The sequence below is a fragment of the Eptesicus fuscus genome, chromosome 18 (assembly GCF_027574615.1).
Source record: "Eptesicus fuscus isolate TK198812 chromosome 18, DD_ASM_mEF_20220401, whole genome shotgun sequence".
Taxonomy (NCBI): domain Eukaryota; kingdom Metazoa; phylum Chordata; class Mammalia; order Chiroptera; family Vespertilionidae; genus Eptesicus; species Eptesicus fuscus.
In genome coordinates, this window is record NC_072490.1 from 39,915,644 (window position 1) to 39,987,732 (window position 72,089).

Below are 72,089 nucleotides of genomic sequence, written 5' to 3' on the forward strand. Positions count from 1 at the left end.
GTCAGGCACTAATTTAAATACCTTTAAGATAATTAATCTAATCTTCAAACAATTCAAATTTTGAGGATATAGAGGAAGATAATTGTCAAGTTAATTGTTGTTTAAACTTGATGATGGACAAGTAAATTTATACCTTTCTATTTAATTTTGTAAAATTAAAGAAATAAATTACACAAAATAAGCAAACTTATTTTAAAATTATTAATCTAATTATAAAAATTGAATTTGGTAAACTTTAAATGTCTCAGTAAAAGTCAAATATAAACATTGTGTAATAGAAATAGAATTTAGATTTAAATCTCACTAGTTTCAGAATGAACAATCTTAATACCACAGCAGCAAGAGGAACATTATATGCTCAACAGATAAACTATGAGATAGTTTGCAACTCAAACTTTTCATTGTCATGTCATAGTATAGTGCAGGGAACAGAACAAAGACACTCAATTCCTTTCCAGGTATTTTGGAACAGTATATTGATATCAGAGAGAACAGCATTTGTCCCATTACTTAAGTTTTATCAAATATTTAGCAAGGGAGTCTTGGTCAATAATGACATCAACACAAGTGTCTCTCATTCTTCCAAATGTAAGGTGCTCTTTTACAATATTCCAAAGTGCAGTGTTAAAAGCACAAAATCTAGAGTCTGGTAGCCCTGAGTTTAAGGTCTTTGTCTATCATTACAGCTCTGTGAACTTGGTAAACTAACTCTTTAAGCCTCAGTATCGATCTTTGCAAAATGGAGATAATTAATATTAATTAGTATTAATATGACCTTTGTGTGGTGGGCTTAGGGAAGTCTACCAGAGGGGCTGATATTTTGGTGGAGTTTACAGATTGCAAGAAATTTGGTTACTAAAGGAGAAAGGGGAGGCTATTCTAAGAGGAGGAAATATCAAGTGCAAAGACTTGAAAGCCTGAATACCATGGGAGTCTTGTGCTATGTGTTAGAACATAGATAAGGGGAGGCATAGGAGAAAAGTTTGGAAAACTGAGTGGTAGCCATCTTGCAAAGCCCGTGAATAAATTGTATTGACTAGAGTATATTGGCTGTCAATCTTCCCAATAAAAATCATTGGGAATAATTATTAAATATGAAGATAACGCAGAATTTGTTCCTGAAATTGTGATTCAGTAGGTCTGGACTAGAGCTTGGAACTGTGTTTTTGTTGTGTTTTTTTAAACAATTGTTTTAGGTCATTTTTGTCTTTAGAAAAAATTCAAGCCTGGCCAGTATGGCTTAGTGGTTGAGCATCGATCCATGAACCAAGAGGTAGCCGGTTTGATTCCTGGTCAGGGCACTTCCTGGGTTCCAGTCTCATTCCCCAGGATGGGGCGTGCATTGATGATTCTTTCTCATGGATATTTCTATATCTCTATCCCTCTCCCTTTCTCTCTAAAATCAATAAAACTATATAAAAAATTCAAAATCATTGGGTTTAGAATATGTGTATATGTATTATATATATTTATATGATATTTTCTCTATATGACATTCATATACAAACAAAATTAGAATATTTCTACAGCCTGCAAATATAAATAGAGACTATTCATAATTAAATATATGTAAATGTGGAACATTCATATATTCTACATATTATATACATTTTATATGTACATAAAATTTTATAAATGTACATAAAACAAAAACATGTATGTATATCTCTACATAAATGTAAAAATGATATATCTTATATTTCTACTGTATTGGGGTTCTCCAGAGAAATACAACCAATAATATATATATATGTGTATGTATGTGTGTGTGTGTGTGTGTGTGTGTGTGTGTAGTGTCCCAAAAAATGTATACACACTTGGAATAATTATTAATTCCTATGGGCTAAATCTGAAAAGAAAGAAACAACAATTGAGAGAGAGAGAGAGAGAGATTAAAAGAGATTTTTAAAAATAAGAAACTGGCTCACATGCTTATGGAGGCTGAGAAGTGCCACAATCTGCCTTCTATAATCTGGAGACTCAGGAAAGCCAGCGGTGTAGTTCCAGTCCGAGTCCAAAGGCCTGAGAACCAGGGGAGCTGGTGGTGTAACTCTCAGTCCAAGGGCAGAAGGTCAATGTCTCGGCTGAAGTAGTCAAACATGGAGAGAGAAAATTCTCCCTTTTTCTGCTCTTCTGTTCTATTCAAGTTTACAACAGACAGGCTGAGGCCCACTCACATTGGGAAGGACAGCCTGTTTTACTCAGTTTACCAATTCAAATACTAATGTCATCTGGAAACACTCTCACAGACCCATCCAGAAATAGTATTTAGACAAATATCTGGGTACCCCATGTTGCAGTCACAATGACACATAAAAGTAGTCATCACACCTACATGTAAATAAAACAGAAGAAGGCTCATAAACTATTTCTTTGTTTCTAGATGGGTAGTGGGAAGGATCCCTTCTTAGGAATATACATTATACTTAAGCACTTGAAGAAGAGAGACAAAAAGAGAGATCTCACCAATAAAAAATAATATCTGATTATTAAGTGATTTGCCAAAAAATTTCTGAAAATCCCTGCTGAATGTTCGAGCACTCTTAACTACCCCCCGCCAGTGACTCATCTAAGGTTATATAGGATATGAAGCATGGCAAGAAAAAAAGGGAAGTCTAATTTTCTGCCAAAAATTTCTTTACACAAAGTGGTACCTTGTTTTCTCAGTTTAATTGTGCATTTCTTTAAGGAAATGGACTATCTTCTGCATCCCTTTCATGATCTACAGTAGCTAGGATGTGCAAATGATTAAATACTAATTGATTAAGAAAGGAACAAAGGAAATATGTTAGAATTGTACATCTTTCTACAGGGCTTACAAATAGTTTTTCCACCAACCATGCAAAAAATCATGCATTGTCTGCAGCCTTACAAATCAAATGGAAAAATTGGTTCAACTTGTAGAAAGTATATGTAATAGCCCAGTTAAAAATAACATAATAAATTAAAAAACACCCTACAATTCCCAAAGCAACAGAAATAGTCAAATGCTAAAACACTGGAAGTCATCAATATTAGTTTCCCTTGAAAAAACTGCATGAAAATATTTTTAAAAATGTGTGCAAAGATGTTTTTTGTGCTCAGTTAAAGAAAATGTTATTTCTTGGAGAGAGTAATTTTGTGCAATTTTATTATATAAGAAGTCAGCCTTAAAAACAGAATTTCTTGAACAAATCATAGCCAAGATGAAGACTAAAGGTATCTACAGCCTAGGGGCATTTTGTATGTGGATGGTCAGCATTGCCAGCTAAGAACACCTATAGAGAAGTACGGTGAAGAAAATTCCATGAAATTGATCAGGAAAAAAGAATTTATATATCACCCAGAGAAAAACAAACAGTAATAAGAAAGCATTGGTGGAGGGAAAAGAAGAAACTGGCTTAGTAGTCTTCTTTCAGCCAAAAATTACTCTTAAAAAATAAAACACCCTTTTACCTAATAGTCTCTTACTTGTCTAATATTACCATGTACAGTAAATTAGCTTTCTAACTCCCCTCTTATTACTCTTTCTAGAGACTGAGCTATGGTTTTAAAAGGCAATAAAATCAAAAGACACTGGGAAAAAAAAGCATTTATGATGTCAGTCTATATGCAAAATTTTCAGTGTCTTCAAATAGAGGGCAATGGTAAAATCATAACTTTTTCCTGTTAAACCCTTAACATAAGAGAAAGAATTTATGTATCTTTCCAGTATAAAAAATGGAGTTTCATTCCACTTTATAAAAGATAGCTTTCTCCTTCCTTCATTAAAAAGGGCATCATTTTGATAACTTGGAACACATACAAATAAATGATTCAATGAAAAAGCATACAAAAAGGAATTAACAGCTATATTTAGGTGTATAAATCACATAAGGAAAGGTTAAAGGCAAAAAAAAAAGGATGAAATTGCATTCTAGAATTCTCTACTTAAGTTCAGATGTTTCTCTCATCAATGTTTCTATCTCTCTCTTCCTCTCCCTTCCTCCTTCCAAAATCAGTAAAAAAAAATTTTTAAAAATAAGCTTCTTTATTAATTTACATTGTAATGTAATTATATTATAGTTTATAAACATTAAATGTAGATTATTCCACATTAAAAATGAGTTAAATCTTGCCATTTACCACAATATGGAGAGTGTATTAAGCTAAGCTAAGTAAGTCAGACAGAGAAATACAAATACCATATAATGTCACTTACGTGTAGATTATAAAAACAACAAAAAAACAAGCATAGGAAAAGGGATCAGATTCATGTTTACCTAGAGGCAGCAGTTAAGGGCAGGGAGAATAAGAGAAAGGTAGTCAAAAGGTACATACTTCCAGTTACAAGATAAATGAGTAGTAGGCATGTAATATGCAGCATGATGTCTGTAGCTAGCACTGATGTATGATTTGTGTGAAAGTCATTGAGAGTAAATCCTAAGCATTCTCATCACAAGGAAAGTTTGTTTGCTTTCTCTTTTTATTATATCTACTAGAGGCCCGATGCACAAAATTTGTGCAAGGGTCTCAGCCCTCACAGCCATGGTGGCTTGCCTTGGCCCTTGCAGCTGCGGCAGCTTGCCTCTGCCCTCACAGCCCTGGCTTCATCTGGAAGGTCATCCGGAAGGACATCCAGAAGGACATCTGGAAGGTCGTTTGGCTGTCTGGTCTAATTAGCATATTATGCTTTTATTATTATAGATTATTATAGATAATATACATATATATTTTATCTATATGAAATGATGAATGCCAACTAATTTATAGCAGTAATCATTTCATAATATATGTGAGTGAAGACATTATGCTGTATGCCTAAAATTCATACAATGATGTTTGTCAATTATATCTCAGTGAAACTGAATAAAATATCTATACTAATAAAAGGGTAATATGCTAATTAGACTTGACGTCTTCCAGATGTCCTTCCTGACAAAGCTGGGCCTGGGAGAAGGCGCCTGCCCATGGTCCCAGGCGCCAACAGCCGGCCAGAGGGAGGGAAGCCTGGGTCCCGGTTGCAGGGACAAGGCAGAGGCCGTTAGGGGTGATCAGGCAGGCAGAGGTGGTTAGGGGCGATTAGGCAGGCAGGCAGGCACATGGTTAGGAGCCAGCGGTCCCTAATTGTGAGAGGCATGTCTGATTGCCAGTTTAGGTGATGGGGCATAAACCAGCAGTCGGACATCCCCTGAGGGGGTCCCGAATTGGAGAGGGTGCAGGCTGGGCTGGGACCACCCCCAACCCTCCATGCATGATTTCATGAACCGGGCCTCTAGTATAAAATATAAAAGTTTTAAAAATCAATATGTTTGAGGGAGTAATAATGAATTTTTAAAAACTGTTAGTGGGCTTATGAGCAACACTTTAAAATGTGCATTATATTATCATTTCAGCAAGGTCTTAAACTTCCTTTAGTCTTCTGATACAATACTTCTGTATAATCCTGTATAATACTGTATAATCCTAATGCAATACTTCTTCAGGTCTACCACACATCTTCAGTGTTATTGGACCATAAACTTCACGTTTCATTGAAATCAGTGCGATAAGCAAAGGCAGAGCTTATAAAGCTACATTTGTACCCAATTACCCAGAACCCATACAATTCTCTGAACATAGAACTAAATTAGATTTAATTTTTATAACATCTGAAGCTCTTTCAAGTAAGTCCTGAGAAATTAGAGAAAAGCTGTATGTGGTGTGTATTTAAACTACACATTCTAAATTTTGGTTTAAAAGGTATAATCACTGTAAGAACCTCTCATGTTAGTGAGACTTCCAATTTCAATGAAAATTCTTACATTCCACAGCATATGTTTTTCCTTTGTATGTAGTAAACTTTATTGTATTTTTCTTATTATGGAAACAGTCATTTGCACTGTAGAAAACGTAGAAAATACAAACTCCCTACAAAAGAAAATAATAATCACGTGCACTTTCACCCAACAACACATTTATGCTTGTTTCAGATTCTTGAACATCTTTTAGCACTTGGTGTTGACCTGCTTCTCGTTTTCTCTGTACCCATGCGTCATGTGGCCTCCATCCTGCTTCTCTTATCTAACAATGTGATTGTTGTCATCAGTTCTATTTCTTTTCTTCCTTCTTACCTCTTTGAGCTGGTCTTTAAAAGCCAACGTAAGCTTTTATCTCGTCCAGAAAGACAGGTTCTTTCACTTTTCTGGGCCTGTTTCCCACAATAAGCAGAGGAACCTTGTCTCAAAGCCAATTCCAGTCAATTGTCCATGAAGCCATTCTGCTTGCACTCCAATGGAGTAGAAACGATCCTCCTGGGACTCTCATTTCACTATCAATGTTCAGCTTGGCTGTGACTGTAGAGACGTGGCCTCCACTTGAGGGTGAATACGTCTCATGGTCACACACTGTAAGTGATTTTTCACTCCTGCCTAAGATTAAACTCCACATTATCTTGGTAAGTTGTCTGTTCTTGGGTCTTTGAATGGCACTTTTCCTTAAAGGGCCCACGCCGGTTCCCTGCATGAACTTTCTGGCTCACAGAATGATGTTATTGATTAGTGTGTACAATCCACAGGTGTAAATGGTATGTGTTTTATAACTCATTGTGGAAAGAAATAACGCAAAATCAGATAGAAAACTTATGTACTGTCCAAAACATTAAATAAATAAATAAAAACACACCCACAACCTCATTTATTTATTCCAAAAGCCCACAAAGGCTATTAATATGTATGTGTTTATGTTTGTGTGCATGTATTTACTTTAAAACATGTAAAATGCCTGTTAAGCCACTGGTCTTTCATTGAAAAGTTTATGGTAGAAATCTCAAGTTGAAGACAGGCAGTATATTTATCTCAATTTTTAAAGGGTTGACATTAAGTGTACTATTTAGGTCTGCAAAACACAATATAAGGCACTAGTTTTTTTGTTTGTTTGTTTGTTTTTTGGTAATGCTTCAAGTGTTTATTGGTCTCATTGATGAAGCCAATTTGAGAAGCTATGGGGTACAAAACAGAACAACAGAGCCAGGTACTCAGAAGTCACTATGATGTTGTCATTCAGTGTTTTGACATCAGAAAGAACTAAGCAAGAAGGATTAGGGAATCTTGTGTGATAGATTTCTGTCCTGCTTCTAGTGCCAATTAGCTCAAAAATTTTGGTCAGATGTTAACATGTCGGTGCTTTTGTTTCTCCAATTATAAAATGAGGGAGACTGATCAAGTGATCTCTAAATTCCCTTCTACCCTTACAATCCTATGAGTCTGTGATCTGTTTCTATTTTCCAGGAAACAAAACAATCAATCAAATATGGTGAACTTTAATTCCAAGTTTGGAAGAAAGAGATTTTATGGGATAGGATACTCTTGTGCCCTGGAGCAACTGTGTGGCCCTGGGTGAATTAATTAAGATGATTTTTTTTCAAATGTCAGTGTCTTCATAGGTGAAATGGGAATAATTCCATGGGTCCTACCAACCTCAGTGTGTTCTTATGATGTTCCCATGAGTAAAAATAGGTGTGAACATAGTGTTAACTTTAATTTTAAAAGCAAATATGGTACTATAGATATGTACACATAGATGTATATTGATCAAGTGTGTACATGGTAGAATTTAGTTTTTTGCCTTAGCAGGTAGCACACTTGCTGTCAGGGGACTGATTACCACCACGGTTACCTAATGTTTGAGTGAGGAGACAGCACTAAATAGAATTCTATGCCAATTCTATTCAGGTCTGGACAGAAGGTAAAGTGAAAAGTTGGGGACTGTGTGAATAAAATAAAAGTTTTCCTTATGCCCTAACCCAGTGGTTCTCAACCTTTCTAATGCCGTGAACCTTTAATACAGTTCCTCATGTTGTGGTGACCCCCCAACCATAAAATTATTTTTGTTGCTACTTCATAACTGTAATTTTGCTACTGTTATGAATAGTAATGTAAATATCTGTGTTTTCTGATGGTCTTAGGCTCTACAGCAGCGGTTCTCAACCTGTGGGTCGCAGGTTGAGAACTGCTGCTGTAGAGCCTAAGACCATCGGAAAACACAGATATTTACATTACAATTTATAACAGGTTCGATTTCAGTCAAGGGCATGTACCTTGGTTGCAGGCACATACCCAATAGGGAGTGTGCAGGAAGCAGCTGGTCGATGTTTCTCTCTCACCGATGTTTCTAACTCTCTATCCCTCTCCCTTCCTCTCTGCAAAAAATCAATAAAATATATTTAAAAAAATTTTTTTTAAAGTTTTCCTTATGAAGGCATGACAAATAAATGGAGGAGACCTGACTATATCAGGCGTTGGTAAACTATGGCCCATAGACGTTGCCTGTTTTTGTCAAGTTTTAGTGGAGCACAGCAACTTCCATTCACTTATGCATTATGTATGGCTGCTTTCCAAGTACAACAGCAGAGTGCAGCAGTTGTGACAGAGACAATTATCACCATTCAGGTATTTATTCTCTGACCTTTTATCTGGCCAAGATCGTCACTCTTCTCACACTGGTATTCTAGGGTGAATGGACCACTTAGAGGTGGTTCACAACCATATCTCAAACAGTACCTTCTCTTAGGATAAAAGTCCACCAGCCTCTAAATATGCAGCTAGGTATGCCATAGGGCTGGCTACCTTCTGCCCAACAGCACATGTCAGCCAGCGTACGTGAAGTGGTGTGTAATTTTTTAACTGGGTTCTTAAAATGTTGCTGCTTGCTTCGTATCTCTAGTACTCTCTGTTTTTGCTTCCTATTTTCTGCAAACATATTACAAATGGATCAGCCCTTAGACTTACAGAGATAAAAAAAAAAAAAACACAACAGGATATTCTGAAACCTTCAAACTCTCACCTTTGGAGTATTATGTGAGAGTAATAAGCCTCTGTATTTCAGGATGTCTTTGTTAAAGCAGCTTAGCAGTGTCTGCTGTTCCAGATTAGTTATTCATAGCACCCCCTTTAAAAAAGATCCTGGACTGGATGATAAATGATACAGTCCCAGGAGCACTACACATACAAGAGGTTATTACTGTATTGTGCGCTCATTCTCCTGTCTCAAGAAATATTTTACCCCAATAAGCATTATCATCCAAGCACACTATTTGTTATGAAAAGTATTCTTACCTTTGAACAACCTGAAGGGCAGAGACTGATGCTTTTTTATGTTTTAAAAGTGAAACAGGACAAACTCCACAAAGCCTTTGAAGATAAAGGCAAAGGACAAAAAAAGCAGCTCAGCACAATCCTTATTCTTGAAAACCATGGCTTTCAGAATTCTATTGTCATTGCAGAGTTGCAGTGGCTTTTAACTTAAGATCATCTGCCTATTAAGAAACAAGAAAAGCCAACATCTCCATAGGGATAGCAAAGTCATGGCCAGGAGTTAACCAAAAAGAGTGAGGGAGGACACTAGCCCTGGTCTTGGAGGAGGGGAGGACTTTTTAAGTATTAGATCCCTTTAAGAATTAAAGCAAATCATTCTTCACATTTTAAAATTTCTCAAAAGTCTTGAGCAGAAGGCAAAAACCCTATGACGCAAAGCTGCAAACCAGAACTGAGAATCGAATGTTGGATGCCATTGAGGAACATAATCCTTCCCTTGTTTATGGATGTCTGGACAATACCAACATCCCTCCTTCCTCTCCAGCAAGCACCACCTCACTGCCATCTGCCTGTACATCAGGGTTAATCTCACTGTGCCTTGTATTCTTGTTTTAGTCACAATCCCTCAGTTTCACTTCCAATTTCATTCTATTCATCTCCTTTTCTCTGTCATTCTCTGCCTGTCTCCAACTCCCAAAATCTTTTTCCAGTGTGTGCTGGAACTGAGAGTCAGAAAAAGACAAATCCTCCTATATTCTCAACCTCTCATTGAATATTAGCTTCACATTCTTGCTCTATAACCTTCTTCTCCTATAAGGTGGTATTTCCCTACAGTACTCTCAGTGGTGACTTTTTTCTTCCCTCTGTTGCAGGAGTCATCAGTGGGTCCAATTTCCCCAACACTAGCGGGAGTGGAGTAGCTCTTAAGATATTTTCAGAAAATGAATTTCTTAAGACTTGCACAGGAGAATGAGTGGTTTTTATTGACATGGAATTGTATTTCTCAGGTTGTAAAGTTCCATGCTCCTTAACCCAGGCCTGAAAAAGGCACAGCTGGGGCTTCAGCAGAGCTAAAAGCTGGGTCAGTGTCCAGTGTCTATTCCATTCCATGGTGGAGCTGGGTCCGATGTAGCATCAGACTAGTTAAAGTCCATTAGTCCATTGTGTGGAGTCTACATGACTGTGGGCCACGTGGGTGAATGCAGGGGAGCGCACCCCCTGCAACAGGAATCAGCCACCACCAGCAAGAGAGAGAGCCAAGAGAGAGAGAGAACTTCTTTTTCAGGGATTATCTCAGAATCCAAGTCCTTGTTGTGGTCATACCTATCCTGGCCAACCATCTGTTTACAGGTGTGACTGACAGTTAAGCATCTTCATATGTCACTTAGACCTTGCTAGGCATGTGTCTGTTGTCCAGTCCCCCGCTGTGGTCTGCGGGGGGAATAGACTTGGAGAATGTTAACTGCAGCTTCCTGGCAAAGCTGTATAAATGGCATGCCTATACTAGTATTACCTAGTCTTCCCTTATTCATTTCCTGTTATTTAATAACCAGGTTGTTAGAAAGGTATCACTTCCACATCCCTATTTTTACCTGAAGATGTGTGAGGATCCTCCTTGTTGCTTTCAGACATCTCCCTCCCGTTTCCCTAAATACCTTTTCAGATTTGAAGCTCCATCCATCAGACAACACCACTCATTACCCATCCTTTTCTTGGTCATTGCACAATATTATCCCTTGGAGATTTTATCACCTGGTTTCCTTCACTGTCTAAAATTACCTGTCTCATTTTACTGTGAATTAAGTATGCCTATGCATGATTCTTTTAATTCCCTGGCCTCTCAATTCCTTTACTTCCTTTACTCCAGAGACCTTGTCTTTCCTAAACACAGTTCCTCACTCTCACTGGTGTTTCTGGTTATTATTAGCAACCGCATTCCCTTGATAATATCAATTTAGCCACTTCATTTACTAACACCTATGTTTTATTTTTCCAGTTTTATTGAGATATAATTGACATATAGCAGTGTGTTGATTTGATACACTTATATATTGCAAAATTATTACCACCATAGAGTTAGCTAACAATGCCATTTCATCACATAATGACCATTTTTTGGTGGTGAGAACATTTCCTATCTTTTTAAATATACTCCCTCTAATATGCTCATTCCAACTACAATCACACTCCTTTCTGCCTACCATTTTTTTACTCTTTGCACCCTGCTGTCCTTTCCACTTCGTTAATGAACCTACTTAGATCCCACTAGTAATTATTATAATAGTTTCTTTGCAGTAAAATTCCCTTTTACTTCACTCTATTTGTTACTCTTATCTTGCAAAAGCTCAACATTGGTTACACCAGATTTTCCATTTTCTTAACAATGAAAAATTAGTTGAAAAAAATACACAATGTATTAAATGGGCTTACTTTTTAATGACCACTAATTTCAGACGGTCTCTTAATGCTTTCCCAAAGTTAGCACACTAAGGGCCCCACAGTCAAATCCAACCCAATGTCTATTTTACAAATAAAGTTTCATTGGAACACAGCCACACCCATTTGTTTACATATTGTCTATGGCTGCTTTCACTATAAACCAGAGTCGAGAAATCGGTGAGAATCCTGATGGCCCAGAGCTTAAAACATTGACTATCTGATCCTTCACAGAAAAAGTTTGCCAATTTCTTCTCTCATTCATTCACTCTCCCATTCTTCTAGAAGACAATTTTAAATCTTTTCCTTCTCAACTTTCCAACAGTACCTCCCTATCCTCACTTACAGGTGAAACCCATGTTTTCTATTTTACTAAGAAAAAAGAATCAGCAAGCATGGAAGATCCAATCATTACCACTGCTCTTTCTACTGTCTACACCAATATAATTAACAACTTCAATGCTGATTGACAATTTCCTTTTTGTTGCTACAGGTAAATATATATTTTCACATTTGTTCTAGGTCCTCTTTTTCTCTCCTCTAATCCAGGGTGTCACTCCAGCAATTGTCATTCTTTACTAAGTTATCCATTTCCCCTCTCTACTGGATCATTCCTATTGGCATACAGACAAGCTATAAATTCTTTCATCTTCAGAATTTATTCCTCTGACACCCACATTTCCTTTTAGCTACTGATGCCCTTTTTAGTTTTCCTTTATAGAACAGCTTCTCAAAAGAGTTGTCACCATCTCTACATTCTCTCCTGAACTCACTCCAATTGGACTTTTATTCCCAACACTCAACTGAAATTTCTCTTGTCAGAGTCACCAAGAAACTCCATCCTGGAAATTCAATGGTCAATTTTCAGCTTTTTCCCCCCATACCTGACCTAATAGCAGCACTTAGAGTGAATCCTTCCATTCTCCAAACTCTTTGGCAGGCTTGTAGGACATCATACTCTTTGCTGATTTTCTTCCTAGTTTACCAGCTATGTCTTGTCCTCTCCCTGACCACCACACTTTAGTGTGCCTGGGGCTTACTTTATGGAACTCAACACTCTCTCGGTCATCTCATTCAGTCTCATTACTTTCAACACTATCTCTGTCCTATGATCCCCTATTCTCATAATATTGTATGTCTAAAATCAAACTCCTGACATTCATCCTCCACCCAAACCTGATCCCCCCAGTACTATTCCCCATCCCAGAAATTGGAAACTCTCTTCATCTGGTGGCTTTAACCAAAAATGTTTAATTCATCTTGATCCTCTTTTTCTCACACCTTCTTATCTCAGAAACTGAGTCTTTGCAATGGCCAGAAATGCTCTCTCAGACCTGGTTTACAATGTGCTGTGACTCACCATGGACTGCTCCTTTCCTTGCTTGAACAGTTCCAGCTATATTGCTCTTGGTTTGAACTTCTAAAAATGATTCTACCTCAGGGCCATTGCAGATATACCTCCTCCCTATCCCCCGTGGACAATTTGTAACTCTCTGCTTTATTTTTCTCCCTAGTATTTAGCACTCTCTGATATACTTATTTTTTTTTTATTATATACTAGAGCCCCAGTGCACAAAATTCATGCACGGGGGCGGGGGTCCCTCAGCCCAGCCTGCACCCTCTCCAAACTGGGACCCCTCTCACAATCCAAGACTGCTGGCTCCCAACTGCTCGCCTGTCTGCCTTCCTGATTGCCCCTAACCACTTCTGCCTGCCAGCCTGATCACCCCCTAACCAATCCCCAGCCTGATTGATGCCTAACTGCTCCCCTGCCAGCCTAATTGCCCCTAACAGCCCTCCCCTGCAGGCCTGGGCCCCCCCCCAACTGCCCTTCCCTGCAGGCCTGGGTCCCCCACAACTGCCCTTCCCTGCAGGCCTGGTTACCCCCAACTTACCTCCTCTGCCGGCCTGGTCACCCCTAACTGCCCTCCCCTGAAGGCCTGATTGCCCCCAACTGCACTCCCTTGCAGGCCTGGCCCCTCCCAACTGCCCTCCCCTGCTGGCCTGATCACCTCCAACTGCCCTCCCTTGCAGGCCTGGTCCCTCCCAACTGCCCTCCCCTGCTGGCCATCTTGCAGTGGCTATCTTTGTCCACATGGGGCAGCCATCTTTGACCACATGGGGGCATCCATCTTGTGTGTTGGAGTGACAGTCAATTTGCATATTACTCTTTTATTAGATAGGATTTGTCTCCCACCACCCACTAGAAGAGCCATTAAACAGAAATTTATATATATTTTTCTTCAGTGCAGTATCCCCAGCATTGGAGTAGTTCCTGGCTTATCGTAGGTTTTTAATACATATTTCTTGAATTTAAAATGCACTAACTTTCTTTAAAGAATGTAAAGATAAGAAGACATAAAAATTAAAGGAAGAGAGAATCAGGAGGTTTTCTTATAGAGACATTCTCTCTTGTCTGACCCTGAAATGCTAGTAAATACAATTAGTCACAAGATCGTGTATGTGTTTATTTCTTTGTATCTGTTTATTAAAGTAAAAGCTGTCTGTTCTGAAAGTTTTTGTTATGGCACCTGAAGTGGAAAATTGGCTGCATTGTATATTTTCCATCTTGTGAATTGAGTTTGGGAAAAATCCCTAATGATTACGCTAAATATGTTCGATCAGAATGACAACTTACAGTCTAGTCTCCAGCCTTTTATTTCCTATTCACTAGTCCCAATCCAACAGCTTTATAAGCTATGAAATGTTCCATTTTTCCTAGGTTAAATAGATTATCAATCATATATCTGTTTGGGATGGTGTCTCCTTAAACACACACACACACACACACACACACACACACACACACACACACACACAACATGCTAATAAAGCCCTCATTGTAACAGGAAGGGGCATCATGATACCTGACAGTAATCCTGTCACTCTGAGGTATGAGGTATCCATTAAAATAACCTAGTCATCTCTGAGTACAGACTGCAGGTTTGAAAAGAATATACAGCCCAAGAGGTTAGTAGATTACAATTTTTGCTCAATGAATTCATTTACTCATTAAGTTAATTTTGACTCAATTCTTTAACAAATCTTTATTATGCACCTACTATGTACCATGCACTGCCATATAATTGCAAGGCTTAAACTCTATTAGATAAAAATCTAACAGGATCAGAAAGATAAAAATCAGGTAGTGATTAAAATTATGATGTACCTAAAATGTGGTGATGTGATAGAAATTGGAGAACTACTTACTATAGAGTGGACAGTGAGGACTCATGTGGATGACATTTAATGACAAGATAAGACCTAAATTGTGAGAAGTTAACCAGAAAGGATATTGGGAAAGATTATTCCTGACAAAGGGATCAGTTAGTTCTTCTACAAAGGCTTTTAGGCAAGAATAAATACTGCATATACCTTACAATCATGTACACTTGATGACTAACACACAAAATGCTTATTCCATAAAAATAAACATCACTGAATCTACACTAATAAAATAGAAATATGTAAATTGACTGTACCTCTGCAACGCCCACCAGCCAATCTGAGGGAATATGCAAATTAGCAGGACAAAGATGGTGGCGTCCCCGCCCCCTAGCTGCTCCAGGCACAGAGTGGCCAGGCGGGGCAGGATGCCTGCTATGAGGGGGAGGGTGGGGAGTGGAGGGAGCTATAGGAGCAAAGCGAAGACTCCAGCTGGAGTGAAGTGAAGAATGCAGACTCTGGCCGGAGCGAAGGCAGAAGGCAGTGGCCAGAGCAAAGGCCTGGGTCCCGGGTGCCGGAGGAAAACTGGTCCAGGCAGCCAGGTGAAGGAAGGCCTATTGCATGAATCTTCATGCAACAGTCCTCTAGTCCTACCTTATAATAGACAAATATGCAAATTGACTGCACCTTCGCTACGTCCAAGCCACGCCCACCAACCAAGCCACGCCCACAAACCAATCAGGACGAGTATGAAAATTACCCCAACAAAGATGGTGGCTAATTTGCATATCAAGACAGCGTAGAAAGAAGCCAAGAGATGCTGAAGGGAGGAGCGGAGGCGGGGCAGGGTAGAGTGCAGCAGGAAACCCTATTGCAGGATTTTTCCTGCAACGGGAACGCTAGTATTTAATAATAGGCAACTGTTATAGAAATGTGGACAATACAAGAAACTACAAAGGAGTTCAACAATATCCACATATCCTACCACCAAAAGATAACATTCTTTTTATGTACATGTAATGTGTTTTTTATAATTATTTCTTTATCATGTAAGAATGCTTCATTATATATATTCTCAAGATAAAAACTCTAATACATCAGACTCCAAGTTTGGTATTCATGATTACAATAGATTTATCTAGTAATTCTGGAATTCTGGCAGGAGGTCTATTATCTCTCATCATATAATCATGGCATTATTTTCCATTGTGATTTAATTTTATTTTTGTCTATATTAACACTTAGCAAGAATTATTTTTGGGTTAAAAAAATAATTAGGCAGAAATGTACATCCCAAACAGAGCTGATATCTTAGGCATACATTTGCCTGCCTAAAATTCCTATTGGTGGGCCTAAGTCTGCAAAGGTATAAAGGTTGGGCAAAGGAAGCATTAAAGGATTCCTGTATGACTCAAATGTTATACCAAGGTTGATGTTAGCTACTGAGCTACATAAGGAACATACTATTTCTGAATGAACTTAGTGAAATTAAAGAATATTCTGGATGAGTCCTGCCTCTAATTATGGTCCAAATGAATAAATATGTTACATTGGTTCTATTGTTTTATGTAGCTGACAAGTGGGAAGAATTACTGGCTAAGATCTGAGAGACCTGGGGTTAATACCAGATTTCCCAGGCTGAATGACACTGAGCAAGTCATTCAATTTCGATGACAGATATCTGTCATTTGTAACAGAGGATTAACCTTTTGTACTCAGATGTCAAGTGTGATGGTTATTGAATGTATCAATAATTTGAAATATAAAAAAATCCAAATAAATAAGTTTGTATGAAAAGAAACTCCAGTTTTTTATTCTACTGCCACGCTTTCTAAAATCTGGGGTATTTAAAAAATTAAATCCCGAGTAGAATAAAGGAATCGAGAAAAAAGCAAGCGAGTGCAAAGGATTAATGATTCCTGTCTTTCAGCACCCAAGGGTGTTATGGAGAGTAAGTGCAGAGTTTATCTGAATGCATTAAATATAGGATGTTAGTTATCACAGTATATTATTGAACTGGGATATTATATATGATCATATATACATAACCATTCTATACAAGTTTAAGATATAGTATCTCCATTTTTTTATAGCTGTAGTGCACAAGGCAATAAAGTGCACACAAAGTCATTATCAAAGTTTTCTGAATACTAGGGTCCATCCATTTGAAACTTTCATTTTTCATCAAAATTTTAAAGTTATTCTAGGGTAACGTTTCAGGTCATCTGGTTAGATATTCATCTGTGATTTTCTTTCACACCTTCATAACTTAAGGAAGAAAGCAAAACAATGACAAAATACCTTGGGTGAACAGTTTTATTGTTTGTTTGTTTAATGAAAAATTGGGGGCAAATGCTTTAATCACTTGTTTGTACTGACTAACTAATTAGGATGTATTTAACCAGGTGCAAAACATCTGGTCAGTGTCATTGAGATTATTATTTAAGATGTCACTTTTATTTTAAAGAAAACCAATAACCACACTTGGATCATTGTAGCTAGCTCCAAATTTCTAAATGGCTTGAATTACTCCCTTTTTCTCTTTTGGTGAGAATGTTTGGTTAAGCTAGCACTAGCATAAATATTCAAGTCCAAACATCTAGTTCAGTGATGGCAAACCTATGACACGCATGTCAGCACTGACACGCATAGCCATTTCTGATAACACGCAGCCGCTGAGGCAGCCGCATGCCGAGGATGAAACATTTGCGAAATAATGTTTTTTCCTCAAAGTGACACACTATCCGAGTTATGCTCAGTTTTTTGGCGAAGTTTGACACACCAAGCTCAAAAGGTTGCCCATCACTGATCTAGTTAGTACCCCAACTCTGTGTACATAAAACTAAAACAAAGCCACCAGCACAAGAAAATATGATAATGAAAACCACTGACTCTCTTCTGGTCTCTTTTGTGGATGGACTGGACCATGGCAAGCGCATGGAGAGCAAACCAAGTAACAGGCTTTCACGAATGCTTTACTTCCGGGTCAACTCATCCACCACTTTAGAAGAATGAGCCTTTTCCTTAGTGAGACTATGGTTTGCCTCACACACTGATTCTGACTAATGAACAGTGAACAATGTACACAGGCAACTCTGTGAATTATTATCCAGCAGGATATGATTAGCATTAGTGGGAGAAGTACCCCAGATTTTCTCACACACATGCTTGAATTTATCCTATATAATAAAACCCTAATATGCAAATCGACCAAACGGCAGAATGACCAGCAGAACGACCAGTTGCTAAGACGTGCACTGACCACCAGGGGGCAGACGCTCAACACAGGAGCTGCCCCTGACCCAGGGCAGCTCCTGCATTGAGCATCTGCCCTCAGAGAGGGAGGCAACCGGCAGTGGCAATTGGGGGGTGGGGCTGGCCAGCAGGCGGCTCCAGGCTGCCAGCCAAGGCAGGTGCCAGTGGGGGCCCCCTGATCACCCCACCCGCCAGTCGCCCCACAGATTGGCCCTGATGGCCGGCCAGGCCTAGGGACCATACCCTATATATTGGGAACAGTCTCTTAGATTTAAAAATTAAAACCTGGCAAGGCTACTCTAACACTGAAAAAACAGGATGATGCAGCGATGACATGCATGGACTCTGGCTTGCACATTTTGGGGTCAGCCCTGATTCTGACACTTATAATTGTGTGACAAAGCCAATTACTTAACTTCTCTCTGCTTTAGTTTTTCCTCCCATAAGATGGGGAAAATAGTACTACTGCCTCAGAAGGATCATGTTATGTACTACTTTTTATAATCAGGGCAAAAAAATGTAGCTGCCCATACAACAGCAAGATGCCTTTCATCTGTATGAAAAGTATGGTCACTGATGCATACAGCATCTGGATTGCAAGAGGGATGTCCGACTGCCGGTTTAGGCCTGTTCTGGGCCTAAACCAGCAGTTGGACATCCCCCGAGGGTGCAGGCTGAGCTGAGGACCCCCCGCCTAAGCACAAATTACGTGCACCAGGCCTCTAGTCTCTATATATAAAAGCCTAAAGCAACTGTTACAACCAATCAACAGAACAATTGGTCAACCGGTCGCTATGATGCACACTGACCACCAGGGGGCAGACACTTAACACTCAACCTGGTGGTCAGTGCACTACCACAGCCAACCTCCCACAGCCCAGGCCGGCCAACCTCCTGCAGTAACTCTCCCGGTGAGACAGCCCTGATGGCCCTGATCGTGGCTAGGCCAAGAGACTCCACCAGTACACGAATTCTTGTACAGGGCCTCTAGTGTGTGTGTGTGTGTGTGTGTGTGTGTGTGTGTGTATACATATGTGTGTGTGTGTGTATGTGTGTGTGTGTGTATATCCTATATAATAAAAGCCTAATATGCAAATCGCCTGAACAGCAGAATGACTGGCAGAACAACCAGTCGCTATGATGTGCACTGACCACCAGGGGGCAGGAGATGCCCCCAGCCCACAGGCCCCAGACCAGCCAAGGCGAGTGCCAGGGGGGCCCCTGATCACCCCGCAGGTTGCCCCGCTGCTCACCTCCCTTAGAGCAAGGCAACTGGCAGCTGCAGCAGGGGGCGTGGCCAGCGAGCACAGGCTGGCCAAGGTGGGTGCCAGCAGGGGCCCCGATCGCCTTGCTATTGAAATAAAGTTTAAACTAAATGTACAAATATATTATATTTAATCTCACACCTCATCATTTTACTCTTGACAAGAGTAACAGCTGCAATTCACATGTATTAAATGTTTCCAAGGTTAAACTCATCTATTATTCCCATTTTGTAGATGATGAAACCAAGGCTCAGAGGGGGCTGAGAAACTTACCAAGGCCAGAGAGCCATTAATTGGCTTAACTGGATTCAAACCCATACCACCCAACTCCAGAGCAGGTATGATTAATTATTACATTATTATGTTCATGAGAACAGAGATCTGAAAACACCAATGATAAAATCTAGAATGAGTATGACTGTGCTCAAAATTAAACTTCTTTCAATTAGACCCTTCAATATATGGCATTACCAGTTATCAAGTAACTTTGTGAAGTCCACTCTCTTACAGTCTGAACTGTTTTTGATATTCCTGTCTTCCTCTATGTTGATAGGCTTTTCCCACCTGCTTCCAAAAGCAAGGCAAGGTCATGATTTACTTTCCTACCTGTTCCTCTTCCTAGAGCTTGAGCTCTCCGAGGTCAGGGGTAGCTCTTTATTCTTCTCGTGTCTGTAGTTTGAGCACAGTCTTGGAAGCATAGTCTTAGAAGCACTGATGGTTGAATAAACTTTGTAGCTAATCCTCAGGAGAATAAACAAGATGACCTTTTGCGTACCTCCCACTTCATTGTTCCTCGACACAGGTCTTCACTGAGAACTTACTCCTCCTGGTAGCTATTTAAGTCCTGGAACGCCTACTGGAGTAAATAAATGCACTTCAAGCTTTTAGGAATGTTTATTATCTAGCTTTAAAATCACTGAAAAGTGACCTTTTCTTAGCATGATGCATAGCAGTTTCTGGATTTTGGTATAGCAAAGGGCTGGAAAAATTAAACACATATACTAATTTCCTAACAATAGGATTATGATCCTAGGCAAATAGCAGGGCCTATCAATGCTCAAATGACACGAGATCCTTGAAAACAAGGAGTTAGTAAAATGTTGCATATTGGGCCTCCACATGATGTACATCTGAGAAAACAAGAACGAGCTGCTGGAAAAATACTCTTTGAGTTTGAAAGCTAGAACTATCAATTTCTAGATGTGGAATCTTGGGCAAATGATATCAATCATTTTCCTTAGTTTTCTCATCTTTAAAACTGGAGATAACAAAGGAGTCTTATAAGACTTTTGTGAGGATCAAATGCTGTAATATAATATGGCACACAGTACTCAATGTCATTTTACTTCATCTGGTCTATTTATTTAAAGCCCCAATAATTTTGGGGCTTATCTCTTTCTCTGCTTGCTTTGGAACTACAAAAAGTAAAAACAACTAGAATAATAATGACATTTTGGCCTCAAAATGTGTTTTCTAACGATGGTTTTGTTTTATGTCTGCTTTCAATGAAAGAGAAGCTAAGAGATCTATCATCTATAGGCAGTGTGTCTATTTGTTAACTTATGCAATCCTCAAATCAGCCTGATAAATGAGGCTTAGAGAAATTACTTAACATAATCAGCCAAACCACTTATCAGCGGTTGAGTTCAGATTCAAACTTACTTCTCTCTGATTCAGAAAACTACTCTGGAGCACTGTTTTCCATTCTGTATGTTAGAAAGATTTTAAAGATACTGGAGTTATTTAAAAAGTTTCTTTAATCTACATGTGCAGTAAGTACTATCTGTAAATCAAAGTGTTACTGTAGCTCATAAAGATATGAAATAGAACTTTAGCATGCTGCTTTGAATAAACACAAATGCAATATTTTAATAAATCCACAATGTCCTGTTGTTATATGGTTTCTCAACCAACAGATCATAAAAATACAATTGAAATTTGGTCATTTAAGAACGGCTTATAGCTCTACGACAGATCTTTTTCTGTGACATGAGGAGAACACAACCAGAGGGGGAAAATCTTGTTGTATACTAATACCAGGAAGATGTGAGTTGGTATTTTTTTTAATGAAAAGTTTTGTATACTCAAGTAAATGTGGCAAATACTCTACTCTATAACCACCTCTTAGAGATTCATCAGGCATATAGGCATTTGCAGGCTCTAAGAAATATTCTGGTGAGAAAACCCAGATATTCCCTGAGCTATCTGATCACAGAAGCCCTTTGTCCCATAACAGCCATTAGCCTCAGACAGAACTAATCATCTAAGGCACATAATTTGGGAAACAATTTTCTTCATTATTCTTATCCATCACAGGATCAGCCAGTTCCCCTTTGATACATCACGTGATTAAGCAGATAAATATTCTTTTTATTATTTGAAATATAAGGGAGTAGTTAAGATCTTTCACAAAAGGAAAAACACAATTCCTGAAATGGGTTTTTAAACCCCAGAAGCCACAAAAGAAAGACCCCTGCCCTCTGTAATGACAGCTTATGGATATCCAGGCAGCAACACTCCATCCATCTAACTGCCCTTTCCCACTATGTTCAGTTGTGTGCTGTGAAGTGGACCCAGGAGGGGGAATGACTCTGGGGATTGCTAGTAGGTCATACAGCTAGAGTCAACCGCAAAGCTGCTGGCTGGCAAGTGATGCCTTTGCAGGTTGGGGAAAACAAAACAACCACTCCTGGGAAACTCTACGGCTTAGTACAGTCACCAGCAGGTCGGCTACAAGCTTCCCACCATGGGACCTCTCTCCATAGCTGCCAGACTCTGCAAGCTCTACAGATGATCCATTAAACAGTGACAGGGAGCCTCTGAGGCCTTGCCTGATACTCTAGGAAGGGAGATCAAGGATGCCTGTCTCTGGAGGGTGATCAGTATGATACCTCCAAATCCCTTTTAAGAAGATATGATATCTAGACATATGGCCTGATTCTGGGATCCCCCTAGAATATGAAAAGCGGACAGAAAGCTACATACTGATAATCTCTGATCTTATCCACAAATCATCACATATTTGCTCACTGGACATGACATTCTGGTGACTATATTAAGCCTTTTAGGAGATGGAAAAATGAGAAACATAATGCTCTCTCCATTGCCCCTCAATGAGGTTACAAATTAATTTGATAACACAGATACACTTTACAAAGATGAATCACCATACATAGCAATTTATAATTAGCATCAGGTGAATGGAATAGGTTGCACTTGCTGCAGGATGGCAATCTAAGTGAGGAGAATTGCTTTGAGCAAAAATCAGAAAATGAAATTCACCAGCCAGTGAAAAAGGGAGAAGGAGAGTTTGGCTGAAGAGAAGTTTGAGAGGGAGGTTCAATATGAAAATAAAGAATCTTGGATGCCAGGCTAAAGAGTACAATTTAGGCATTTGTATATTTTGGGAAAAGGGAAAATGAGCTAGCTAGCCTCACATATCTGTAATGCTACACCCTCTTCCCCTAAAACCATAATCCCATGGCTTCACTCACACCCAACTATTTACTATTACTCACATGCACCATGTTCTCTCGGGCTTTATCTGTCCAGACCATTCTCACTATTTGGAATGCCTTTCCAACTTTGTAGCCTGCTGAGTTCACCGGATATTTTATGTAATTCAAATATTCCAGCCAACCTGTCATTGAGTAACATCAATATAATATGTAACATCAAAGCTCAAAGTACCAGAGAACTTAGCCCATCTATGTGACCATTAGATAGCAGCTTCCTCTCAATGTCTTTTCAGAGATATCTGAGGGGTTCTCAAGAGACATGTTCATATGCAATTTATTTGATCTGTTGCCCACAGGACAATTGATTTGGGGGGGGAGATCATCGCCCACTGCTGCATTGAGCTATCATTTGCAATTGTTCAATAGTGGCCATGCTAAGTTTTCAAAAGATCAGAGCTCTGCAGTGGATCATGAACTAGGAATAGTGGGTTGAGGAAGGAGTAATATGGAATGACAGGTAATTTTGCTGATTCTGCATTAAACTTTCTCACTTCAGTCTTCTTTGAAAACCCTAACTCAAAATTATTAAGTTATTGTCAATAATTCCCTAGCTTTCATATCTGAAAAGTTCATTCAGACATGGCTGGGTCCCATAGCCTGCATGATGTCATCAGAACTGAATCTCGCTCACTCATTCCATGTCTTGGCTTTTGTTTTGTCTGCTTCAGGGTCAAGCATAGGTATAGCTGACATCACTGGCTGCAGAAGAGTGCCTTCACCACAGGCACTCCAGAAATGTACCTAGATGGTCTCGTTTTACCTGCTTTGTGTCACCAAGGATAGTAGAGATAGAATGTATTGGTTCAATAGATCTATATCATGTTCCACCCAAGCATCTAGGGGTAGATGAATCATTTGGCTGAAGACTAGGAGACAGTTGCTTCAAAATTTAAAAAAAAAAGGACAACTGGGAACATGTTATCAAAAAAATTAGTAAATGGATGTTTGGAGTCAGAAATAATAGCTGTTCACTACTGCTTCAAAGCAACACCCTTGTGCCCAGGGTCTCTCAAAGTCTTTTGTCTTACAATCTCCTTCTTCTGTAGACCCTAAATGCCTTTTCCAAATAAATAAATCAGAAGTAACCCAACAGTCTCAGAGAGAGAAGGGAAAACAAATGTCTTGCCACACGATTTATCATCCACCAAGAACAATAACACTCTCCAAAGAGCATCCTCACTCCCCTTCCCCATTTCACTCCTACTTCAGACAATAAACAAATATGCCAAGGAGAACCACCATGGAAATATATGTTCACTAGATTCACTGACTGAAAATCAACCTGGTTTGGCCTTATCTAAAAAATTAGCTATGTTTAAATTGCAACTCAATAAGGGTCTCTTCTTGGAGTCTTCTTAAATAGAGTTGGTCATAGTTGAGGTCCTTTCTTGCCAGGGTCTTAAAATTCCTGTCTATTTCTTTATGCTTTGCTATTCCAAATTTCTTCCTCCCTTCAGGCATGAGGGCTTCAATATTCTATGCCATTTTTCACTCAATCACAATACTGAATTCAGTATCTTTCATCAATGAGCCTCCTATACGCAGAATGATGACTAATAGAGAACAAGTCCTCATAAATATTTGTTGAAAGAATATTCAATAACTAATGAAATAATAAATTATGAAAGTGTTGGTTTAAAAATGTTAAACTATTGGCAGGATACAGGTAGTTCAAAGGGGAGAGCATTGAAAGGAAAAGGTTAATTTTAAGTCAACTATGTTTTTTACATCCCAGAAGCCATTACTAAAATTTTCATGAAGTTCAATGCATAATCCAATTGTAAGACAACCCACAAGGCAAGCTGATTAACATGTTCTGTGATCTCTGGGAATTATAAATTTACTATAGACAAAACTGGCAAGAAACACAGGTAAACAAGTAAATATAGGAACCAATGATATAAATTTGGATTGTTCACAAGCACAGGGTAAAATATATAATAACATATACTCACGGGTAGTAAAAATAAAGTTTAAGGGGTAGAATTAGAGGAAGGAAAGCAGGAAATAGAAATTGGATTTCTAAATAAGGTAGACTTTTACAAAACTCAAAAGCATAATTCACCCCAAACTTCTGATTCATTTAAGTCAAGCAAAATGATACAAATCCTTTCCATTGAACAAAACCTTAGGCAAAGTGATGGACAAGTTTGTTTTTTTAAAACGTTTACCACTGATATTTCCACTCCTCTCTCCCTCGAGAAACTCAGTGTTATTCAAGTGAGAAGAACAGGTTTTCTGTCTGTCTCTAAGGTTCATTTGAAAACTGGAATGTCTCTTCAAATTCACAGATAGAAAAGTGGAAGAGAGGGATGGTCTGCAAGTTTATAAAACTAACAGAAAAGCCTGCATAGGAGAAACTGTCCAAGATGGAACTACTGGGAGATCCAAAGGCATCAAGGGTGTCAGTGGTCTATAATGGCATCATTAGGCCTGTAAGAGTTGCAAGGGGTCCTGGGGACCTGGCAGGGAAAAGGAATCACATTATGTCTTCCACCCCAGCCTTTCCTCCCAGACGAGGTCATTTTTTGTACAAATACTTAATTTGTTCAATATAGAGTTGTTGATGATTTATTAATCATGAAGTACCTTGCTAGCACTGGAGATTTAGAGATGAAGAAGACTCAACTCCTGCTAATGGCAATGTATTTTATGTTAGAATTCTTACACTGCAGATAGTAATTATAAACTCTGGACAAAATAGAAAATATAACTCTCTGAAGTGACTAAAGAGCGAACCAAAGGAGGCAGAGACTGGAGGGTTTTGAAAGAAGTGAGGACCACTGGGAGAGATCCGCCTGTGTACTGTTTCCTCCCTGCAGGAGACCCCAGTGCTCACAGTGAAAACAGCTTAATCTTAAGCCAAAAATACTCTTGATTTACTTGCGATACCAGAGCATAGAGGTTCTGCTGCCAAAGTGGCTGGACATGGAAAGGAAGAAAGCCTGCAAAGAAAGAAATATAGTTGAGAGGAGCCCATAATTCAAGTATGATCTCCCCTCAAAATCTTGATTGACCCTTGAACTGTTCATGTGTGGGAGATACTCCAAAATGCTCAATGGGAAACAGCAGATGGAAGGCAGAATAAACTACAGAGGTTTCAGTTGCTGCCCAGTACAGAGTTTGAATTCTGCCAAATTATATTGTTTTGGTAAACACCACTTACATTTTGTTACCTAACAACAAAAACAAAACAAAACAAAAAGGACTAAACTTAGGCTGAAACCGGTTTGGCTCAGTGGATAGAGCGTCGGCCTGCGGACTGAAGGGTCCCAGGTTCGATTCCGGTCAAGGGCATGTAACTTGGTTGCGGGCACATCCCCAGTAGGAGGTTGTGCAGGAGGCAGCTGATTGATGTTCTCTCTCATCGATGTTTCTAGCTCTCTATCCCTCTCCCTTCCTCTCTGTAAAAAATCAATAAAATATATTTTTTTAAAAAAGAACTAAACTTAGTTCAAGGTGATTATCTAGTAAATTAAATTCTGGAAAGGAAAAACAAACACACACACACAACACACACATACACACACACACACACACACACAAACCACCCATTTTTGGAAAGATAATCCAGTCTTCACAACATTTTCAGTATCTAGAATATATTTAAAAAACTACTAGACCTATAAAGAAGCAAAAAGTCTGATACATTGGAGAGGGGGGGTGGAATTCAAGAAAATGAACCCTAAGAAGCGCCAGACTCTAGAATTAGCAGAAAAGAACATTAAAATGCTATTATTAGAAGTATGCTAAGAGTTTTAAAAGTATCCGGGACAGGTAGGAAATCACATTTTAGTAAAAAATTGAAATTATAAAAAAATAAAATGGTAAGTCTAGAATGGAAAATATATGTTATGTTTAAATTTAAAATAATTTAGATAGGCTTAGATGCATTTTTGAGATTAAAAAGACAGAATAGTGAATTTTAACAAAGATAAAGTAATGTGTCACAGGGGGGAAAGAATGAGAAGAAATGAACAAGGAATCAGTGACCTTTATGACAATATTAAATGGTCTAATACATGTTGAATACCCCAAAAAGACACAAATGAGAGTAGGTAGAGGTAAAGTATTTGAAGTAATGGAAAAAAAATTAGTGAAAAAACATCAACTTGAAAACCAAGAAGCTTATCAAATTTCAAGCAGAATAAATACAAAGACTTCCACTCTCTCTAAAAATCAATGGAAAAAATATCCTCAGGTGGAAAAAAAAGAAAAAAGAAAGGCACACTTTAGTGTATCACAGTGAAACTTGAGAACCAAAGACAGAGAATTCTTGAAAGTTTCCAGAGAAAAGTTATTACACACAGAGAACAACAATTTGAATGTTAGCTGACCTCATCAGAAAGAGTGAAAGCTAGAAGAAAATGAAATAGAATATTTTAAATCTAAAGCCATCAACCCAGTAGTCTGTGTGCAGAAGAGAAAAAAAAAAAAAACACACACAATTAAAAATAAGAGTAAAATAAAGAGTTTTAGAAAAACTAAACTCACCAGCTGACCATAAGTCCAAAAAATGCTTCTTCATGATGAAAGGGAATAATACAAAATGAAACATATATAGGGAAAAAAAATAAAAAGAAAAGCATCAGAAATGATAAATAGGTAGCAATATAAAAGAATATAAAGAATATTCCTTTAGAAATCAAGTGACTACTGAAGTTAAAAAATTTAAACATTTTATTATGATACTAGAGGCCCGGTGCATGAAATTCATGCATGGGGGGAAGGGGTAGAAGGGATGAGTGTCCCTCAGCCCGGCCTGCACCCTCTCACAATCTGGGACCCTTTGGGGGATGTCCGACTGCCGGTTGGCAGACATCCCCCTTGCAATCTGGGACTGCTGGCTTCTAACCATTCGCCTGCCTGCCTGCCTGATCACCCCTAACCACTCTGCCTGCCTGCCAGATTGCCCCTAACCCCTCTGCCTGCTGCCTTATCCCCCCTAACCCCTCTGCCTGCCTGCCTGATGGCCTCTAACCCCTCTGCCTGCCTGATTGCCCCTAATCACTTGCCTGCCTGCCTGATCGCCCCTATCTGCCTCTGCTTTAGCCCCCACAGCTGCGTCTTCGTCCAGGAGGAGGTCCTGAATGAGTCTAGAAGGTTGTTTGGCTATCTGGTCTATTTAGCATATTATGCTTTCATTATTATAGATACGTAATGTATGCAAACGGGAGCATATTAAAACAATAGCACATAAGGTGGGGAAATAGGAGTTAAAATATTTATGAGACCCAGCACATTATTAAATCTAGGAGGATGGTGGTATGTTACACATACATGTTGGGATCACAGCTGAGTCTGTTTTGGTTCACGTCCCTGCAGTGCAGCCTGGAAACTGCCTCCAGGTATAGGCTTGGTGAGTCATGCTTCCCTTCTCTCAGGGATCACAGTGCTGTACTTCTTTTGTCCAATTTCTGAAAACCATTGCTTCATGTAATTTGTTTTATGTTTTACTTATTTATGGTGGACAGACAACTCTCATAGCAATGACCTCTTCATGCGTTGAATGGAAGTCTAATGAAAATTATTCTAAAGGAAATATTCAGAATTCATAAGCAGCTAAGAGAAGGTGGTTGACACTGCCTGCTGATTCTGGTTAACTACTTGTTCTTCCAGCACATCACCTAGGCCTTCTTCTTATAATTCCTATGGCAGTAACCATACTGCCTTTCCATTTCCACTAGGCTCTACCTGCTACCCAGTCATAAGCCAACACCACATGTTTTAGGTTGTTACCACTGTACCCTACTAGAAGGTTCTAATTTCTATGTCAATTTTAAAACTAATCCTAAAATATATTAGCCTAATTTTATTTACTCATGATTTGTGGGTCAGGAATTCAGACAGGGAACAGTGGGCATGGCTTGTCTTTGCTCCATGTGATGTGGATATGGAGTTGGGGGGCGGGGGGGAGAATTCCACCAACAGCACTCCAATGATTAGTAGCTCAACTAACAGAACTATCACTCCATTCATTTTAGTGGAGCTAGATCTGGACTCAATTTTCTGGATTTATAAAGACAAATGTTCCCTTTTTTATACTCTTTCCTACTGCTCTCCCGTACCTATCTCAACACAGCTCCATTTCTAGTTCCTACTAATCCACTGGAGTTGCTCAGAAGTGAAATAGTTAATAAATAAGTATTCTTATTGAAAATATATTAATATTGAGATAGAAACTGATGTTTACTTTTGATACTGCTATGTTTATTTCAGAGTTCACATGGTCACTGTCCTATCTGGTTGTTTTTTGTTGTTTTTTTTTTCTCTTTTTTTCACCTGCAGTCCTCACCTGAGGATATGGTTAGAGAGAGAGGAAGGAAGAGAGAGAGAGAGAATGAGAGAGAAAGAGAGAGAGATATCAATGTGAGAAACATCCACTGGTTGCCTCCCATACACACCCAGAATAGGATTAAACCGAAAACCCAGGCATATGCCCTAACTGGGATCAAACCTGCAACCCCTTGGTGTACAAGAGGATGTTCCAATCAACTGAGCCACCCGGCCAGGACTGATTGAATTTTTAACAGATAGGCATGATACCAGAATATAAAATATTCCAGAAAAAAAGGTGTTCAGGATCTTCTACCACTTCTCATAGTGCCCCTCAAATTATAAGAAACAACAACAATGTATATGCCTCTTTCTGTATAATTGCTTTGATCAAATAATTCCTTGTGATTTATCATATCTATATTTTAAGATTCAACTCACATGCTACTTCTTTCACTAAAAATGTATTGATCACCTCTGTAGAACTATCCTTCCTCTAATGTCTTAGAGCTTATAGACTATTAACTTCCTTTTATTATATCATTGGATATATTAATCTCAGTACATTTTAAGATTCTCCAGTGTTAAGAAATCATGTGGAATATAAAAATAAATATGTGAATACATGGAATTCAGTGGTTTTCTGTCAGGTGAGCTAAGCCATTAGTTAATGATTGATCTTGGTTGTTATAAGAAAATAAACTCCTCAGGATTTTAGTGCTAAAATAATGTAATATTATTTCATAATAATAGGGCACGTATTCCATGTCAGGCTTTATGCAGAGTATTCACATGAATCTTCTGAATGAATCCTTCAAAAAAAAAGGTGAAAAGGATTATGTAATACAAATTCCAGTTATAAAAATAGTCATGAGGATGTAAAGTATAGCACAGGGAATATAGTCAATAATGTTGTAATAACTATGTATGGTGTCAGATGGGTACTAGACTTATCTGAGTGATCACCTCGTAAGGTATATATACAAATGTCTAATCACTATGAAGCACACCTGAAATGAATCAAGTATTGTATGTAAATGATAATTGGACAATAAATTAGTAAAAACAGAAAACTATGAGGTAATGGTAATATTTACATTAAAATAATTACAATATTGAAAATTGCAGCTTAAATTACATCCAAGGTCATTTAATACCAAGCCATTCAGTGGCAGAAGCAAAACAGAACAGAATTTTCTGATTATAAAATATAGTACTTGCCTCTATAATCTACCAGTGGAACATTACTATTTTCTTTATCATTAGAGAAAGTAAAAAAGCAACCAAACATACACCAATCATGCTTGCTGGGCTGTAGCAAAAGCCAAAATAAAATGCCACACACAGATACTGTAAAGAATTGATGAGCAGCTGAAACTGTGGGTGAAATCCATATAATAAAAACATGCCTTCCCTTTCTATATAACTGAGAAGATACAGAAACTCTCATTAAGCGAGTTGATAAGTAGAGAGAGATTTGAAGGGGCTGGGCATTTAGGCAAAAGAATAAATTGTAATTTCCTCTTCCTGCGATGGTCTCTAATCACTATCTACATCAGATCATTTCGTGTCACACACAGCTCAACTGTGTACATAACTGTACAGTTCTTATTCTAAAATGATGATTCTGCAAATAATGATGAAAATAATTAGACAGTGTTATAGATATATTACATAAGTGGAATTGTTGTTGCATTTTAATTAAACCCAATAATTAGACTCTACTTAGGCAGTAGAAATTGTAGCATGTATTCATTAGTCAAAAAAAATCATCTGATAGGTATTACTTATCGCTAATAATGCAATCATGTCGCTTTGATTGTCTTGGGAGTCATTTGTATTCACTGTATCCTCTAGAGCCCTGCACATTAACACTGTCTTTGCAGACACATACATTAAAGAGCTATATCCAGAAATTCAAAAATCGCTGCCCTTCTCCTTGGTATAAATAGTACATTTGATTTTGGAAACTACTAATTTCCTATCTCTCTTTGGGCCCATCTGTGAGAGTCTTATTTCCTAGGACCACTCCTATTACTAATCTCTATAGTAGTCAAGGTCCAATCATGGCACAGGAAGCACACCAGTTATTTTGATAGACCTAATGTACAATGCCAAATTAGAACTAAGGATGCAATTGTTTTCTAAGTAACTGAGAAGGCAAAATGAAAACACCAAAGTATCATGGGGGTAACACCCGTAGGAACCAGCTGTCATCCTTCAAATTTGGAGAAACAAAGAAGACAGAGCTCCCAGAAGGAGGTATCACTCAGGGTGTGCTGTTGCCTCAGCGCTCAGAGAATGAGCCCCATGGGGCTGGGACCCACGTGAGGGTGGGACAACGATGGATGCTGATGCCTGTGAGACATGCACAAGGAGGCTGAATCTGCTCATGTGGAAAACAAGTGTGAGCTGGGCCGGGTACTGCTCTAGGAATGGATGTGCATTGCTGGCTGAAGCCTGAGTGATGCTGACAGGAGCATGTTTCAGGAGCAGGAGCAGGAGCAGGAGCAGACATGAAGCCTGCTAGAAGCCAACAACAAGAAGAAAAGAAGGAATAAGTCCCTTCTTCCCCTCTCGCATCCCCAGTAGTCGGAGCCCAACAGAGAGCCAGGAAGGAGGTTTTCAAACTTGTAGCTCCAGCATCATGAAGCCACATGTGTGAAGTAGAATGACTCTGGAGTGTCTGTGGTTTAATAACTTGGACACCTTCCTTGATTTTTTCGGTTTCCACTTGATCCAGAAGACTTCAAGGCAGTAGCATTTCTTACTGACTCCTGCTTCCTAGGTATTTAGCCTGGTGCCAAATTCAAAGTGGCACTCAATTTTTTCTCCCACTCAAAAAAGGTAAAAAAGTCTGTGTGCATATGTAAAAAGACAGAAGCTGACAGACAGACAGTGAGGGAGTTCCTACACTGTGCTGAGTACTCCCTACCAGTGATTAAAAGGGAGCAAAACAAATGCCCTGCTTTCAGGGAGCTTGTGCTCAGTAGCCATTGACTGAATAAACAGGCAATACTGCCCATTCTCCTTCCCTCTAAAGTGATTTCCTTATAGGCCACATTCTCCTCTCTCTCTCTACCTCTCAGTAATGTGTGCCAGTTCCTTCGCTGGCTCCTATTTCTGCCTCCACCCAGATATAAATATTTCCCAAGTTTCAGTTGTCATGTCTCTGCTCCCACCCATGGATATCTCATCAAATCTTACTGTACCCCAAATTGTCCCAACTCAAACCCTTCACCAATTGCCTACTATATAATTCCATTTGGATATCCATCCAAAACTTCACATTCAACATCCTATATAATAAAAGGCTAATATGCAAGTTGTCGGGGAGTTTCACCATGGGGTAGGCTGGCTGGCGAACCTCCTGAGTCCCCTCCACTCCCCTGCCAGCTCGCCCCAATTGTCCCCAATCAGGCCAGCTGGCCAGACCCCATCCATGCATTAATTCATGCACCGGGCCTCTAGTATGTACTAACAGCTTATCTCTTCTTCCCATGAGTGCCCTCATACATAGCAAGGGAAAATTTCGGGATAAAACCATTTCTCTTTATGTATGTGCAGTGAGTGTGTGAGTGTTGATATAAACACTAGAGGCCCGTTGCATGATATTTGTCCAAGAATAGGCCTTCCTTCCCCTGGCTTCACTCCCAGTCTCCCAGGAGCTGGCAAAGTCCTCACTTCTGTCCGGAGCACCACTCCTATAGCTCCCTCCGCCACCCTCCCTCCCCCTGATAGCTGGTGTCCCGCCCCTCCTGGCCGCTCGGTGCCTGCATATGCAAATTAACCTACCATCTTTGTTGGGTTAATTTGCATACTCACTCTGATTGGCTGTGGGCATAGCAGAGGTATGGTCAATTTACATGTTTGTCTATTATTAGGTAAGATATGTATCTGTTCATGTATATGTATACAAAAGTGGGCAAAAGTAGGATTACAGTTGTAAGTACATGAAATACAGAGTTAATAAAGCTACTCTAATAATCAAAACCTGCACTTCTTTTTCCAGTCAAACAACTGTAGACCTACTTTTTCCCACTACTGTATATGTATTTGTTTATATATGACATTTGAATATATATACATGTGTGATGAGACATCGTACAAAATAATGTTTTACAAGTGTGGTAAAAAATATTTGAAAACCAATGGAATATATGAGCACAAAAGAGTGTCTTATAGAAAAAATAAAAATCAGACCAGATCACTCAAAGCCTATACAATTGTGTAACCAGATCAATACTCCAAACAATCATGTATAACCTTATTGATAGCTCAGATAGTCTTGGCAAGACAAGCTACTTTGGAGAATTTTAAAGGGACACACAAACAGGAGTCTTGGAAGGTGGCTTGCAGGTGCTGAACCACAGCGGAGAGAGGTGAGCTTGGCATGAGCAGGGCTGCTGGTTAGGTGAAAGCTGGAGGAGGTGGAAAGCGCCTTTGCAGAAGCCATTCAAGGTTGGGGGCTGCACCTCTGTAGGGAGGGGGACTGGGTGCACACATCTATTTTTAAATACTCCTATCTTCCTTAAAGCCCTTCAACTGAAAAGCCTTTGGCCTTAGCAGAGCTGAACCATTTCTGTGCAGTGGACAAGCCTAGAGCTTCTTCTCATTACTGGTGAAGTATTAAACTGTGGTCCTCAGTTATCCTGGCTTTCACTGCCCGGGGGGGGGGGGGGGGAGGCGGGGGTGGGGATCACTTACGAACAAACACTACTCACTCATTAGAATACCATTAAAAAAAAAAAAAAGACTATCCTCCTGTCCGTATGGTTCAGTTTGCTCTGGCTTAAGCCTAAGCCTGCTGTCTCGGCATAAGTATTAATAGCATCCTTTTTATTCTCAAAAGTATCTGAATTTAAACAATAAATTTTATGGTCACTCTAGTTATTTTGCTAGTTACCAATCTGTTGTTGCAGAACAGACTGAAAATGATGTAGAATAAGTTGTAACAAATGGCAAGAATGCATTGACAGAAATAACAGGGGAGACACACTTAATAAGATGTTTTAGTGCTGGCCCCCATGCAGAAGTGACATTTAAGCTAAAGTTTAAGTGTGGCCAGCAGACAAGGAGGCAGAGGAAATAGTTTATGCAAAGGCTTGTGGTTATAAACAGTCTGGCAGGTTTGAGGAAATGAAGATCGTTCTATGTGCCTGGAACTTACAGTGGAGACAGGGAAGATAGCTTGGACTTGGGGGGTCCCAGCATAGAGAGTGGGAGGCACAGGTAAATTTGGAAATCCAAGTGGCAGGACTTACTGATGGATTAAATAGTTGTGAGGGAGAGGGAGGAGACAGGGATGACTCTCAAGTTTCTAGTACAAACCCAGAAGATAAGGATCCAATTTCTAACTCTAGTTTTAAATTCTTAAACATCTTTAGTGAGATCACTTTTCTGGGCCCCTGTTATCTGTTGAAAAAGATGGACCCAGCCCGGCAGGTGTGGCTCAGTGTTTGAGGATTGACCCATAAACCAGGTCACAGTTTGATTCCTGGTCAGGGCACAGGCCCCGGTTAGGGGCTCGATCCCCAGTAGGGGGTGTGCAAAAGGCATCTGATTAATGATTCTCTCTCATCATTGATGTTTCTCTCTCTCCCTCTCTCTTCCTTTCTCTGAAATCAATAAAAATATATTAAAAAATAAAAATAAAAAAAATGGACCCAGAACGGTCTAAGCACCCTGCCACCTTTGACATTCTACATTCTAAATTGCATTTCTGTTGCTGCATATGCATATTGGGGTGCATCATTTCACATACATTTGTCTTTTTAAAAATTAAACATTTCTCTCAATAACTAAACAGTATTACCCTTCTGCACATTTTCTCAGTGTAATTCCTTTGGGTTTCTCCCTGTGGTACAGAATTTCTCCTTCTTCCCCTTTAATTCGCATTCTGCTCATTTTCCCTTTAAGACTTGGGAATGAATATTGGGATAGATATTCCAAAATCAATTGTTTCTCACCACTCTTCTTAACACACACACACACACACACACACACACACACACACACACACAGCAAGCATTAACAAGCAAACGGAAACCCTGTCATAAGGTCACCTCCCGCTGCATTCTAGCTGGGGAATCTCCCTGGAGTAACTGATTAAACACATTCAATTTACTTTGCAGAGACAAATGCTGCTTCTACTTGCATTCACAGACTCCGAGGGAGCTTCCAACATTTAAAGAAGTGTTTCAATTTATTTAACAGAGCTTTATTTTCTACAAAAGATCATGTTTCTGTTTGTTTTTGTTACCATAGAGTAATCTTTCCAGGTATCTAGAGAATTTACAAAATAAAACCAAAGTAAATGTATGTGCATGTATGCGCGCGTGCACACACAAACACACACATATAAACAAATCTAGCCTGTTACTCTCAAGGCTAGATATTAAAGCCCATATACCCATTGTGCACATAAAGGTGCCGTTGGGGTTACAGTATAGACATCTTAAGTTTCCAGTCTTCCAGATTTTCTCAAAGATTTGCCCACATTATAAGGGTAGAGTGAATTGATGCTTTCAAAGTGTGATCAGAAGAAAACTTGCATTGTAAAAAATGCAGATTCCCGAGTCCTATGCAAGAACCATTGAATCAAAATCGTGTGTGTGTGTGCGTGTGTGTGTGTGTGTGTGTGTGTGTGTGTCCCCATAGGCTTTCTTAAGGTTTGACATGCACAGGACTTACGTGGGGATCTTCTTTAAAATGCAGATTGTAATCCACAATGTCTGGGGTAGGCCATGAGAGGATGCCTTTCTCCAAGCTCCCAGGTGATGGCCATGCTGCTGGCCCACACACCACCCTTGGAGGACAAGGTACAAAAGTTTGTGCACCATTGCACAATCTAGTATTGATGTGCTGCCTTTGGCAGACTTCTCCTGCCAGTTTAATTTCAAAGCTAATGGGCTCATTGCTGAAGGCCTGAGAAATAATACAGAGTGGAGAATGCTTTCCTTACTAGGTAGGGCCCGTTAGATAGGGTTCAGAAAACACTATGATCATTTTCACAATCTGAAAATGCCTATTCAATGTATCTTCTTCAGACATCAAGATAAAGAGGCTCAGCAAGGCATCCTCTACCTGTGGGCTGTTTGATGCCTAATTTCTTCCCTGCGCAGTCTTCATTGGGCATTGCCTGTACTACCTTTCTTCCTATCACAGCAAAGAGGAACAAACTGCCAATATGTCTCTGTAGATACTGATAAAAACAACAACACGTGGCTTCTCAACACTGATGCTCAGCTTCTCAGCATTGATTACCCCACCACAAAGTAAAATCACTCTTTAAACAGATAGCCTCCCATGTCTACATGGCTAGGGATGGCAAGCGATATCTGTAATTTTCACATTTGTTCTTTTCTTAAATTGAATTTATTGGGGTGGCATTGCTTCGCAAAACCATACAGGTTTCAAGTGTACAACTCAATAAAACATCATCTGTACACTGCATTGTGCGCCCTCTAATCCAAGCAAAGTCTCTTTCCATCCCCATTTTACCTCCCTGTGCCCACCTCCACATAGTTCCCACACCCTTTCCCCCGACACTGTTGTCTGTGTGTTATGTATACTAGTATATGTTTTTTGTTAACCCCTTCACCTTCTTTCATCCAATCCCCAACCCCCTTCCCCTCTGACAACTGTCAGTCTGTTCCATGTATCTATGCTTCTGTTTGTCAGTTTATTTTGTTCATTAGATTCCACATATAAATGAAATCATATGGTATTTGTATTGTCTTTCTCTGCCTGGCTTATTTCACGTAGAATAATATTCTTCAGGTACATTCATGCTGTTGCAAAAGATAAGATCCCCTTTTTTATGGCCACTGAGTGTTCCATTGTAAAACAGCTTTTTTATCTACTCATCTACTGACGGGATTTGGGTTGTTTCCAGATCTGGACTACTGTAAATAATGCTTCAATGAACACACGGTGCATATAATCTTTCAAGTTAGTGTTTTGGGTTTCTTAGTATATATTCCCAGGATCTAACTCATATGCAGTTCCGTTGCTGTGCTATTTAACATCTGGAATTGCTAGGTCCCACTCTTGTACTGTTTTTAAGGGAAATAATTTCATCTGAATGAGCTCACAAAATCCCACATGTATTGATCTTTTGCATTACACTGCAGATGTCAAGAAATAAAATAGGGACTAATATTTATTGACTTCTAAGGACATGTACAGCATTTGCATCCTTATCTGGTATAACCTTCAGAGTAATACTCAAATGGTTTAAATATAAAGAAACTAGTCCAAGAGATAAATGGAACCAGCAATGGAACTAGTAATGGAAAATGGAGTTCAATCCAGGCATAGCTAACTATTTTCCAAACATATGTTATTTCTCTCAAAAACTTGGCTTTCTTAGATGCTAGAATTAAGTAAGGTGAGATGATATTGATCACTTGTAAGGGATTTACAGGAAATATTTATGTAGGAGGAATTTGAGCAAAATGGTCCCAAAAGATTCGTTCAAAGCCTAATGTTCTATTATATTGTGAATACATGAATAAAGTATTTTATACATTATAAATGGCCAATACTTATTCCACTGAATCACACACAATGTACATAAGTGGACAAAATCTAAACCAGATAAATAATTCAAGTTGGAGGTAGAACAGAAATGATTTCATCCTATAACATAAAAGAAAAAATTCATAAGTGCAGGACAAAGAAGACCTCATGGTTTGGTAGTAATCTATTTGAAGAAGACAAACAAAACATCTGGGTTTAATTAACTACAGATTCAAAATTATTCAATAAAATGTATTCTTAGAATCATTTAATAAAATATCATCTCCCATCTCAAAGAAAAGTGTTGCTAAATTTGAGATTGGTTAATACAATAAAATAAGTTTAACCAGAGTAAGCTCTCTGAATGCCTTTCAACCATAGAAATCTCGGAAATTATAATGATGTAGTCAGCTCTTGAACAATAAGAAAGTGTATTTTAAAAATCTAAATCAGTTGATCATGTTTAAAATAATGTAAGCCAAAGACTACAAGCCCAGTGCTGACAGGGAAAAGACAGGTAAGACAAGTAAATAGCTGAGTGGAGACTGGGATAAGTGGGAATCCTACATAATAAAAGGGTAATATGTAAATTACCATCACTCTGCTACGCCCATGATTGGGCCATCGGGAGGCGCAGGGGGCGGAACTCGGGGTGGCCGGGGTGGCCGATTGGGCCAGCGGGACGCTGAGCCATGGCTGTGCTGTGGCACAGAAGGGGCCTCTGGGGCAGTGAGCCCACGTCCTGCTGCGGACCATCAAAAGCGGGGAGCGAAAGCGGGGGAGCTGGCTGGCTGTCTGCTCTGGCACCAGGCCTTTCGAAAGCCTCTGCCACATCGGAGGCTTTCCAAAGGCCTGGTGCACCAGTGGACAGACAGACAGCTCCCCCGCAATCGAAAGCGGGGAGCTGTGTGTCCGCTCCAGCACCAGCAGACCCCCTGCCATCAAAAGTGTCCACGGAGTGTGATAGGCTTTGCAGGGCAGTGGATATGGCCTGGATGGCAGGTTAGGCCTAGGGGACCTTACACGTGCATGATTTAATCATGCACTCGGCCTCTAGTATAATATATTCATGGAGAGGAAACCCAACCAGTACACCAAATAATCAGTGCATTGAAAGCAATTAGCCAAAGTCAATTTGTGAAAATACCAATGAACAGAATGACCACTTCTTTACAAGACCTGTCATGTAATCAATTTACTGAGGAATCATTTACCAAATTTCTGATTCATCAGAAATTTGCTTCTATTAACCAACTTCTAAGGATTAAAGCAATTTGTGTTGCTTATGTTTCAAAACCAGCCTTTGAAATATTTTTGTAAAATATGAGGGAAGTGATTTTCTTTTGAACTTAGATTTTAAATGCCATACATTGTCAAAAATGTCCCAGATTTTATAAATGGTAAGTAGGGTAGGTTTCTCTTTTCTAACACTCTTTAGTATAGTCCACTGCATTTCATACTTCTCTTATTGATGGGTTTGCTTTCTTTAGTGGGACAGAAAGGGAAGCTTTAACTACAAATGCATAGGTAATTGGGGTTGAAAGTTTGTGTGTGAAACTATGAGAATTGCAACAGTTCTCTCATAGGGTTGTTGTAAGAATTGAACTTGTCAAGTTATATCAAAATTCCTAGTACTTAGAAAGAGGGTAATAAATGTAAGTTTAGGACTCCATTAATTCAGCTGCCAATGGACGAATACTATGTAAGGTATTCTTATGTAATATTTAAAAAAAGCAAGGAGAAATTTTTTCAGTACTAACTGCATTCAATTATCCACCTTTCATATTTCTACTTTGCACATCATTGACAAGCCTAGTAATGCCAAGAAGGAATACACACAATAAATATAATGAAGAAAGCAAAAATATTAGAGGTAGAAGCCATACTGGTAAACAACTTTCTAGAAAGTTTTAAAAAATAGTTAAACATGGCAGAATTTGCTTATTTAACAAATATCCTAATAGGTGGGTAGAAGGTTTTGATGGATATAAATAAATAAGAAGAGAAGAAATGAGAGTACTGAGAAAATGTAAAAGACAGCAAATAAAATAAAAGAGTGAAAAGTAAAGAGAACAAGAATTAATTCTGGATGGATTATACATTGAAATGTTTAATAACCTCACGTAAAACTCTAGAAAAAATACAGGCAAATATGCTTAAGATATCACTAATAGGGAAATGTTTTCTAAAACATTCATAAAAAGCACAAATACAAAAAAAATTATTGATGAATTTGACTACATAAACTAAATACTTCTTGTGTGAACAAAGGACAGAATTTACCAAGTCCCCAAATGAGCATTAAGTCTGGGAAAGGATATTTGTAATCCATATCATAGACAAACAATTAATGACTGCCATGTTTGAAGAACTCATACAAATTAATTTTAAAAGACTGATGATTTAATAGAAAAATGAGCAAACAATGAATGAACAATTCTTAGATGAAGAATCCTCCTGTTTGGGCAATACATTTATTTACAAAGAATATTAATCTCAGTGGTAATTAGAAAAATGCAAAAATTTTAAAAAGTAACATTTATCTCCCATTATTGGGAAAAATGTAAGGAAACTCAAACCACCAAGGGCTGAATATAATGAAGGAATAGTGATCATGTAGGTTATATACATTTTCACAAATTATTGAGAGACTATCTTGCCACTATGTAGTCTCACTCTTATGTTATCTGTGCTCAGAAAACTTCCAAAAGTCCATATAGACATGTATAAAAAGATATTGTTTGCAACAATATTTATCATAGTAGAAATTTAAACAATATTAGCATCCATCTAAGAGGAAAAGCTAACCAAATACCCAAATTGTGTCATATCCATGCAATCAAATACTTACTCTGTAGCAACAACCATGAAGGAACTCAATCTACATGTGTCTGCTTGAATGATTCACATCACAATGTTAAATTTTTAAAAAGGAAATTGTCATAATGATATTTACACCATGTCACCAGTTTTTGAACAGAGAAGATGAAACAGTATTACCTTTTGGTCTCTGAAAGGCCCCTATGGAGAAAGATCTAAGACCTAGACAATAAGGAAAGTTCAACTTCAGCATAGTAGTTACCAGTAAAGGTATGCAAAAGAACTTAAATCAGTTTGCTCTATGTACAAATATTTTATTTCCTCAAAATATCATTATAATGTTTATTAAACTAATAATATTTTTAAACTAGGATTGGCCCATTGGTGTCGTTCTGTATTTCTCCAGATATTTTTCATATATAAACAAAATAGGGAAGGGGAAAGGAAATGAGAGGAAAAAGGTAAGTGTAACAGTATAAAAGAAAGCAAGTAGTTAAGAGAAGTAGAATTATGAGTAGGAAATAAGAAATAGAAATGAGAAAAACATAAAGGGGAAAAGAAAAAAATAAAAGAATATAAAAAAAATTAGGTGGGAATGCTGATCTAATTTCTTCTCTTTCTTGCATTGTTTTCTTTCATTTGCCCTAGCTCCTCTTTCACAGGACTTAGAAATAAGAAACAGAGTAAAAATCAAGCCATTTTACAACCTAGCTTATACACAAACATATTCACATGCCACTCTCTGAAACAACAATCCTCTGAGGAAGTGCTACACAAGTATCTGCTATAGATAAGGACAGAAACGGAGCTGGGTTTAGAAAGTTGGACAGCAATTCAAAAGCATAAATTTATTTATCTTCAATATAACAATAAAAACACTGGTTTGTGTTTTATGTATCCAGTTTTAATTCCATTGTTTTATTACTTTATGCTTTTTATATCTTATAAAAATATTAATCTGTAAGAGATTTTTGAATAAAGAAAATAGATTTTCAACAGAGATTGAGAAGCAGTGCTCTTGGAGATCAGAAAAACAGAAGAAACCATTCATTCACTTTGTGGGGTGTGTGTGTGTGTGTGTGTGTTCTTGGGCATGCACACCCACCTTTGAGTTCAGGAAGGGGCTGCTGTTTCTCAGTGCTCATTCTTAGATCTAGGACAGTCAAGGACAAAACCCAAGCAACCCTATGAACAGAAAAAAAAAAATCCCCAAGCCCTAAACTTTATCTATGATCTCAACAGAAATTACCTTGGTATTTAACTCAAAAATAACCTTTATTAATGAGAAAGAGAGAACAAAGTTATCCTCAAAGAGAAATAACCAACGAACATGAAAAGCCACCCTGAGGTCTACTTAGGAGACAAAATCCATTTGGGACACGGGCACTGTCTGTGTGGGATTTCTCTCCCCCAATACGTCCTGATTTGTGACTGGCACATGAAAGCTCTTGTTTCAGATCTTGAGATAATGCCCTTCTGGTTCTGGCTTTAGCGCCCACTTCTTTAATGAGAATGACCAGACAGGACAAAATAGCAAGGGTGGTTAACAGGACAAGTGTCAGCACCAGATAGAACTGGTTTCATTACTGGCTTTGGCTAGTTTAGGCATTATTTTGGAAGAGTTTTATAACCATTTGTGCTTCAGTTTCCTAACCAATATAATACAAAATGAGGATAATGTATTAAGACTGCAATGAAGAAAGACAAGCTCATACATGACAAGTGCTCTTCTTAGTGACTGAAATAGTCACTGATTATTATTTCTACTACTATTAACAATCATGTCTAATAAAAGGGTAATATGTAAATTAACCATCACTCTGCTACACCCACAAGCCATGCCCAACAGCCAATCAGGAGTGAGTATGCAAATTAACCCAACCAAGATGGCTGCAGCCACAGAGTGAGCAGGAGGCTTGGGTTTCCCCAGCAATGGAGGAAGCCAAGCTTTCCACACACCCTGGCTGGCCCAGGCCTCCACTCAAGGCTACAAAGTTTCAATTATAGAAGATAAATAAATCCAAGATACCAGGGCCTCTGCCTGGGTCACTGGGGGGCGTGGCCAGCCTGCAAACCACCACAGCCCCCTCACCCAAGCTGTCCCACACCCCAAGGGAACCCCCACCCTGATCCGGGACACCCTTCAGGGCAAACCAGCTGGCCCCCACCCATGCACCAGGCCTCTATCCTATCTAATAAAAGAGTAGTATGCAAATTGACCATCACTCCAACACACAAGATGGCTGCCCCCATGTGGACACAAGATGGCCACCACAAGATGGCTGGCAGGGGAGGGCAGTTGGGAGGGACCAGGCCTGCAAGGGAGGGCAGTTTTGGGCGATCAGGCCTGCAGGGTAGGGCAGTTAGGGGTGACCAGGCCGGCAGAGGAGGGCAGTTGGGGGGGGACACAGGCCTGCAGGGGAGGGCCACCAGGCCTGCAGGGGAGGGCAGTTATGGGTGACCAGGCCGGCAGGGGAGGGCAGTTAGGGGCGATTGGGCTGGCAGGGGAGGGCAGTTAGGGGTGACCAGGCTGGCAGAGAAGGGAAGTTGGGGGGGACCCAGGCCTGCAGAGGAGAGAAGTTGGGGGGGACCCAGGCTTGCAAGGGAGGGCAGTTGAGGGGGACCCAGGCCTGCAGGGGAGGGCAGTTGGGGGGGACCAGGCCTGCAGGGGAGGGCAGTTGGGGGGGACCAGGCCAGCAGGGGAGGGCAGTTAGGGGCAATCGGGCCAGCAGGGGAGCAGTTAGGCATCGATCAGGCTGGCAGGGGAGTGGTTAGGGGGTGATCAGGATGGCAGGCAGAAGCAATTAGGGGCAATCAGACAGGCAGGCAGGCAAGTGGTTGGGAGCCAGCAGTCCTGGATTGTGAGAGGTATGTCCGACTGCCTGTTTAGGCCCAATCTCACCAGGATCGGGCCTAAATGGGCAGATGGACATCCCTCGAGGGGTCCCAGATTGGAGAGGGTGCAGGCTGGGCTGAGGGACACCCTTCCCCCCCACCCCCCCACTGCACGAATTTCATGCACCAGGCCTCTAGTATATTATAATCCTCTTATACATATAAGGATAGTAAGTCTCATAAAATTTATGTAACTTAAGATTCTGAGCTTGAATAGAGGCCAAGCTAGGCCTTGAACCTAAGTAAATCTCAAGTTATTTAATACTATGCTGTTTGCGTTGACAAAGGGCCTTCTTTTAATATTTTTTAAATGTCTTTATCATTCTGAGGATGATTTTGCTCTTCCCCCCCCCCCCCCCCCCCCCCCCCCGAGGAATGTGGCAATGTCTGCAGACATTTTTGGTTGTCATCATTCGAGGTTCAAGATTGCTACTGGCACCTAGTACGTAGGGCCTGGGGATACTACTCAATATTCTACATTACTCAGGGCAGCCCTTAGTGGTGCTAAGGTTGAAAACTCCTGCTAATTTACTAAAGTTCTTTGATTCTTTAAGACCAGCTTCTTCTACCAGGCTTAGTTGTATGCCATTGTCAAATTTAAGAATATGTCCATTGTGTTTATATCTATACTATCTTTAGCTTTTTCCACTCCTACTTTTCCATTTAGTTTCTCTTTTTAAGTATTGCCTTCCTGCAATAACTTGTCAAAAGTGGTGTTCAAACTGTTAAAATACTGACCAGCTTTATCATTAAAATGTAATAGTTAACCAATTTTGAGAGATTTATTTTGTATCTTGGTATTTTCTACTCAGAAAATAAACCTAAAACCTGTTCCTTTGAGGGGATTATTTGCTTCTATTTGCATAGTTGCTCTGAGAAAATTAATTTGCCATGTAAATGTGTGTTACATGAGTCACTGGGAACTCCAGGCATCCTGCTTTTCCGTAGCACCACCTCTTAGAAGTTGTCAGCACTGTGGTTCTGTCTCTGTGGGAGCAGGTGCAGTCCTGCATTTCCGTTCCTCTAGGCTCCATTAGGGAAAGACAATTCACCACTGATTTCCACCTCCTCCACTGAGAGCCAAGCTGCAACCTGCATGGGACTGTTAGACCAAAATAAGAATGATTTGGAAGGCATCATCAGAACTTCCAAATGGGCAAAAACATGCCTTTAAAACAAACCTGTGGCTTGGCTCAATGCCCAAGATGTGGTAGGCACAATCTTATTTGGACACCTTTATCATGATTGTATTATCATAATTACAGCATAAAATATGGGGAAATGGCTTAGGACTTTTAACTGGTAATTCTGTTAACCACTAAAAATAAGGTCTTTCTCATTTTTGAGAAATTTGAACAATTATAAAATTTTGAGTTGTTTCAATCCAATAGAAATGCAAAGGTAGACATTTATATAGAGATAAACATCATAGAATAAAGAAAAAAAGCCTAGAAAAAAAACAAAAGAAATACTTTTTTAAAATTTAATCTTTTATATGTGTACAGTTTCTGAATATAATAAATGTTAAATGACTATTTGTTGAATAAATCTAATTCATCAAACTATGAATTGCAAAATTCTACCAAACTATAACTAGTCATTGTAATGCCTATTCATGCCTTAGCAAAGATCCATTTTATAAAAATATTAAACGTTAAAATGTAATGTAAATAATAATTATAAATAGTTTATATTTTACAATTTTTTGTGCCAGGCACAGTGCTAAATGCTCTATATGAAGAATCACATTTAATGCACACAAAAACGATAAGGTAGGTTGTAATATTAATATGCCCATTTTACAGATGATGAAATGTGTTTGCTCAAAAATGTTCAATCTGCCCTAACGGGTTTGGCTCAGTGGATAAAGCGTCGGCCTGCGGACTGAAGGGTTCGATTCCAGTCAAGGGCGTGTACCTTGGTTGCGGGCACATCCCCAGTAGGGAGTGTGCAGGAGGCAGCTGATCGATGTTTCTCTCTCATCGATGTTCTAACTCTCTATCCCTCTCCCCTCCTCTCTGTAAAAAATCAATAAAATATATATTTTTTTAAAATGTTAAATCCATGGTGAGTTAGTTCACAACTAGGATATGAACCCAGGTCTACCTGTATCTACTATGTAATAGTCTAAATGGGTAAATTTACTCTCAAGTTGAATATGTACTTACTGAGTAAACTGGTATGGTATATGTAGGGGTACCTGTCAGGATTTATCTTCAGGAGTCACTTTAGTTAAATACCAACTCCAAAAAGCCTAAATTGTCCCTAGAGGTGTCAACATGTCCCTAGAACCACACACAGCAACAGAGAGGATTCTATCTGAGGCATCCCCTCTCCACCTGCTTAGGTGTCTTCTTCCTGGGGATTTTGAACCCGTTTTTGTACTTACCTATGACAGGGCTGGATTACCCTCGTGTCTCTTGGGATTTGCTTGCTTGTCGATTTTACTGTCTAGCTTGGGCCCTCAGCTCTGTAGAGGCTGAACAGTATCCCAAATAACAGGTCAAGGTTATTTGGACCTCACACTCATGAAGGTTTTCAACTTTACTATGTTGACATTATCTCAAAATTGGAGATATCTTTTCAGGACTCATACACTTGCAGAAGTGAAAGATGTGTTCATCATACATCATTAAACTTGTGTTCCGTTACCTGACCCCACCACTCTACTAGCAATAATTTTTAATAATTATGTAATTATCCTGTGAATTGCATAGTTATCATCATGTATTCTATTTTATGTTAAAATTGTTTATGTTAAATATAAACATTTAAATTATGTCAGCTTGGATAGCATTATGTTGACATTGAATAATTTTTAAAATATCTGTCTCAATAAAAGGACGTGATAGGAGCTTCTTTTGAATTGTGAAGGGACTGGTGCACCTCTCCTTGAGCTCTACTCCCACTAGCACAGAATGCTGGGCACGCTCCCAGAGGAGAGTGCAATACATATATGCAGAAAGAAGGAAAAGAGGAAAACTAGTGGCAGGTCATACTTCTCTCTCTTATTAGAAGTTCTTTAGGAGTAGGCACTCTGTATTTCATATAACCATAATATTTAACAATGTACAGCAAGATGGCAGCAAGACTTTTTAAATATAACTTTACAGGAGAAAGTTTATTTTATTTTTGTTGTAATTATTCCAAGCTATCTTCAACCCCAACCCCGCAGTAGTGCAGAAACAATACATTGGATGGCCAGGGCAAAGACATCAGCAAGGTGTCAATGGAAGAGGAGCTGTAAAACTAGTGCAACCATTTCTAAGATCTCAAAATTCCAGCCCTGTGGGATGATTACTGGAGAGGTAAACACCCTGTTTATACTTCTATGGCTGACGAGAAAACCACTGTGTTGGCATCTGGCAGACTAACTGAAATACTGGCAAATGGTATCGGCTTCTCAAGGGAAGATTAGACTCCAGGCAGCCTCTGCTGCTGAAGACAGAAAGGAGTCATTCCTTCAGGAAAGGTTTTCATATCAACGTTTACTGTGAGAGCAGGTTGTGGTGGATATCTGTAAAATTCCCTTATAAAAGCCCACTTTCCTGGGATAAATAAAACACTTGTTAATAAGACTGTGACCTTCATAACATTAGTTATTAAACTGTTGTTGTGAAATATCTTTTGGAGGGTTATTGCTTAGATGGGAAGAACTTACTAACTAATAATGTTTACTTACAGTGTCAGGGTGCCCGTGTTTTTATCTAAGGGCTATCCGTTTTATCAGGGAGCTTTAAATGCCTCTCCTTCACGGCAATGCGGTAAGGGGGATTCTAATGCAAGATGTCAGAATACTCAGATTAGAAAAGGGTGAAGCCATCCTGGAAAATTAATGAAGCAGGCACACTGCATTTTTCAGAGCTTCATGCACTCAGTTAAACATTCGCTGACAAAAACCCAGAGGACAAACTGAACTTTGAACACAAACAAGTTGAGAAATTTTTAAAAAACTGTTTGCAATCTTGAAAATGATCCTGATACAAAAATAAACAAAGTTCTGCACAATATAAAAGAAAATGCCTATGGAGTCCTCAGAAGCTGTTCAACTAAAGTAGAACAATATTGGTAGAGAATAATGGAATAAAATTAGGCACTATTCTATTGACTTTTATGTCTCTTTTTGCTCATTTATTAAAAAAGGAACAGTCATTTTTATAAAAACTTCATTATATATCATTTTAAGGTTTGTTGAGTATATTTATGCTTATAGTGGTATATAACAAATTAGATTGAGTTCTCTTTCTTTTTTTTTTTTTTTTAAATATATTTTATTGATTTTTTACAGAGAGGAAGAGAGAGGGATAGAAAGTTAGAAACATCGATAAGAGAGAAACTGATCAGCTGCCTCTTGCACACCTCCTACTGGGGATGTGCCCGCAACCAAGGTACATGCCCTTGACCGGAATCGAACCTGGGACCCTTGAGTCCGCAAGCTGACGCTCTATCCACTGAGCCAAACCGGTTTTGGCTGAGTTCTCTTTCAAAAGTGTACTTTCTAAAACAGGTTTCATCGTATCCAGTTAAAGGGTCAGCAAATCTTTTCTATAAAATGTCTGGCAGTACTTTTCAACAACAGAGCAATTAGACATCCATAGACATAAAACAAAAAGGAACTAGATAAAACTCTCACCTTGTACAAAAATTAACTCAAAACAGATCAAAGACTCAAATGTAAAAATATACAACTTGTAGCAAAAAATCATAAGGAAAATTTGGGGGATTTAGGGCTAGATGAAGAGGGCTTTGACTTGACAGCAAAAGCCTGTTACACAGAAGAAACAGACCTCATCAGCATTCCAAACCTTGGCTCTGAGAAACACCCTGTTAAGAGGATGAAAAGACAAGCTTCAGAGTGTGAGAAAATATTTTCAAACAACATATCTGACAATGCAATAGTATCTAGAAAAAAAGAACTGTCAAAACTCAAGAGCAAAAAAGACAATTGAATTAAAAATATGCAAAAGACATTAAATAATTATTTCACCAAAGAGAATATACTGGTGCAAAAAAAAAAACATGAAAAGAAATCAAACATATTTCACCATTACAGAAATGCAAATTAAAACCATAATGAGATAGCACTATTACCTATCAGAGTGGCTAAAATAAAAACTAGTGACAACAAATGCTGTCAAGAATGCAGAAAAGTGAAATCATTCATGCATTGCTTATGGTAATGCAGAATGGTACAGCAACTCTGAAAGACAGCTTGGCAGTTTCTTAAAAAAAATAAACATGCAACAGCCTTATGACCCAGTAATTGCACATTTATCCCAGATAAATAAAGACATGTGTCACACAAAAACCCTTACACAAAAGTCCAAAGCAGCTCTATTTGTAACACGCAAAAGTTGGGGATAGCCCAGATGTACTTCAATGGGAAAATGGTTAAACAAGCTGCAGTATGTATACTACAGTGGTGTACTACTCTGCAATAAAAAAGGAATAAAATGTTGATACATATAATACACCTGCTGATTCTCCAGGGAATTTTACTAGGTGAAGTAAGTTATTCTCAAAGGTTAACATTCTGTAAGTTTCTATATATGTATAACATTCCTAAAATGATAAAATTATATAAATGGAGAAGAGATTAGCAGTTATCAGAGGTCTTTGATAGGAGACAGGAGTGGGAAATGAGAAAGTAGAGTTGGCTATTAAAGGACAACATGAGAGGTCTTTTTGGTGATGGAACTTTTCTTTGTTGTGCTATTGACCCTGTCGTGGTTGTGACATTGTTGAAAGATGCTATGAGTGGAGAAAGATGCCATGGTGGTGAGGCTACCTGAGATATCTTTGTATTGTTCCTTATAACAGCATGTGAATTGAAAATTATCTCAAACTACCAAGTTTAACTTAAAGCAAAAAAGGCTGTAAATATTTTTGGCTTTGTAGGTCTCTGTTATAACCACTGACCTCTGTCCATGCAGTGTGAAAGCAACAGAGACAATAAGCAAATGAATGAACATGGCTGTGTTTCAATAAAACTTTATTCACCAAAACAGATAGTAGTCTGGATTTGGCTCAGGCCCTGTAGTTTGCAGACCCCTTTCCTTAATTAAACAACCCCTAGAAAGATAATTATATGTAAACTTTTAGAAGCATCACACACCTGGTCCTAACCTAGAGATAAGTTGCAATGGATGAGAAAGGTCAGAAACCAAAAAATAAATTTAAAGTAATAAATCCTTAACTTGAATTTTTAATGCTATAACAGGAAGATTTATATCACAACAAATTCTTGATAGCTCTCCCCTCTACTTTGTATTCACACTGCAGTGCTTTATCACTCCCCTATTTTCAAATTCTTGAAAAATCCCTAATCTATCTCCAGGCCTCCTGCTTTTAACTCCTCCTTATCTCTTTCCCCCACTTTTAATAATCTTTCACCCACTCTAAACAAATAGATTGAAAACTTATTTTGTTAAGTCCTGCCCTTTTCTATTACCTATCTGGTCCTGTTTTCTACCCACAATCCTCAATTTTCCATTACACTCAAAGAACAAATCAGTCCGAAAAGGGCCATCTGTGAAGAATGGGTGTAAGGAAGGAAATGCACTAGCAAAGCAAAAAGTCCCAATAATGACAAAGACAGAGGGAAAAATAGCAAAAATCCATACACTTATCACATTTGTCATACTATTTATGAGCTTGCCTGAATTAGGTGGAATTATTTCAAGGTTCCTCAAGTAGAGGTAATCAGCTCAGAGACTGGGCTGATTACCTTTCACAGGTCTGTGCTACGCAACGCCATATACTAGGACAAATTCTTCTGAAACCCTCGGATTGAGAAGGTAACTAATTACACATTCAGCTTGTTCAGAATAGGATAAGGAGTTTTTGTATTGTTTTGTTTAAAGCTTTCCTTCTGTGGATCCAAAAATATCCAGCCACAAAGCACATTTTATGTTTATTATGAATGATGACTCCCTAAATTCCTTTCTACCTATTACAAGTCCAACTCTTACCCTAGACCCTTGGGCACTGCACATTTTCATTCATCTTGAAACCAAATGCCCTAAACCAATGAAAGAGAAATGAGGCAATCAAATAATGCCTGTCAGAAAACGAAATATGGCACATCATATTTCTTCTCCTTACTGCATATTATGAGGGCTAATGGCAGAGATGAATATCTCTAGTAAGAGCCACTTATATAGGAATTAACATTTAAAAGTAATTGCAATAGATCATAATTGGTTGATTATGTGTTCGCTACTCCTTAGGCCCTTCTCATACTTTAACTACATGATACATGCCAGGCTTTCAGAGGGCAAATTTATGGAAAAAGGAATGTAATTTATCCCTTATAAAATATTAAGTTAAAAGATGTTATCTACTTCACCTCCTCCCAGACCAGTTACTATCTTCCCTGGTAGAAGTCATGGACCACCATGATAAAGGTAATTGACACTGAGATATAAATTATGGAGATGACCTCAAATATAACTTGTTTGAACCATTTCACAAATTGTTTTCTAGAAAAACCATTACTTATTAATCTTAAGTAATCACAATTCTCCATATGATATCAGTGGTTTATCAGTATATTATATCCCATTTGGAGTTCCTTTTTAAATTACAAAATCCCCAATGGGGGGAAGAGATCCATTGTGCTTCTACACCATTCTAGAAAATTTTTTAAAATGTATCTCTTCAGTTCTCTATTGGTTTGATTTTTGCAGCCACAAAGTTTTTCTGTTACCTATGGACTCTGTCCAGCCCAGATAGGAGAGTTCACTACTGAAGTAACACTTCAGTGACATGAAATTCACATTGAAAATCACTGATTCTCCCTGGGAAGACAATCTAACTTCCTCAAAGCCTAACTCACATTTACGTGCCCTGCAATAAAATTCTTGGAGTCCCAACTCAAATTGTTTAGTTCTTTCAATTCACATTCACATCAGTAAGTTGAGGAAGCAAAAAGGACAGGAAAAGGACTGATGTTTTATTCTGTACCTCATGGACCCAGAATTCTTAACTCCCTTTCCCCCCTAGGGATTCATCCATAGAAGCCAATAAGATTTTTTTTCTCTACATTTAAAACCCAATAGTGCTGATCATGAGACAGGGTATGTGGTGAAATAGCTGTAACTGATAAGGGCTACAAAAATACCAAGAAGATGATAAGACTAACCCTCAAGAGATTTATGGCTTAGAACCCACAAAAAGGCAGCTTGATCCAACATGGCAATTGACTAATCTCACCTTGCAGTAATCCCAGCCTCATTATATGCTCATTGTAATACATGAGCATGCTAAACCACAAACCCCTTGCCACCAAGAATGGAAATAGAAAGCCCATATAAAGACAAAAAAATGGCCCTTGGGGTTCTTCAGAGAATATTCCTCCCTCTTATTGAATGCCTAACCCTAGATTAAATGAGCCTCAATGAAAGAAGTAAATCCCACTCGGAAGGGGCTGATATGTCTGTGGAGTAGCCCCTCTCCCTCATACTGCTACACTAATAATAAACTCACTTTAAACTCAATGCTGGCTTGCATTTGAATTCTTTCCTGTGTGAGGCCAAGAATTCCCTGCATCAGTCATTCCCATTTCCGTGGATAATGGGTTCACCTTTCTAAAGAAGGCTATTTTAAGTAATTCATAGACAATCTATTCTTCTAAGAAAAACTTCTCCCAAGTAATTCCAAGGTAATATTTCTGGCACTGTTCTAGATTAGGGCAGACAGAGATAGATATCCACAATTTAATCTCTATAAGGGAAATTTGCTACAATGCCCATGCATTATTGGAAATAAAGTTCCCTAACACCAAAAAGTATGTCTAATAAGTCTCTTGTGCCTTATTTGGTGCTTTATTCATTAACAACATTTATATATTTATTTATAGTCCACTTAATTTCACAAATTTTAAAATCTGAGTTCACTCGTTTTTGATTCTTGTACTACTGTCTCTCCACGAAAGCCAACAAAGAGTTTCTGTCCCCCAGAACACTTATGTGTATCATGTTGTGAGACATGGCTGTCTTCTCCATCAGATTTCCAGGCAGTGGCTGTGTCATTCTGTCAGCATAGGTAGCTAGTAATCGATATGAGGATAGCTGGTTATTATTAGAAGGGAGAAAGCAAAAGGGAACTAAACAGTATTAATAAACTGGGAAGCAGAAACAGGTAATAGCAGAATTCCATCCAGTTTACTGGTAAACAGACTCATTCACATACTTGAAAAAACTGCCACCAAGGAGAACACTCCCCTTCTCCCTGTGAGGAAACAGAGAGACAGGGCCTAGCCTGGGAACCATAGAAAGGTAATCAGATTGGATGGAGGACATGAAACCCCAATAGAATCTCTGGGAGGAGGGCCCAACCCAGGCCCAGAAAAAGCTAAAAATTTGGATTAGATAATTTGAATGATTCTTTGTCCTATACCTGAACCAAGCAGATATATGGATGATTAACAGAAACCTCAAGGAAGTGCTTTAGAGCCTTCCCACCCTCTACATCCTTGAGGGTGTATTAATTCCCCTTAATTTCCAATAAAACCTAGCCCTGATGTTCAAACTTCTCCACATGTGTGCCTTTGAAATTCTTTTCTTACATCACCACAAAAAAATACCTATCCCTTTCACTGGCAAAAATTTCACCTTTTTATCCATAGTGCTTGACCTATAACGTAGCACATTTAGGATGTTTAGTCATTGTTAGCAAAATTCATTCATTTCTTGATGGATGGGAGGGAAGAAGGGAAAGAAGGGATGCAGGAGAGAGGAAGAAATAGAGTGAGGATGACAGGAAAGGAAGAAGAAAAGAAGAGAAGATGGAAGAAGAGAAAGGATGAAGGGCTGAAGGGAGGGAGGGAGGAAGGAAACCATAATGATTTATATCTTTGGGTCAAGGCATTATAGCCTCTAGGTATCTTCTGATCAAAACTAAAAAAAAAAATCCTAACAGGTAATAGTAATTATATCATTATAATACAGTTATAACAACCTGGTTATTATTTAACAGTAAAGGAGCAAAAATGAGTCTAAATAATATAGGCATGCCATTTAGACAGCTTTGCCAGGAAGCTGCAGTTAACATTCTCCAAGTCTGTTCCCCACAGATCGCTGGGGAAAGAGACTGGACAACAGACACATGCCCAGTAAGGTCTGGGTGACATGGGAAGAAGCTATCAGTCAGTCACACCTGGGAGGGAGTCAGTGGCCAGAATACCCATGGCCACTTCTGAGGAGGCTAAAAGGCTAATTCCAATGTAACCCTGATACTTGGGGGGCCTAGCAATCTGAATCTGTGCCAGCAATCTAATATACATTCTTGAGAACCTATAATTAAGTCATTGCCCCTTTCTCCACAAACTGGTCTTGCAAGACCTGTTACCTAAATACTCTCATTTTACACAGGCCATAAACCATGACACAGCCCCCGGAGGGGGGTTATCAGCTCTGGCACCAGGTCAGGCCCTTAGGTATGGTCTCAAGACCCCCAACATTTGGGCTTTTTGCAAAGCCCACGAAAGGTCTGGAAGTATAACCCATATTTGGGGGACAAAGACACCAAAAGGGGATAAGAGAGGGGCTTCCACCATATTGGTTTGCTCAGAATTTGAGAGGCAACCTCCTCTGAGTCTGCCGACGTAATAAAGCTGTGTAACTCCATTTCTCTAAGCGTTGCTTAGTTTTTCTCGGTCTTCTGTAACACTGCAAGGGCACAAAATCTGAGATACTCAACTCCTGAACAAAGGAAGTTCTCTCTCTTGCATGCTTGCTCTCTTGGAACTCCTGTTGCAGAGGGTGTGCTCCCTGAACTTTCCCACGTGGCCCCATGATAGATCCTCCCTTCCCCCAACTGGTAGGCAGAGTATGAAGTAACCTGCTCCTGCAGCCCAGACATACCTGAGTACCGAATCAGGCATCTTTTATGGACTATACATTGAACCACCAATCAGCACCTGCCAAATACCCTAAGCCCTTGTCCCTAAGTACCTGAGTGGCTAACTATGTACCTTATATGGACCATACATTAAGCCACCAATCAGCCGGTGCCGAGTACCCTAAGCCCCATCCCTTCCAATTCCTCCCCTCAAAAGGCATGTTCACCTCTGCACGTGTTGCTGTTCTCCCCCCGCGAGACAGCCCGGCAGGTCCTTCTCCTCTAATAAAGCCTGCAGTCCTGGTTTTCACCCTCTGTCTGATCTTTCAGCCCACAGCCATGTAGGTCCACACAATGGCCTAAAGGACTTTGACTAGCTTAATGCTACACCAGGCTCAGCTCCACCATAGAAAGGAAACTCTGGAGACTAGCTTTGCTTTTAGCTCTGCTAAAGCCCCCAGCTGCACCCTTTTCAGGACTGGATTAAGGGAAATGGGATTTTGGAACCCAGGGAATGTAACTCCATGAAAAGAAAGCCTTTTACCACATCTCATCCTCCCATAGGGGCCTCCGGAAATGCTTATTTCAGTGGTGTCCCAAGAACTCCACTCCAACTAGCAATGGAGAAATTCAATTTTCTAGTAACAATTATTTGCAAAAGACTTTGCTAGAAAATTATGTATTGATTTGTTAGTGTGGACAACGAACTGAGTAAGATGGATACTTGTAAGTATAGCACTCTATGGTGGAGGGAAGGGATGACCAACAGGACAAGTAAGGCCACTTGATTCCAGGAACAAGAATAAATGTGAAAGTGGTAGGAAAGTGTTAAAATATAAAAACAACCACAACAAATCCCTGATAACTCTTCGTATTCATCACAGTTTCTAGTGAAACAGAACCAACAGATCTATATATACACAAAGGTATCCCCCTTTCTGAAAGTTTGTGATCCAAGCCCATTTCACTGTTGCTAAAGACATACATTAATACCTTTCTTGCTGCCAAAAGGAATTCAAAGAGAATTTTTGCTCTTACAGAAATAGCTGTTACCATACTAATGTAGGTCTTTCTTAATGTGAAGTAGCACTGTAATGCAAACATTCAGAGAGTGGGGGATACCCTTTATGCCATTTAGGCTTATGATGAGTTTCATTGGAACAGGAATGTGTTCTGATCCTGAGGGAAACACACACACACACACACACACACACACACACACTGATTTAGAATAGGAATTGGTTCACGTGGTTATGGAGCCAGGAAGTCCCACAATCTGCTGTCTGCAAGCTGGAGAACCAGGAAGCCCATGGTATGATTATCTGTGAGGCCAGCTGGAGGACTGAGAACTAGAGGGCTGCTGGTGCAAGTCCCAGAGTCTCAAGGACTAAGAACCAGAAACTCTCATGACCAAGGGCACAAAAAGATGGATTTTCCAGTTCAAGAAGAGAGAGGGAATCTACCCATCCTTTGCTTTCTGTTTTATTCAGGCCCCCCAAAGGTTTTGATGAAGCCTGCCCACATTGAAAGGAGTTTTTAGGGGTAAAATAGGCAGTTTTAGGGAGTTTTAGAAATAAAGATGGCCCATGCGGGAGGAATACAAAGCTGGGGCGGGGGGGGAGGGGGGGAGGTTTGGAGCTGCCAAAGACAAACATTCACCCAGGAACTAAAGACACCACAGAAAAGGGGAGAGGGAGACACTCATTCACAGAAGATAAGGGGAAAGCCACAGGGAGTAGAAAAACAAAAGGGAGAAAGAGGAAAACAGATTTTCACAGGGAATAGAGAATTCTACCTCAGGAGGGGGAGAAAAGACTGGGATCCCATGTGGGCTCTGAGTTTTGAAGCTGCTATTGTGACCAATCAGAGGGGCTATCAGGACACAAAGAACTGCAACCTTTATAAACCTTAGTGAGTCACTCCCTTGAAATCCCCTTCCAACGTGAGAGTCTGTGCTTGTTTCCCAATAAATTTCCACCTTTTCCTGTACCACCTTTTGTTCGTGGCTTCATTCTTTGAATCCACCTGGACAAGGACCCGGGAAAGAAGCCACCTTTGCATCTTACTCGGAGAAAAACCACGCATTTCAGTTTGGTTTCCCCCTTTCAACATGATGACAACAGGTATCTTTACTCCGTTTATGAATCAACACTAATCTCTTCCTGAAACTCTCACACACCTGGCCAGACAATATGTGCTACCAGCTATCTGGATATCCCCTAGTCCAGTCAAGTTGACACATGAAATCAACCATCATACTCTTTCTCATATGAGCTAGTTTATGAACTAAGCTGACTTTTCATCACAGCATTCATCACACAATGCATCCATCTTGTGTGCTTCTGTTAGGCAGAAAGAAATGATGGGAGACAAGATTTAGGAATAAGATCAGACTTGAAATCAAAAGACCAGGCTTTGGGACTTCCTCTTCCACTTCCTAAATGCCTGTTAACTTACCTGAATGCATAAAAGGTGCATAATCATAACAGACCTCCCAGGGTAATTGTGAATATTGCATGAAATAATTTACCTGAAAGCTCCTAATGAATGTTAAAGTTGTAGCCAGACCCAAAGAGGTGTTTTTGTGGACCAGAGATAACTGAGACTAAAACCACTTTTGAGATACAATTGTGAGGTTTCTCACCGAGATCTCATATGTATAACTTGGAAAATTATAGTGTATGGTTAGATCTGAAACAAAGGAGCTAACTATTTGTCTTTGACTTTCAAGGATTGTTGATGAAATTTGAAACCCGATGGGCACAAAGAATTGCTTTGGGGGAGGAAATGGAGAAAAGATCTATCTGCTGACAAGAACAAATATGTTTTAACTCTGAAATCCCCCATTGTGAGAAAAAACATAAAATTCTCTTTGCACAGGTAATGCATTGATTATGAACCAGAAACCATTGTATATCTCAGTTTCTGAAAGAAAAGACAGTACCCTATAGAGTTACCGCTATTTGTCTTTCCTTAAAAAATAGGTAGTTGATTTTTAAGGTGGTGAAGAAAATATGCCCTGTTTCTCTTTGATACTCCCAATAAGCCTTTTAAAGCCTAAACAAAGAAATGTATCCATTGAGACTGGGAATTAAAAGATGAGCTTCACACAGGCTTTCCAGAAGTGAAACTACTTGTGTAACTGACTATTCATTCTTAAGTTAGTCATTCTTAAATTACAAGTGCAGGATAACCGATAACATCAATATTCACTATGACTCAGTAGTTAAGAGCACAGTGATATTACTACACAACTGTGAGAAAATTATTTTAGCCTGTCAGCCTGTAAAATAGTATCAATAATATTTATTTAATTGTCTTACAAAGGCAAAAGGAAATGGGGCAGTCAGAGCACTGGCTGCATTGCCTGGCACAGAGTAGTTCTCGGTGAGCCTCAGCTATAAAAACAAGTAAAACAAACATTAAGCATTTGAGTACACAGCTCTATGTCCAGGTAAATTTTATATTCAACTCCATAATACACCTTTATTTGTTTGATCATAAAAGTAAATTTCTTCTAAAATATTCAAGCAAAACTAACATTTCAGAAAGGATTGTGATTGTCCCATGGACCAATCTGTGTGCTCAATCCTGAAAGACATGAAAATTCGGATAGATATAAAATTTTGGCAAAAATCGGTTTTCTCCTGATAAAAAAAATATCATATCACTAAAGAACTTATTAAGTAAATAATCAGACTATAGTCAATCAGGTCTTTTTCCCAATGTAATCTACTCCAGCCAAGAATAAATTAGCACAGACAACCTGGGCTTACTCCTAGAAATAACCATGAAATAACTAATACTGGCCCAAGAGGCAAATACAGAAACATGACAATTTTGAACTTTCTATCTTCTAAATGAATCATAATTACCCCTCATGTTATTCCTGTTTAGCTGCCTCCTCCAATGGTAAATCATAGGAATGTAGATTGGGAATGACTTTAATAAATACTTAATAATAGGGCACTCTACTCCACATAAGTCCGGACAGAGCCTTATGGTTTCCAACCTAGATTCAGACTGGCTTGCGGAAGATGGTAAGGGCCCCTTTGAAGCATTATCATTGTTCCACAATGGGAGGTTGAGACTACTGTTATACCAGCTCACTCTACCTGAGCATAAACAAAATGGACATCGCCTGGGAAAGAAATGACACTTTATAGTATCTCATAGAGCTTCGTTATATTTATTTCACCCTTCTTTCTATATCCTGGAGCTTCTCTATTCTTCTACACTGCATCACTGCCTCAAGTTCATGGGGCTTCCATTCTTAGGACAAGCCCTCCAAAATTGCTAACATGACTGGAAAAGGAAGTGTTTCACATTATTTGAAGAACTTGGGAATCAAATAGCTGTAGAGTAAAACAGACGGTGCCAATTACTAGATATGAGCACGATTCTTAACTTCTCTGTGTCTTGTATCCCTCATGTAGTGATAATACTGCAATGATAAAATTAGGTAACTATTCTAGAGTATCCAGAACTATGTCTAGAATATAATGATGTGCCCAAAGAGCAATAGATTTCTTTCTCTTTCTTTTTCATGTCAGTTCACAACCCAATACTGTTAGAAATATTCTCAGGTTAGATTCTGGAGAGGTAGGTCACCACAAATTGAAGATCAATGATTCTAGTTTAAACAAATTTCTGTGTACAAAAAAAAAAAACACAACAGTACACATTTACTGGCATTGTGTTTTATGTGTTTAATCACATTTAATCATGTCAGGATACTGTAGGGCAGATAACAGCATTCTTCCTTTGATAAAGCTATAGAAGCCAAGACTCAGAAGGGCTAATAATTGGGCTATTGTCTCTCAAAACGTAAGTGAAAAAGTTAGAATGCAGACTTACTTATCTCTCTCTCTAACTCCTGCCCTAGGTTGGAATGAATTCTTGAGTTACTGACTTTGAACTGGACTCCAAGCAGTGTTCCTTTAAGTAGAGCCCTTGAGATCACCTCTCCTACTTGTTAAAAATACAGAACCAACTCTCTACTACTAGTTAAAAATTCAGATTCAGGGCTTACCTCTAGCCTACTAAAGCAGTTTTGAGGCCTAAAATTTTGTATTTTTAATAAACAGTCCAGATGATTCTTCTGCTAAATGTCAAAGCCTTTGTTATAGGCTATTGCACCTGACTATTCCTAACCTCTGTCCCATGAAGTCTAGTACAGATTGGTCAGTTAATTGACAAATGTCCATCAGATTTACATATTTAAAAAAGGAATGAAAATGAAACTCTGAGCCCAAAACCTCTTTAGGTGCAATAAGCAGAACAGCAGTGTTCTTATTTCCACTTTTCTACCCACTGGAAGATTTGACTGAATATTGAATCTTAGGATACATACAAAAATACATAGTCTATTAAAAAGATTGGGGCAAATTATACCTTTATACGTTATATTAAGAAACTAATCTTCAAATACAAGAGAAAATGTTCTTGTTAAGAAAGGGATAGCCTGGACAGTGTGGCTCAGTGGTTGAGCATTGACCTATGAACCAGGAGGTCACAGTTTCAGTTCCTGGTTCAGGGCATATTTCGGGTTGTGGGCTTGATTCCCAGTGTGGGCTGTGCAGGAGGCAGCCGATAGATGATTACCTCTCATCATGGATGTTTCTATCTCTCTCTCCCTCTCCCTTCTTCTCTGAAATCAATAAAAATAAAAAATAAAAAAGGGATGGCAGAGCTATATTTTGTTTATTTTTAAACATTTCTCAGAGCTCTTCTCTAAGTAAAAGTATATTGTCAGTAAGTATTTTATATTCAGTAAAGTTAAAGCTTTCAAACGTGGAACAAAGATGTCATGCAGACTGTAAAATATTGCCGGGAACCAGCCAAAGGCAGTTCAGGGTTTCAGGTGCTAGAAACATACTGGGGCATATATTTTAGAGTCTTTGCTACCAAAAGGACAACTCGAGGAAACAAATAGATCTATTTATCCTGAAGCCTGCCTGGTCCATCCAGCAAGATGTGATTTGCTGAATGATGGGGCTTATTTCTATAAACTAACAAAATCCAGGAAAGGGTCATTAGGGAGTTGGAGATTGCTGAGTTTCTATTTCAGATCTTGAACCACATACAACAAATGCTGAAAAAGAAAGATGCAAAGATCAAGAATCATTGACTGGTGACTTTGTAAAGGCACTCTCAGAACTCAGGGATAAAAATGGAAAAGTCTTCTTTCACCATCCCCCCCAGCGGCTGCTTGACTCAGAGAGTTGAAAGACAAGTCAGAGAACCAGTCGCTTTAGAGGACCCATTCAGTTCATTGCATGATCCTGGCCTAAAGACCTATGGATCCTCAGCTTGCAAATGATGATAACCAAGCTCACCATCCTTCTGTCTCCTGGGTTTGGAGTTGAATGGCAGTTACTGCTAAAGGCAGGCAAAATGTGCTACAGAGAAGGAAAAATATTTTCAGAAATAAAACGGACTGCAGTGAGCGTTGGAAGAATATCACCCTCAGTTTCTGGAGTGAATGACAATTGGCCTCGGACAACTTACTGTGTACAATGGAACGGTAAGTCATCCCCTATGGAAACAGTGTCTTGTTCAGATCATTAAATAATCAGTACCTAGAATTCACCTACCCAGGTAATTTGTAGTAGTTTTAATAATTACCAGAACTGCAGGTAATTTTTATCTATCTATCTATCTATCTATCTATCTATCTATCTATCTATTTATCTGTTTTTTTCCAAACATCATCTTATGAAAATTATCAAACAGAAAACCACTGAAAGAATTTTACACTAAACTTGTATCCCTCCTACCTACATTCTACCACTAATATCTTATTACTTTACCATCTATCCATTCTTCTATTTATCCATCAATCCATCTTATTTTTGGTGATTTCAAAAGAAATTTCAGAGGTCAATAAATTTTACCATAAATAATACACATTTATATAATTAATTTATTTTATTTACTTCTTTTGATATAAAATTTAGAGGCAATAAGATGCACAAATCTTAATATATTTGTTGCATTTTGACAAGTGCATATATCTCTGTAACACAAGACCCTATCAAGATGTTGAACATAACCACCATCCAAGAAAGATTTTTCAGATCTCTTCCCAAATTCCACCCATGCTACTCCAGAGGCAACCACTTTTCTAACCATTTCCCATCATACACTACTTTTCCTGTTCTTGATCTTTATATAGATGGAATCATACAGAAGGTAAAGTTTCTTCTAGTTAATAATATTTTCAGGTTAATCCATATGTGACAGTAATTTGTTCCTTTTTATGGCTAAGTAGTGTTTTATCATATGTATATAGTAGTTTGTTTACCTATTTACCTGTTATTTGATACTTGGGCTGTTCCATTTTTTTTTTTTAAATAAAGCACTCAACGATATTTTACAAAAAGGGGAGCAAGGTACATAGGAAAGTCTGTCCCCAATAGGAAGGGCTATTTTAACACTGACATTGTATAGAATTGTTAAAATACAGTGATGAAAAGCAGACTGATTATCTTGAGTTTTATTCTTGTTTTTAAATTCTCTACATGCAATGCATCCATTTACAGTCTGCACCTGGATGAGCTGTTCCCGCCTCGTATCATGTCCAGTCTTAAAACGCCACTTACTGACACCACATCCTCTTGGTTCATGCTATTAGTCCATGTTCTGGTGTAGTGTCTGGCACACCGCTGCTCAGTAAGTATTTATCAATGTGCTAAGTGAATAATCTGCCCTTGACAGTGACCAGTGACGGAGAAGAGTAGCAGAAATCAAGTAACCTTCGCTGTTTCTAAAGCCTCTCTCAGTGCCTACTGTACTGCTGTGCTAAAATAAATATCATACCGAAACAGGCGTAAACACTTTTACTGTCATGGACACATTTCTCCTGGAGGTTTGGATTTTAGTCTGTTAGGCAAACCATGTCTTATGTCATGAAATCTGACCCTAGTTTGGGGTATATGACGTTTACCACTCTTTATTAAAGTTGAAAATGTATTCCCCTCAAATGAGTCCTTCCTAACCATTTCACTCCAGCTCTGAAAAATAACCAACCTATATTTCATGTGGTCTTCAAAGGACTTTGCACCTGTGTGAATAAATGACTTAAATTTGAAAAATGCACTTTGAAATACTGCGCTTGCCTATTTTCAGGGCTGTTTTTACAAATGAGAAAGTCAATTTAAAATGTTACCACATTTATGAACAGACCAAAAATTGTGTTCTTGAAATTATATTGAACCATAAATGTGTATAGATAAACAACTACCAATTTATTTGCAGTTAGTAGTCTGCTGTATTTGGAATCCTAACTTATTGCATTATTCTGACCTCTCCCTTGTGCTTTTTTCAAAAAAAATTTATTTTGTGGTCATGTTTTATTGAGGGAAATGACTAGTAAATGCCCATGAAACACAGAACTGCTATTTATTTGGAATAAGCACAAAATTACTTATGAAGGTTTAAAGACAAAATTCAGCATTTAATTTGTTGTAATATGAAAGACATGATTACAGACTCTGGATTCCAACAAAATGTCCCAATCTCACCACTTCCTATTTGTGTGAACTTGGGAAACTTACTGAACTTCTCTATACTTTAGTCTCTTTTTAAAATGAAATAATACACATTGAATTGAACCAAACTCATGGGATGGTTGTGAGGATCAAGTGTGTTTCTGCACATACCATCCTTAGTCCATGATGATAGGCAGTGCATATGTCAAAGCCCCCCTCCCTTCCTTCCTCCCTCCCTTTCTTCCTTTAATTCTCTCTTTCTTGTTAATCCTCACCTGAGGATATTTTTCCCATTGATTTTTAGAGAGATTTTTAGGGAGGGGGAGAGACAGAGAGAGAAACATCGATGTGAAAGAGACATATCGATCGGTTGCCTCCCACACACACCCCGACCAGGGCTGGCATTGAGCCTGCAACCGAGGTACTTGCCCTTGACTGGAATAGAACCCAGGACCCCTTAGTCCACGGGCCAATGCTCTATCCACTGAGCCAAACCGGCCAGGGTGCCTTTGTCTCTTTCAATGTTCAATGTCCAACAATCTTTCAGTGTTCACAAACAAGGTCTGAATTATTATGAAAATTTTACAGACAAGGCCACCGAGGCTCTGTAAGACTGATGCAGTATAATGACTCTCTGGACCTCAGACAATGTCTCTAACTTTACACCCTATTCCTTTGCCATTACAATGTAACTAAAAATTGCATTTGATAATAAACAGGGTCAAGCTCCTTTGTCTATTGAACTATTGCAAATGCAACAGAATTTTACCACATCTAATAAATATTTCATATAAAAAATTTGATAGAAATTCACCCACCTCAAGTTTCACTTGAAAATTGGAGAAGTAAAGGTATTCAGAATAGCATATCATTTTCAGTAAGCTAAGAAAACTGACTTCCCCGAAGAGAAATATGTGAAAATTGCTTGAATGTTTGAAATTTAAGACCTAACCATTATCTATCCAGGCACCTGCATTTCACTAGCTTTGATTTCACAGGCAAGATAAATTTTCCAAAATGTACTGACATATCTCCAAAGAAGAGAAAAATCCCCAAATTTATTGAAATGGTTGTGTTATGCTATTTAATTTTTGTATCACCACTTTGCCCTCTTTAAAGATCATACTTAGATGGAGGACTACACAAGTGTAGCACTAAGATTCAGTCATATGTGCTTCAATGAGTCAAATGCAATGGTCAAAGGCGGAAGGTAAAAATAAATATGAATCCCCAGGAGGGAAAGAGAAGCAGTGAGGCAGAGAATTCCTGAATCATAAATCTTCACCCTGCCTGACAAGCAGGGAGAACGTAAGCTAATGAGGTGTAAAAGGTACAAATCCATTTCTGGATTACTATCCATCTTCAGACTCATGGATCAGAGATGCCCCAAATAAGCAGACCCAATGGTTAGATATCTGGGGCTCCAAACATCTTCCCTGCCACCTTCCCTCAATCACTGGTTGCATCTCCTTAAGTAAAACATAATTCATATCTAGGTTAGGAAGAACTTTGTGAGTCAGGTACATGATTATTATTTTTGCAGCATTCGAAATTACTAAGGGGATGAGAAAAAAATAAAACATTTTAAACATCATCTAAATTTAGGTTTATGATTTAGAAACCATCTGATGTCCTTCTTTAATGATTTTTTTAAAGCTTACCACTTAGGCAACATCTGCTTATGCACCATGTATTTTCCAAGTAGGTTTGTTTGGTTATTTATTCTTTCTTTCTTTGTTTATTTATTTATTTTCTCCAGGATAAGACAGATTTTTCTCAAAGTAGGATTTAGTTGAATATGAAATATGAGTCCAATAATGGGCTCATGTGTCCACATTATTAAAAAATCCTGGCATGAGACCTAAGCCTTGGGGTCATGTTTCCTTTCTTTTCCCCATTGTTCATCCTTGAGTTAGAGTTTTTCCAGGGTTCAAGAGTGAAATGTAGACAGAGGTGACTTCATGGGTGTGCAACCTGGGAAGTCACACTCAGAAGGGCCTCACTCTTGATTTAATGCCCTGTTGCTGCCATCTTGAAATTACTAATAATGTGATTTTTGCAGTTGTGTTTTGTGATGAGATTCCATGGTTCAATGGAGTGTGCATGAGGACAGAGGAGATACACACGATATTCACGTCTGCTGCTAGTCCTTGACATCCTGTTTGTATATAGCGGTGTTGACGACCCATACACATGAAATTCTGTGTTCCCACCATACGTGGGACTTCAGCAAGACTCACAGGTAGTACAAGGTGAGCATTTTCCTTTTATGAGTGAGTAAGCAGGGTGCTAACATCTCTGAGAGACTACACTTTCTGATCAAATTAGAACATGCTTTGAAGAGAGAAAGAAAACATTATTCTTAAAAACATGAAAAAATCGCCTATCAGACATTTTCTTTTGTTACTTCCCTGTATCAGCCAACCACTTAAATGAAAAAGATGACACCGAAGAAGAGGAAAACACAGGGCACCCCATGGTTTCTTTTCCTTTCACTCCTTACTTACTCTAAGCCAAAGAGTGTTGGTAGGACAGTCATCGATCAAGAAGAGAAGTAAAAAAGTTGAGTTAGTTTTGTGCAGTGCTTCTATTGCTCTATTAAGAATGAAATAACATGTCTATGTGAGCTAGAAAATAGAAATTGTGTAATTTTGATGTTTCTACCTATGGGCTAAATGCTCCTATGTTTTCATTTAAAACTAGCACTTCCCAATATAAATATGAATGGTAAAAGTCATGTTAATTATATAAAATTTTAATTATTATTTACATAGAACAATTCAAATATCAAAAACTGTGACAAAATAAGATTGCAAAAGAAGGGGGGGGAAGCTTTATATTTTAGTGTCTTTTCTTTTTTAATTGTTTTTATTGATTTTAGAGAGAAGGGAAGGGAGAGGGATCCTACCTAATAATAGAAAAATATGCAAATTGACTGTACCTTCGCTATGCCCACGATTGGCCAGGAGGCGCGGGGGGCAGGACTCGGGGTAGCTGATTGGGCCGGCGGGACACTGAGCTCACGTCGCCAGTGGCAGCTCGAGCTCAGCGTCTGCACCATGGCTGTGCTGTGGCACAGAAGGGGCCTCTGGGGCAGCGAGCTCACGTCCCACCGCGGACCATCAAAAGCGGGGGAGCTGGGTGCCTGTCCGCTCAGGCACCAGGCCTTTCAGAAGCCTTCGCCGTGCTGGAGGCTTCTGAAAGGCCTGGTGCACCAGCGATCAAAAGCAAAAGCGTGGGAGCTGGGTGCCTGTCCACTCAGGCACCAGGCCTTTCAGAAGCCTTCGCCACGCCGCCGGAGGCTTCTGAAAGGGCTGGTGCACCAGCGGACAGGCACCCAGCTTCCCTGTGATTGAAAGCAAAAGCGTGTAGGGGACCCTACACGTGCAGGATTCAATCATGCACTGGGCCTCTGGTAGAGAGATAAAAGCATCAATCGGCTGCCTCCTGCACTCACACCCACCTCCCCCCAATTGGGGATGAAGCCCGCACCTGGCCATGTGCCTTGACTGGGAATTGAACCATGACCTCTTGTTTCATGGGTTGACACTCAACCACTGAGCCAACTCAGGAGGGCTTTAGTGTCTTTAGTGGCACGTTTACCTGCTTTTAAAAACAAGATCTGCATTTTAATTTCAGACGGATCCCCATCCATTACATAGTTGGCCCCGAACACAGTTCTTCATTGTCAGGAAAACATTATTCTCAGAAATATTTGGAAGTGTCTTGTGCATCCAAGAGGAATATATTGACTATAAAGTAGAAGATTTTGATAGGAAAAAAACCTCATATTATCTTCTTCCTCCTTCAAAACTGCACATATAAGTCAGTTGGCATTATTTTGCCCCCATCATATTCCAAGCTCGCTATACATTAAAAAATCAGCCTTGCTTTAAATACTCATTCAAAATCAAGAATAATGAAGCCTGGTACATTTGACTTCAGAGGGCTGGGGTGAGTTTCAAATAGTGTCAGAACTCAGATCTTGATACACATTTTGTTGTTTCTCCCCTTTGCCAAGCAACACAGTGTTCCTGATATCAGGTTGATTGGACTACCTTGGTAGGTTAACTTGTAGCCACCAATATTTGAGACATTTGGGAATATGGATTTTAGCAGATTTCCATTAACATAAGTATTCTATTCAGACACAAGTATCATATTCAATCAGCCTGTCTTTTCTAAACTATAGTTTAGAGATGTCCATTATAGAATCTGGAGCATACCTGCCTTCTAAGTTTAAACAGATTCAGAAAAATATTAAATAGTATAAATATTAAATAGTGAAATGTAAATGAACAGTTGGAATGAATTACAAATCGGCTAGCAAACAAAATGCATGGGCCCACATCCTTTTAAGAGGGAATTAATGCTGTGTGGTATCTGTTCAAATATTTGCTAAGCAGCTCATCTGGGAAAGATATGATGGGCACTCCAAAAGGGAAGTGATGGGAGTGGTTCAAAAAGGATGAAAAGATTTGGGACTATCCCTCTATAAGTCAGCTTTACTCTTATCCAAGTTGACAACTAAATTTCCCTGTTTGTCTTCAATGAAATTAAAATCATATTAGAACCAGAATAATTATATATAAAACAAGCAAAGAACACTTTTGCTAACCATTATATGTCTGACCAGATATTAGAACAGTAAGTTTTTGAGAAAAAAAGAAATCATTAGGAGTTAGAGCTTGAAGCTTTGACTGGCTATCAATGTACTAGTATATCAATGTTGGCTATTTCATAAACTGAAATGCATAGACAATATGCTAAGAAAAACATGCTTGTCTGAAACTAAATCACCTGAGCAAACTTCCTCCAACATCTACTTCAACCCTCTAAGAAAAATGTTGTTTGGAAGAAGGGATGAGTCACCTGATATAAGAAATGACATGGAAAGACCTGCAGAAGGAAATAATGGGTTCAGAATGCAAAAAGAGCACATAAGGTATAAGAAGATTTAGGAAGCTGATAAAAAGAGGGAGCCAGATGTCTACAACAAAGGAAAGCAAAGAAATGAATAAAGAAAAGTAAGCAATTGCTGTAAGAAGTACAACTGGAGAAGGATTGGGGTTTTTTTAGAAAAGTATTTTTAGAAAGAACTTCTGTGTGCTATATGATGCAATTTCTCATTGGCTATCTTGTCCAGAATGCCTTTGTGAATATTCACATTTTTTTTCAAGGCCTTATGAATTCCCACTTGAATTTATTTTTGGACGTGACACATTATGTTAAGGTGGCTTGCCATATCTATGTTGAACTAAAAACAGATTATAGAAGAAAGAATTAGGCAATGTCTTTGGTAGGGGATATTAGAATTTAAGGAATTGTCAATAGAGAAAAAAAATAGTAAAGAAATTGAGGGTAGACCATCTTAAGAGGGTAACCATGGGGTAAGACTCTATTTTGGAATTTTTTGAAATTATAGAAATTAAGAAAATACTCAAGAGGAGAGGAAAACTGCTAAAGGCATCAGTTTTCCCTGAAAAAGGCATTTCAGTGCAGTTTGGAAGACATCTGACAATAAATAATTCAAGCAAAGTAATGTAAAAGATAAGCAAAGAGGCTTAGGGGTCAAGTTGAATCATAGGACTTCCACTCGCTGGTAATTATTTAATGTCATTGGGAAGATGGATAATCATCTATACCTGTTTGTTCAGGGGATAAAATGAAAACAAAATGCATATTATTGGCTTAGAATAGTGTTTGAAACTGGCCCAATAAATCTTAATTGCTGCTTTATTTTTTCCTCAGAAAACACTGAGGACAGATATTTTTTTAGAATTCAAATGTTCAGATTTCAGAAAATTATTATAGTCATCATTGAGGGAGGGGGGTGTCTCAGGCAACAATCCATGTTGAATGTTAGTATTTCTGCAGCAGAAGGATTATCCTATATAATAAAAGGCTAATATGCAAATAGACAGAACTGCAGAACAACAGGAACAACCAAACAAATGGTCGCTATGACATGTGCTGACCACCAGGGGGTGTGTGCAGAACATGGAGGGTGGCAGGATGGTAGAGCAGGTGAGCAGGGGTGCCAGACCAAGGCGGGGCACAGGTTACTGTCATCGGGGCGAGCCTCTGGTGGTTACTGAAAATTCTTTGCTCCCACGCACCGCGGTCCTGTCCGGTGCTCCCTCCTACTGCCAGCTCCCGTCCAGTTTGCACCTGCTGCCGGTGCCAAAGCCGCCACTTGCACCCACTGCCAGCACTGGCCCCACTCGCACCAACAGCTGCCACCAGAGCCACCACTCGCACCCGCTGCTGGTGGCCGGCACCAGTCCCGATCGCCTGGCGCCATCAGTGGGTATGAGAGGTGGCTGCTGGTCCTGAATGCCCCTGAGGGCTTCTCCACCTCCCCCTGCTCCTGAGGGGCAATCGGGGCAGCAGCTGCCGCTCTCACTGGCTGACAGCACTGGCCCTGCTTGCGCTGGTGCCGGCCCCAATTGCTCTGTGCTGGGTGGGGCTTCCAGCAGACAGGGGACCAGGGGCTATGCAGGGAAGGGCCAGGTGGAGCATGGAGGATGGGCCGAGACACACCCCTATGCCTACTGCAGCTTTGAGGCCCACAGTTCCTTTCAAGGTGAACGAATTTTGTGCACTGGGCCCCTGGTATGTGTGTATTATCATCTCTCGATAGATTAGATCAGTTTTAATTGACAAATAAGTTATAAAAACAAAACAAAAAATTAGTTTTAAGATCCTTTTACAATTTTAGAATTCTGATAAAGGATTTTGGACCTACACCATTATTAGTACCATGTCTGTGACAAAATGATTCATTTAATCATAAGTTTCCTGCCATCTTTACTAGCATTTTTTCCATATAACATCAGTATCATGTCAATAAAGGATGGGGGCCTTAAAGACAGACAGGCTAAATTTTGCTTTCTATCCTGTTTAAGAAATTAGCAAGACAATGCAATTTTAAAAAATAATATAGATATTCAAATTCGTAAATAAAGTAGACAATTTTAATATCATGAAATGTTTAACTCTATTAAATTTAAAAAGCAATCTTATAAAATTATATAAAATGAGTGAGTACAACAAAAATGCAAAATATGGCTATCACCTGATTATTGAGGAAATATGTATTCTCTATTGACATTTTCCTACAATAAATGTTATTCATTATACACAAGGTTGGGCTTACAGTTGTGAGTATGCAAAACACAGTTTATTGTTGTATCATTATTTATTTATTTATGTGTATTTTCCCATATGAATAACTGTAAACCTACTTTGGCCAATGTCTGGATAGACACTGAGTGGCCAGATTATTATGATCTCTGAACTCATAATAATCTGGCCACTCAGTGTATATCCTATATAATAAAAGGCTAAAAGCAAATTGTCCCCTCGACCAGAAGTTCGACCAGCAGGCAGGCCGGCCAACCGCCCATGTCCCCTCCCCCTGGCCAGGCTGCCCGGACCCCACCCATGCACGAATTCATGCACCAGGCCTCTAATATATATATTCAGAGATCATAATAATCTGGCCACTCAGTGTATATTTTTAATTATATCTATGTTAAGGTATATAAAATGAACTGGGAAACTAGAAGGAGGTGAGTATAAATATTTTTGACAGCACTATGAGAAGATACAGATAGTACATTGATAATTCTTTAGCTAAATTGATAAATATTAAATGCCCACGTTGTCATGGAAGGAACACCAAATGTAGTGCATTAAAGATGGTTTTAAATCCTTTTATATTCCTCCCACTGAGAGGTGGAGGCAACCTCTTCTCCCTTGGATGTGAACCATGCAGTGAGACGTCTGAATTTAGGTTAGAAGAAACCTGATAGCTTCTGCTTTGATTTCCTTAAACAACTTGCTTTGCAGAAGCTCCCCCTTGGGACTACCTGTCTTTGAACCAAACTGTGGTGCTGTGCTACGCCCATAACCCAAGAGGAAGTCACTTAGAGCTGCCCCACCAGCAGCCAGCCACTCAGTTGTGGGACTGAGTCATACTGAACGCTCTAGTCCAATCACGCCTTCACTTGACGGCAGGTTTAGGCAACATCTGACTGGAGCCATATGAGAAAGCATTGTTGCTTTCCAGGACTTTCCAGGTTCCTGGCCCTCTAAAGTATGAGAAAAATAAAAGTTATTTTAATCCACCAAGTTCTGGGGCAATTTGTCATGTAGTCATCAATAACCTAGAACACAGCACTTTGTAAACTTGAAATGGGCAGGTACAAAGTTCTGGCTAAAGTAACATCCTTCAGTTTTTACGTCCAATACAAACAGGCAAAAGAATATGGTGGAGTAATCAGGAGGATTTTTCATGAAAAGATATTACATGATTCTAAAGGATAGGAATCTTCATAATCAAATTTTAAAAAGAAAAACTACACATACTTAAATATATGTTGGAATCATTAAGGGAGTTATTATCCATCAGCATATCTGAGGTTTCGTAATCCACCAAGATGTACATCTCTCTTTGTGAATTATTATTTGGTTAGTTTGAGAAAAATAATCCAAATGCAACACAGAAAATTCCTCCAAGGGCTGCTTATTAATGACTATCCAATTTCCTAACTGTAATCACAGGGGAAGTTTGAATTGTTTTTCCTTTGTGGTGTTCTTGTAAAATCAGAGAAGGGCATGCTTGATAACAGTCTACTTCATAAAAATCAGTAAAATACTAATCTCAGCAACAGTTTTGTTTTTTATAAAGTCTATCACAATTTACTTTTTGAGAATAGAATAGAGAGAGTGGGTGGGCACGTAGTACAAACTGCCTGTTTGTACATGGATGTGTTCAATTCCGCCACTTGTAGAGTGCTTAGATACCATGGAGATAAGCATGAATTCTCTTTATCTACTTCAGCAAGCACAACTTTCTACCTTATTTGCAGGGATAATGCTTTCAGGCTTCACCGGAAAAGGCAACAACAAAAACTTGAAGAGCAACTGCAGCAATGCTAACTGAAAAGTAGCAGTGAAGGCTTTTCTTACTTGTAGGTTTCCTCCACAAATTCATAACCAGACTATCTGTAGGGCTAACTATTCATATACTTTGCAGTTTGATTTGAGTTCCCTTTGCATTTTGGAATGAATTTATTCTATCAAATTCGGCTCTAATCTACTTCCCCTGACTGGGATTGGAATGACTTTGAAAATTCATCGCAGTTCAAACTCTGTAAGGAGATGTGGTGACTAAAGATAATTAGGGATCCTGGATGGAATCCTGGATGAAGACTTGGGAAAGAGGGGTGCACTGAACTCTTCTGGGTGAGCAGCAGCGAGGACAGCTGTGTGATAGGGAGCACAAGCCTGGGCTCTGCCTTATTTTTGTGGTTGCAGGTCAGACAGATTGTGGCAGTAAGCACAGACTGAGGAAAGTAGTTTTTATGCTGGAAAAGGGTCCTGCCTTTTCTTCTGCTAGGACTTCAGTGTTAGTTTTTTCTGTTAACTCTTGGTCAAAAGTTAGTGTGGGTTTAAGGTTTGTTGTTGCTATGGTTACACTCAGCATTCCACAGGCTTAATGACAACTAGAGATGTCCTGTGTTTAGGGTAGGGGCTGGTTTTCCCGACAATTTTAATTAATGC